This window comes from Sceloporus occidentalis, unplaced genomic scaffold (genome assembly GCF_023333645.1).
Source record: "Sceloporus occidentalis isolate IW3139 unplaced genomic scaffold, rSceOcc1.0.p SCAF_4, whole genome shotgun sequence".
NCBI classification, from domain to species: Eukaryota; Metazoa; Chordata; class Lepidosauria; order Squamata; family Phrynosomatidae; genus Sceloporus; species Sceloporus occidentalis.
The window spans coordinates 10,782,563-10,854,651 of record NW_028316984.1 but is presented as its reverse complement, the minus strand read 5'-3'; positions in this window follow the sequence as shown (position 1 = coordinate 10,854,651).

Genomic DNA, 72,089 nt, shown 5'->3' with positions numbered 1-72,089 from the left:
CTACATTAATTTTTTGCTCTAGGGTAACAACAAGGAAAATGTATTTATTGTTATGTGCCTTCAAGTCATTTCTGACATATGGAAACCCTAAAATGGGGTTTTCTTGGCAAGTCTCTTCAGAGTGGGTTTCATGGCCAAGCTGTAAATTAACCCTTGTATCAGGAGTCATAGTCCAACACTGAAACCACTAACCATGCTGGCTCCTGCCCCAGGAGTTATATACAGTTTGTTTCACTTGTACATGATTTTAGTATGATAGTATTTCAATGATATTTAAATACTTTAATCCAACTGAAATTGAATGCCTAGCTAAGGATTGTGGAATCAGTGGGGTTAAATGTTGCACCAGCTGCTTGATACTAATGCATCTTTGATCAGATTCCATGGGGGATGACACTCAAATAATTCTACATTGGAGTGTAGGGCTTATTTTAATAGGTTGATAGGCTGATAGAATTTTATCTAACCAGTTGGTTTATTTTTCAGTCCTGTCCCACCTCAAATTTCAAACTGGATACACTTAGAATTAAAACATAGCATCACAGAACCATACAGTTGGAAGAGATCACAAGGACCACCTAGTCTAAATCCCAGACATGCACGTACACAACTAAACAGTCCTTAGGAGAGGCGGGAAATATACAGTACACAATCCTTGGGAGAGGCGGGAAATATAAATAAACATTATTATTATTATTATTGATATTAATATTTTATTATTAAAACACTCCCAAAAGATATCCATCCAACTTCTGTTTTAAGGACATCCAAAGATGGAGAATCCACTACCTCCAAGGCAATTTATTTAACTGTTGGACAACTCTTACAGTTAAGAAAAAGAGATGGAACCCTGTAATTTGAACCCATAGGTTCATAGTCTAAATTCTAGAGCAGGAATAAATAAGATATTTTAGAATCTTTCTGGAATAGAGATAATTACTGTGAAATCTGTGGGCCAAATTTGGCCTATAAAGTTTTTTCTTTGACTGTACAACATTAATGAGTAGGTTCCAAAAAGGTTGTTCCATTGAGAAAACTGGCTCTATCAATGAACTCGAAGTGGGATCATATCCATTTCTTCCTGCAGACCCTGTGTGTCCATAATATATGATCCAGAGTAGACATGGAAAGAATATTCATTATTATTCATTTCCTGGCTGAAAAATGGATTTTGCAGCCCTTGCAAAACCCAACCTGAAAGAATATGTGTTTGCACTTACCAGGTAGGAATGGTACACAAATATTAATTTTCTCCTGCAAAATGCAGAAAACATTCTCACATGGAAAGTCAAAATACTTGAATATTTACATCCCTACTCCAGAGGAGCAGGATGCCTCCTTGTGCAGGTTTTGGGTGCTGGTGAGGATTGTAGGGAGTTGGAGAAAAAAGTTTTGTCTGATGGGCAGCAGTGTTGATTGTTTTCCCTATCAGATCAGGAAAATACAGTTTATGCTAATGATAATTTGGATGTGTGATAGCCATGGAAAGTGTGTCATTATCTTGGCTTTCTGACAAACCATCAATCAGTCATTTTCCATGGCCACAGCATGTTGGGAGCAAGACTCAGTATTATGAAATCAATAAGTAAGGTCATGACATTAATCCAGTAGATTGAAAGCAGCCTTATGTTTCAATGTGTTTTAAAAACAGTAATGCCAGAAAGAAAAATGTAGCCTCATCTCCAAAAAGAGGTTCTTCTAGGTAAACCTTAGTCACATGAAGGATCAACTCTTCTATGGATTAATCATATTGACTCATGTTCGCAAGTTGAACTTGAGTCAAAAGTGTGATACAGCAGCTAAAAAGGCCAATGCAAATCAGGGCTGCATTAAAAGTAGTATAGTGTCTAGATCAAGGGAAGTAATAGTGTCACTCTATTCTGCTTTGGTCAGGTCTCACCTGGAATACTGTGTCCAATTCTGGGCACCACAATTCAAAAAATATGTTGATAAGCTGGAGTGTGTCCAGAGGAGGGTGACCAAAGTGGTGAAGGGACTGGAAACCATGCCCCATGAGCAGCTTAGGGAGCTTGGGATGTTTAGCCTGGAAAAGAGAAGGTTAAGAGGTAATATGATAACCCTGTTTAAATATTTGAAGGAATGTCATATTGAGGAGGGAGCAAGCTTGTTTTCTGCTGCTCCAGAGAATAGGACCCGGAACAATGGATGCAAATTACAGGAAAGGAAATTTCACCTCAGCATTAGGAGGACCTTCCTGACAGTAAGAACTGTTTGACAGTGAAATACACTCCCTCAGAGAGTGGTGGAGCCTCCTTCTTCGGAAGTCTTTAAATAGTGGCTAGATGGTCATCTGCCAGGGATGCTTTGATTGTGATTTCCAGCATGGCAGGGGTTGGACTGGATGGCCCTCTCTGTGATGAGAGACACCCTTCCAATCAAATGCTTTAGATCTACATTATAGCTCAATCTATTCATGTTTATAGGCAGGTAAATGGAATATTATATTTAAAATATTTTTCCATGCTGGTATAAGAACACAGAAGTTGAATTTGAAAACTTAATGACAGTATCTATTTGGTTACACACATTTCAGTGACACTAAGAGGCAAGTGTAACATAGTTCACAACATGCACTGAAGATCCTACCCCCCCCCCCCCCAGCTTTCCCAGATATCTGTTCTCTTGATATCTCCAAAGCCTCAAAGTTCAGTGACAACCTTCATGTATTTCTTGCTTTTCCTGTATGGAAGTCTTTTCTATGTAGGAAATTCATCTTGAGTGCCTGCCATAGGCCTGGTACAGACGGGCTTGAAAGCACACCCTCATCACGTCCTAGGGTTGCCTCAGGGTGGTGCAGCCACACACCCCTCAACCCTCGCACGTGACAAGGGCATAACAATGGCGGCGCCCTGTATACATGGGGGCTGCCATTGTTACGTAAGAGCCGCACGCCATCCACATGGCACTACGCAGCATTAATGAGTGTGCCAATGGCACACTCATTACATCACCGCCGCAGCTCAAGAAGAACCCGCTTTTTGATGGTTCTTTTCCCATCGGCAGGAAGCCACACGGTTTGGCAGCTGCGGCTTCCCTCTGACAGAAAAAAGGCTGCAGCCAGCCTGGACCAGAAAAGAAGGTATGTACTGGGCTATAGTCTCCATTTTTAATATAGGGGTAATGGTCACTTGTCTTCCTGGAATGTTTTAAGGGGGGAAAGGCAGGCCAGTGTATCCTGCTGTCACTCCTCAAATGTGTAGATAACTTACTTTGTTCCAACTCAAAAACAAAGAATACCACGGGGCCTTCAAGACATTGGGTGCATCTACACTGTAGAAATAATTTACTTTGACATCATTTTAAGTGCTGTAGTTTCATCCTGTGGAATCCTGGGATTTATAGTTTTACAAAGTCTATTTGCCTTCTCTGCCAAAGAGCCCAGAATCCTGTAGGATGGAGGCAAGGCAGTTAAAGTTGGTTCAAATTGTGTTATTTCTTCAGTGTAGATGCATCCTAAGGGATTTATTATGCTGTGAACATGTACACTGCAATAATTTTGTTACTTTTTAAGTGCCAGAGGATTCTTATTATTTCTGTCCTCTGTTAAGGAGGTTTGGGTATAAGTATTAATATTAATAATGTAGACATCTTTCTTAGCCCACTCAAACAGTGTATAAGAGTGCTGGTGCATATATGTACTTTAAAAAAAACCACCTGGACCACATAACATGAATGTCAGGTAAAACAATTCCAGACCACAGTTCTGATGTACAGCTTGATTATCAATGCATTCTTAGGTATGAATTTGTGTCCTTTTGGCTGTCATCTTCCTCTTATCTCTGAACAGCTTCCTTATGCAAACACTGGAATCATGAGAATGAATGGAAGTTAACTCACCTCTCAGACAACAGTGTCTTTGTGTTGGTTTCCTTAAAGTTTATCTAGTGAATTCTCCTGTTTTAGATCATTATCTGCGCTAAGGTTTCTTTTTCTTTTCTTGTCAGGTCAAATTACTTCTTAGTACACTGGTGGAATTACTATCATACCAAGTTCTTAACAGCATCTAAGTTATCAACTCAATAAAATGTCTTCAGTGTCATGTGGATGGTTTGTGAACGGGTTTTAAAGTGTGGAAATTATGTAACATTAATTGGAATAATGGATATATAACAATGGTATTAAAACCAAACCACAGGTTTTTGTATGAATATGCACCACTCTTTAAGCTAAGAGGAAATGAAACTGTTCCTCATATCTGAATAATTCATTTGGACAGGGCAATGTCAGTGGGATGTCCAATGGACATCACCAATTCATTCTGATTTTAAATGGGTTGGAAACTCACTCAGGGTTCCCTGTCTCAGTGATACTTTGCTGTGGCGTTCCTGTGAATAGATTTTCTTTCATTGTAGACCACTTGATCAGGAATCTAAGTCATATGTGGAGGCTCAATGTGAAAAGAAGTCAGAAAACAAGTGCAGAAATCTGCTTTCCGAACACCTGAGAGGAAGCAAGGATGGGAATAGTTATGCAATGAAGGACAGAGCTAGTATGCCAACAAGTGCAGAAATCTGCTTTCCCAACACCTGAGAGGAAGCAAGGATGGGAATAGTTATGCAATGAAGGACAGAGCTAGTATGCCATTCATAACTCTTGAATAGGACACTGGTTACTTGGTTATAGAATCACATAATCCAAGAGTTGGAAGAGACCTCAAGGGCCACCCAGTCCAACCCCTTGCCATTGAGGAATATACAATCAAAGAACTCCTGACAGCTGGCTATCTAGCTTCTGTTTAAGGACCTAAGAAGGAGACTCCACTATACTCTGAGGCACCATATTCCACTGTCAAAAAGCTCTCACTTTCAGGACATTCTTTCTAATGCTGAGGTGGAATCTTTCCCCCTGTAGTTTGAATCCATTGTTCTGGATCCTAGTTTCTGGAACAGCAGGAAACAAACTTGCTCCATCCTCAATATGACATTCCTTCAAATATTTAAACAGGGCTATCATATCACCTCTTCAGCTTTTCTTCTCCAGGCTAAACATACCCAGTTCCCTAAGCTACTTCGTCTTAGGGCTTGGTGGTTTCCAAACCCTTCACCATTAACTATTGATAACTGTTTTATTGTGTTTTAAGGGTGTTTTATTATTGTTAGCCACCTCGATCTGCTTCGAGAGGCAGGATACAAATAATAATAATAATAATAATAATAATAATAATAACAACAACCATTTTGGTTGCCCTCTTCTGCACAAGCCCCAGCTGCTCAACATACTTTTTGAATTGTGGTGCTCAGAACTGGACACAGTATTCCAGGTGAGGCCTGACCAAAGCAGAATAGAGTGGCACTATTACTTCCCATGATCTAGACACTATATGTCCATTGATACATACATTGATGCATACACTGATACATACAAATGTCATACTGACATTTATCTTCTAAAATTGATAATATTTTATGTAATTTCCAAGTAATTAAATATGTGGATGCAGTGCTTCAAAATGACTTTCCCCCCAAATAACTGTATACAGTCTCCCCTCCTAACTCACAGATCTGAGATCCACGTCCTTGAAAATGTGTGGAGGAGCGACCTCCACTATTTACAATGGCGCACACACGGGGGGGTGTGCCCCAGTCAAGCCTATGTGGCTTGAGTAAATGCAAGCCTCCATTTTTGCAGGACGGGGGACCAAAAGGGATCCCCAGTGAAAACAGAGGTCCAAATTTACTTGCATTCCATAAATGCATCAAAAGTAGTATACAGATTACTTTCTGCTAGTTTTTTTTTACTTGTGAGTTACACAAATACAACAACAAGAGAGATGTTTCCTAGCAGCCAACATTTAAACACATGCACTATGTGCAAAATCCATTTTGACAAAGACAGCAGACTCAGGAAAAAATAATTAATTATCTTCAATAAAGGGGGGCAACCCAACACACAGCCCCCATATGAGTTATTATGTCAATATATGAGACTGCCATTCGTATTTTAAAAAAAATAATAATAGTAAAGCCACTCAACTATCATCCTGTTCATGTCAAAAATTACTACACTGAGAAGGAAATGGAGATGAGGGCTTAAGCAAACAGTCATAAATTAATTTATAATGAAACATGACACTCATAATTCAATGTGGAATGTACTTAAAATTGTGGTTACTAGTTAAATAGATCTTTCTTTTGCCCAAAGGAATATGTGACACAGTGCAATGTCTACTACAGAAATACCATACTTCTTGTGAGTACATGTGTAATAATTAATTAAAATGATGTAGTTTGTTTTTACTAGGCAGTGACTGCTATAGTGAGCACCAGGAATAAAAAAACCCCACACAAAATATAAATATGCCTATTTATAGTGAATTCAGAATGTTCTCATCAGATAATAATATACTCCCAGAGAGAGGGACTTTAAAAGAGACAGTAATCAGGCTGCCCCTGAAGAAACTAAGCAGAAGACAACACCCCTTTCTTGGGCAAGATAAATGAGAAAGTAGCTGCTGATCAACTTGGACAATGTTTGGATGGTGCTAATTTTCTAGATCCATTGCAATTTCACCTAAAGTTGGTATTGAGTCAGCAATAATTTGGATTGTCCTATGGATAAACCTTGCATGTTGGACTTCTGAATGGCTTTTGATACAATCAACATCCATATAATTCTGGATCAGCTCTCAGAGTTGGGCTTTGGGTTGTTGTTGTTGTTGTTGTCTTGTGCCTTCAACTCGTTTCTGACTTATGATGACCCTTAACCTATCACAGGGTTTTCTTGGCAAGATTTCTTCAGAGGGGGGTTGCCTTTGCTATCCTCTGAGGCTATGAGAGTGTGACGTGCCTAAGGTCAGCCAGTGGGTTTCCATAGCCGAGCTGGGATTTGAATCTTTGTCTCGCAGTGTCCTAGTCCAATGCTCAAACCACTATGCCACACTGGCTCTCATGGACTTTGGCTAGGGATGTAATTTTCCACTAGTTTTCTTCTCAAAGGAAGCAATGAGTAATTTTTAGTAATTTTGTTTGTTTACATACTGCTGTGGAATGCTGTTCTTTAGACAGGAACCTTGTTAGTTTCTGCAAGCAATGCTATTTTTTCAACAGTAAACAAGATTCCTGTGAAGGAAAGTTCTGTGTTCTGTGCAGAAAACTTTATTTAGCACAGGAAATACAGTATACATTTTTCACATGGAATACCACACTAGAACAATGTATCCCAAACTAGAACAATATGATCAGTAAATGCTGCTTTTCTGTGCAAAGTTCTGCACAAAAAAAAAATCCATATGAAAAGCCTTAACTGCGAATTGTCTCTGAAATTTGCACATTTTCCAATATTTGTCTTGTAGCAAGCATAAACATTGCAAAATTATTTGTACTTGCCTGCAAGAATGAAATTTATGAACATTTTAATCACTAAATCATCAGCTGGGCAGCCTTATCTAGATCTTGGTACCTGGCCAGTATGATCTATCCAATAAAGGTGTTTTGATAGCTGATTTAGAATTATGAAACTACTTCCCTCTTGTTTACAAGCTCATTGAAGTTCAGTTCTATGGCAACTTATTCATTCCTAGTACAATAACATTTTCAATTATTATTGCAATTATTGTAACTAGATGTTAATAAAGGCACATACACAAAATATGCCTGCAACCAAATGCACAATTTTTTAAAAAAAAGGGTCAGTTCATATATAACTGAATCCCATTAGGTTCCTCAATACTGTATAAATTACTTTGCATATAATTTATGCTTTGGACTTTTTTTTCCCCTTTTATTAAAAATATAAGTTTCTTCTGAGCTTGCTGCATCTCTAGGCATTACTATGCTTTGCACATTCCACATACCCTCCCTTTTAAGCACTGAGTGCTTTATCAAGAGCTATATAGCATTTTTTGTTTCATGGAAATAATCTCTGTGTAGGAAATATGTCCACTATAATGTTAATATGCACGGAAATATAACAGCTGAGACATCAGCATACATTGTGACTCTCAGACATGGCAAAATACAATTGGATATTTTCCATATCACCTTATAACAAACATGGACATCTTTTTCTAGTCAAATATTGTACAGTTATATAAAATATACATTTGAATTCAATGGGATTTATTCCTAAATAATTGAGCACTGAACTCTAGAGATCAGGGTTTGAAATTCCACTCGGTCATGGAAAACCAGTGGATGACCTTTGGGAAATCATTCTCTCAGCCTCAGAGGGAGGCAAAGGCAATCGCCTTCCAATCAAATCTTGCCAAGAAATCCCCATGATACATTCACTTTAGTTTGTCATAAGTCAGAAATGACTTGAAGGCACATAGCAACAAAAATGTTTTCATAGCATTATAACATTATAACGTGAAGTCGAAGGCTTTTGTGGCTGGCATCCATAGTTTTTTGTGGCTATGAGGCCATGTTCTAGAAGAGTTTATTCCTGATATTTCACCAGCAGCTGTGGCTGGCATCATCAGAGAATGTTGGAATGGAAGAGAGTGGGGTATATATACTGTTGGTTGAGATGAGGTGATTTACATGTTAATCTGTGTATTGTTCTGTTGTTGAATGGTAAGGCCTACAGGGTGGTTTTCATTTGCATTTGCTGGGTCTTGACCCATACTTTTCCTTTTCCCAGTTCTTTGCTCCAAAAATGATCATAAACTAAAAATTCAATAGATCTTTGAAAGAATCTGCAGCAGAATTGAGTTAAACAATTTTGAAGACATGGATTTATTATTTCTGTTGTTTCCACTATGTGCATAGCTTAGTGTGAGGAATGTCTAGCACCTTGGAATATCTTGGGTTTTGACTGCTTTTTTGTCAAGGGTTTAAGACTGACAAGACATTGTTAAGGATGGCATACAAGAATTGTCTATACTTACCTTCTCTCCTCTTTGTTCATATAAATGAAACAGGTACAGATAAACTGGCCTCCAGATGAACTGACCCTAATTTCTGATATTTGGACCACAAAGACCTGATATATATACCTGAAAAACGATAAAAACACAGATATTTCTTATTTGAAACTGTTTTGGAAAGATGAAAGACAGATAAATTCTCTAAATGTAAATTATTATAAATAAAAACAACTTTTAATGACTTCTAGGTAATCCGGATAGATCTACTTGAATCATCTTCTGAGGTCCTTCTCCAGATGCTGAATGATATGAAGCAGGAGGCAGGAAAGAGAGGATGCTTTCTGCAGTAGTGTCTTGACTCTGAGATGCCCTTTCTGACAGGTTCATCTGCCGCCTATATTATGGTCTCTCTTTTTTTTGCCCAGGTGGAGATCTTTTTATTTTTCCAGGCATTTTAGTCCTTCAGGTTTAGTCTTTCAGGGTTGTTTTTTTTTAAATGCCCTACTGCATTCAGGATCCTTGAACTAGTGTTGCCTTCTGTTGCCTGCTTTTACATTAGTTTTATTGTAGCTCAGTTTTAGTTCTATTTTATTTTTATTTTACATCATGTTTTATTGTTCTGTTCTATATTCTATAGTTTTAACCTCTGATTTCTGAGCTGCCCAGAGAACTTTCACTATTGGACAGTATATGTGTGTAATTTATAAATAAGTAAGTGAATTTTAAAGGCTCAAGAAATTAAAAAAACACTGGAAACATATTTTTGCCTTCTTCTTTTTAAATTACCAGTTTATGAATATTGTGGTAATTCTTTACTGTGGAAAATTAACAAAAGAGGTTTTTTTTTAGAATCATGTGACTAAAAAGGCTGGTTTTTCTTTTATATGTGTCAGTCAATATGAATATATCAGAGTATATTCAGTAAGAATATACTGTGAGCATCAGAAGTAAGAAGCATCAGAAGATAAACTGTAAGCAAGAAATTCTGTTTTATATATTTCTGATGACACAACGGTGCAGGTGGGTGAATAGTACCTTTAACTGTTTCGATCAACAGGGAAGTCTCTGATGGATGATGTATTTCTTAGCAAGGTTTGCATTTTACACTTTGTCAGTTCAAGTCCTTTTACCTTGCACTATCTTCTTGAGAATATGTTCTTTCTTGTTCTGCAAGAGAAGACATGTCATGAGTTGTACAGTCTAAAATTATTAGCCTTCATGGTTTGAAGGTAGCCAGGTTTGTCTGGTTGCACTATATTGTACTGACAAGTGGACAAAGCTAGTTTATTAATAATCTGCTAGCAGCCCTCGAGGAAGGAAAGGGATAAATTCCTGACCTTTGTAGTGCTGCATGAATGATGTCTACCAGAGTATAGGGAAACAGACAATTGCTTCAAGGAGATTTTGCAAGGTTGCCCTTGGAATGAACCATTTGACATTAGGAGCCAGGGCAGAGATTCCAGTGAACTAAGGTATCAGGTATCCAGGCTGGGGGTGGGGGCAGAGAAAGGGACTCCAAAGTAGTTAAATTGGACACAGAAATTGGCCCTACATTTTTTATAAAAGTGGGGATCATCTACAGTACAGGTTTCAAACAAGTAAAATCACAGGGGTTAAAAGGAGGTCAACAAGAACTGAAAGCTTAGGAAATAGTTGTTTTGCAAGTAATATATAATGGGACACATGGCATGCTTTATTATTCCCCCCTCCCCCCAAAAAAGGCAAATTATTTACGATGAAAAAGGTGATTATACTTTCCATGATTGCAACCTGCTTTGTGTTCTCTTACAAGGAGATTTTTGCAACTGTTCAAAGATTTCAACTTGCTTTCTACTGAAGACAGAAATGCAGAACACTGTGGTTACAACAGTGAAGCTTTCCTTGTTGTTGAATTCTTCCTACTTCAAGGCAAAATGAAAGAGCTACAAGGTTTTTTATTATCATCTGTGTTACATTTTAGCATGTCTTTGTTTACTTGGCTTTGCATCCAGGGGTCAACTATTCTTTATTTCAAATATCTTATTAAAATATTATCTCCCACCCTGTCCCCAAAGATCTCATGCTGAGGTTGTATCACATATATTTTTTAAAAAAACTGTAAAAGAACAAAATGAAACAATGTAAACTGCTAAAACATTCTATGTAATATATTTTTTGACAATTTCAGAAATTATAAACCAACATACAAAAACAAACTACAACAAACTATGAACTGTGCACGTGACGTCACTGCGATGCCCCAGTCTATACTGGGCCACTTGATTTTTATTCTGCAGAGAATAAATGATATTGCAAATGATTCGTATTCTGCAGAGAATAAGTGATAGTGGAGAAACTCCAACAAGCCTTCCAAATGGAAAACCCTCATGACAAACAGGGGGTTAAAAACACAGCTGCATTTTCTCACATGGAGGAGGACTGCTCAGTTCCATTAAGACACCAGGATGTTCCCAAACATTTCTGGGTGCAACAGGAAGAACAACTCCTTCTAGAAATACAGTATAAAGCACATATTTGGAATGGCCACGAATCAATTACAATATATCTTTTGCAGCTGCTAATACACACAGCAGAACAGCTGACTTAAAAGATTCTCATTACGTATGCAGTACTAGAACAATCAGATGGATCTTTTTTACTTTTAATCAGACTTCTGTCCTGAACAAAAGAGTCAATTTCATTCCGAAGCACACTTTATCAGGTTTTCAAGGATGAAATTATATGTGACCTCATCACATGAAAAGCAACCAACAGGCATGACCCTGCAACTAAAAGCCATGAGAATCTAGGCAACAAACCAGACAGTCACATCCAAGAAGGAGAACTAAAGTATACCCCAAGGAAGGAAGCTCAAGATATAAATTTTAAAAAAAGTTAAACTGAGAAGAAAACTCACAGATCTCTGGACACATTCCCCCAGAGCCCAGCAAAAATCCAATGGAAACCTGCCCCACTGAAATCATCCCCTCCCTTAGTGACTCAGAGGAAGCTGTCAGTATATCATTCAGATTTCCTCGATATAGATAGCAGAAGCAAAAGCAATGACTCTCTGTCAGCACTCATGGAAGTTATGAAATCCCAAACAGCAAATACCCCTCTTAAAATGTCTTGTAGGGATGTTTGGTATGATGCCATGCCCTTCCCTCAGCTGTCCTTGAAGGCTGATACAAGAGGATCCCCTTCTTAGACAGATTATGCCCCTGTAACTCTGGACAAATACAGCATGCATTACTCCAGCGCTCATACTACAGGGACATCTGCCTCAGTTGCAAAACTCACAAAACTCCTTGTAAGAGAACACAAAGCCTTATTTCAACTTTATTGTATAAACATCAAGGATGCAGCAGTCAATTTTACATTTCTTTGTTGCTTTTGGACACCAACCCCGATATAACATATAATGTTGTCAGATCCTGTGGTTAAAATCTGTCAAGCAATGACCTCCACAGTAGGCTAGTTCCAATCTTGCCTGGCCTCACTAGATTTTAAAAGGATACTTTAAATACTATTTTTCACCTGTGTTTTTACCTTGTTTTATTCTGTATTCCTCTTTTACCTGTGCTGGTCAATGACCAAAATAAAGATGAACTGAACTATCCTAACCTCCCGACATTATGTTTTCCTTATTTTTTTCATTATCTGTCATCCCCTATATATCACATTTTCTTTCCTATCTCTAAAACATTAATTTTACTCTTTAAACATCAAACTCCATAATATAATAATATTAATATTATTAAAAACATTTTAAATGTTATTACTGTGTAGGACTTGCCATGTGGTGGTGGATGTGAACAATAATGTAAGGTTTATTCAGACTATACAGTTTGAGTTCCTTCGAATTTGTACTAGCATTTGTAGTAAAAATAAGGAAGTATATGGCTTGTTCTTATAGATTTTGCTTACCCTGGGGTGAGTGAGCTGAACCTAGGAAGATACCAGTACTTCTTCCTCAGTAAAACTGGTACTAATGACACATTTAAGATGAGTATAGCATTTGTGTAAAATATGGCATTGCCCCCCAAGAAGAAATTCTGCTTTCCCCTAAATGATTTTTAACCTCTTGAATCTCCAATGCAGAGAGGAAGACATGGAAAACTATTCATACCCTTAACTCTTCTAATTGCTGCATTCATATCCCCTTAGTGGAATGACCTACCGGAGGAGATCCATCACATAACATCTCTTGAGGCCTTTAAAAAAGCCATCAAGACGGATCTCTTCTGGGGGGCATTCCTAGACTAATACATGGGCCCTCTCCACTGTCCCACAGCTATGCCTTCTTGGCTTTCCCTTAAACCTCCTCATTGTAATGGGGATTAAATTTTATTGTAATATTTATTGCAATTTTAATAACTGATTTTTATGCTGTTGTATTTTAAATTGTGGGTTAGGGATTGTGTTACTATTTTACTATGTTTTATTTTTTATTGTAACCCGCCCCTGATCCGCCGGGGAGAGTAACTTTGTCTACTTTCTCTCTCTTTCTCTAGGGCTGTATATATGTTTGATGAAACGCTGCCCCTCTTTGAGGATTTTCACATGACACCATTATATCGTTCCTTTATCATCCCAAAGTGTAGTGGAATTGTCATAACAGATAGACGATTCCAAAAGATTTTCACATGAGGCTGTTAGTGTTCTTAAAACATTGATATATCAGAATTCAGCACTAAATGATTACAAAACGATTTCAAAACAGTTGAATTGCTGAATTCTGATATATCAACGTTTTAAGAACACTAACAGCCTCATGTGAAAATCTTTTGGAATCCTCTATCTGTTATGACGATTCCACTACACTTTGGGACAATAAAGGAATGATATAACGATGTCGTGTGAAAATCTTCTTTGTTGCATATCATTCCCAGAGCAGCCAAACCATGCGGAAACGATATGCAGCTTCTTCCTTGTGGTGTCATAAGGGCTGTGATGCAGCTCTATGATGCCGCTTTTTGTGCATGATGTGCGGATGCTATGTGTCGCATATGTCATCATGATGGCCCCCATATGGACGGGAGGCTGGCATGATGGCGGCAGCGGCATGTTCTAGGGTTCTGGAGCATGTGGTTGCTGCATGCTACAGAACCCTAGAATCAGCGCAGCCATGCTGCTTCCTGCCCGTGTGTATCGGGCCTCTCTCTCTCTCATTCTCTCTCTCTCTGGATTTCTAAATGGCATTTTAAATTGATCAGCTGAAGTTTTAAGTAACTGCAGTTCTAGAAATTGGGAACTGAAGGAAAATTTCATGGTGAAGATTGTCATTTGGGGAGCAAAGCCCAACCCCCTTCCAAGTTAACCCCCTGCTGTTTGGGGCATATTCAGGCCATGTGTAGCAATTTTTGAAATTTTTCAAAACTAGGAGCTGGGAGGTGTGGTTTTGAGGATTTTCTGAAGGGCTTGAGGCTGCTGTAATGGGCTTGAGGCTACATGCAGCTTGCAGGTTGAACATTCTCCAACCTCAACTTACACTTACTGGGGGCAGCTATCTAGAAGCATTTTTCAGGACTGTTTTGCTGGAGATGGTCCCTCAGAGCTTTTACTTGCAAAAAATGTGTTCTGCCACTGAACCCCTGTCCTAGTTCTATGCTTAGATGCTGCAACACAGGGATGTATCTCAGATTTGGGAAATATATCCTCCTCATGACAGCCTTTTGATTCCTTTCCATATTGTTCTGATTCAGATTATTGTTTCTGCGAACACACACAATCATAGTCATCATGTACCTGGCACAGCAAGCCATCATTTTCTACGTTTATGCCCCACAGACAATCAGATTCACAAAACCTGTCTAAAACTTAATCTGAGAATTCAACCTCATTCCAGGTGCCAAATGATGAGACACATTTCTTTGGCATTTCTGCCTGCTTTAGGTGACCTGTGCTGGCTTGGCAAGCTGCTTTCTTTAGGTCATTAAGCTTTGTATCAGCAAAAAATGGTGGGTGATTGATGGTAAATACTATGCACGTTATTTCTGTATTTTCCACTCTGTGGTTTACTGAGATTAGAATGCACTAAATTAAAAGTACTTCTTCCTCACGAAAACTGGTACTAATGACACATTTAAGACGAGTATAGCATTCATGTACACTCTCATTTCCAAGTTTCATTGAAACAGAATTAGAGGCAGAAATTCTCTTCCAGTTGCTTTCTGAGATGGAATTTATTCTGTTGGCTTACCCAGTGCCTATCATAATGCAGAAAATGTTTTTCGTCCTATCATCAGTTTTTAAAAAATATAAAGCCTGGAAAAAAAAACATTCTGATTTTTAAAAATACATGTGCACTTGCCCACTGTCATGTGTATATGTACTGATAGCTCTCACTTTTGTTTTACTGTTTTAGTTATAAGTAAGGTATGAAGCATTCTTTAGATTACTTTTCAGTTGAGGGCTTTCAGTCACTCGCATTACAAATAATCTCACCAGAGATCAGCATCACATCCTTAAAACCACCTCTTACCATTTCATCCAGTTTAGGTGAGAAAACTGGTTCTATTCCAGAAGTGTCTGCATTTCTATTTCATTGCTAAAATCACTTTAGTTCATTGCAATGAAATGTGTGTCTGACTTATGGAGACTCTAAAGCAAATCCATCATAGAGTTTTCTTGGGAAGATTTGTGCAGAGGAGATTTGTCCTTACCTTCCTCTGAGGCAGAGAGAGTGAATAGGTTTCATATATCCTACAGCACTGTGATCTGCAGTATGCACCTCTAGCCACATTTCCACTGGAATATGTGGTTTCTTCCAAAACATCCCCTTCCTTTAGAAAGATACTGTTTTGCAAGATGCCATTGTTGTTTGCAGTTGTGCTCCACTTGTGCAATACCTCCCGGGGAAAATTCAATCTTTCATCTAATAACAGGTAAAGCTTCTATTTTCCTGTGCTTCTGATAGCTATTAACACAGAAAGTATCTTCCTGCTTTTAGATCTGTACGAGAACATTCACTTATTTTAATCTGATACTTTGATTTGAGCAGCTGACATTGTCTTAAATCGCATACAAATTGTGACTGGAAAGAATTAGATGCCTGCAAATCCTCCAGAGGCAGGTGCAACCCCTTGGTCCCATTGTCTTATGGTGCTTTGCCTTGCCATTCCCAACAGGCACCTCTCTTTCATAGGCCCTCTGGGGCCTGTAGTTCTCGATATGATTGCTCATGTCAAATAGAGGAAAACAAATCTATCTTCTAGTCTTGCATAATCCTAGCTTAATCACATCAGCAGAGTTTCTGATTTAGACACCTTGGACACCCAGCAATTCAGAAATGTATCAGTATTACTCTAACAGTACTTTTGACTGGCTCCATCAAATGTGATACTAAAAATCTGATATCTGAACCTCTGGATCCTGATAAAGTTTACTCTCCCTCCCATGGAGTTCCTGGTCTGTTGAAAGCCTTCTACTAAAAGGTAGATAAATGAAACATGCTTTTATCACAAATGTCAAATGACATATCAATAGCAACTTCACTTTACAATGTTTTGATCAGGGATGAGAAAAAAAACAACAGTTTTTAATAAAACAAACAACCCCCTCCCAAAAAATGCCCTCCAGGGGGGTTGGTTTTAAACCATTAAAAACAACAACAAGGGTTGTGGGTTGTTTTTTGTTTGTTTGTTTGTTTTGCATTGATTTTTTAATGAAAAATTTGAATCCTGCTGATTATATTAATACTGTGAAACATTATTTTACATATTAAAAAGCTTGATCAACCATGCTTTAATGCTTTCTAACATTAACAATCCAAAGTTGTTAGGCTTTGATATGATTTACATCTTTCAATAAAACACCCCTTTTACTGCTTATTACTCCTATTAAATCTGAATATATGCAGACTATACATAATAAAACATACCAAGTATGTTCAGAGATAGATGAAAATAAGAATAAGTTAATGCTAAGCATTAGTCCTACTTATTACTTATAAGAGTACAGGACTACACCAATATAGGTCTAAATCAGAAAATTAAGTAGCAAAATGCAGTTCAGATGTTATGGCCACTAGCTTAAATAATAATTGCTATTTTAAAAGTGCTCTTTTAAAACTACTTGTTTTGGTTGAACTTATGTTAATTGAAGGATTTGTTTCTGAATGGGATTTCTTGCAACTGCAAAAAGCAAGAAGCAACTGCCACTGGATACTGATTTAACAATGAACAACTGCCAATAAACTGTTAAAAGTTAACATGTTTAAATTCAAACATTGTTGCTCCACTAAGAAGGTTAGAAATAATAGCCAGTAATAATAGCAAGACTTAAAAAAAAACTATGAAGAATCAATTAAAAAAAAAAAAACCTTTGAAAAAGTAATTTGGTTTCATCCAACTCTGTATTGAGATACTGCTTGCTTTGCTAGTTCATTCGCATTTGGATGCAGTCTTTTGTATTCATTATTAATGTATGATAGTTAAGAAAGTTCAATGGAAGAGATAGAATCCTGCCTTTAAACTGTCAAGAGGAAAACACCAGAGGGAGGAACACTCTCACCTTTCACCAGGGCATGCTTCCTTTTTTTGAAAAGCGTTAAAATACAGTACTTACATTGATCCATGGATAAGTCAACACAAGTTTTTTTTGAGTCAATTTTTTGACCTCTAGACTTATACATGAGTACATACAGTAAATAATTCTTTGTCTGTTTACCATCTACACTTACATGTTCTGACTATTAGATTTAATCATTTTTAAATCTTTGGTTTAGGAACATTTCTCCTTTTCTGCTTGTAATTAATCAGAAATCATATGGAAAAGATAGCTTATGAGGAAGGATTTAAAGGGGGAAAGGAATTTAAAGGGAAAGATGAAGAACCAAAGGCAAGTTGTTATCTGCTGGCTAGTACTCTCTAACAGAACAGTCTTCCAGTGTAAAAAAGGTGGAAAATGCTTCATTAAAAATGAACAAAACTGTTTAGACAAAAATAGACCAAAAAGCACAAGACACAGCATGCACTGTTATCTTTTCCTGTTTGTTAAATCACAACAGATGAAACCGATTTGGATCCAGTTTTCTCATTCTGGTGTTATTATTTTCATCATGGTGGATCAAATATATATATTGCTTCTACCATGAACATTTAACTGGAAGAAAGTCATACTGGTAACTGAGCAGGTTTTCATTTTCAGAAGGGGAAAAACAAAAGGCAGACCGGATTCTAATGAAATGATATACCAAAGGATAAAGAATATTACTACAATACGGATTCACCGACTGCGTTCTTTTCTCAGAGCAAGAAGAAAATCCCATATCATGCTGATGTCTACCTGCAAAATTTAACCCCTTAAATCAATTGAGGGGCCACTGTTTAGTTTCAACAAGTCTTCTGACATTTCTCATTCACACCTGGAAATTGCCAGAAGGAGAAAGTTCAAGGACTAGAAAAATTCCTTACTTCACGCTCTTCACTACAATACATGTTACTTGTTCAGAACTCAGGTTCTGACCTCCATATTTCAAAGGTTAACAGATTGGCCTCTCTCTTTACAACACATTATTTCTCTACATCGTTTTACATTGTGAGATAGAAAAGATTAAAAATGGGAGTGTGTAGGGTGCAAATTTGAACAGGTTGTCATAAGGCGAACAGAGCACATGAAATTGGCTTTAAGATTCCTTCTTGTTTAACAGGCAAGACATGAAGCTAAAACGATGGCAAGACAATCCATAATACAAACCTCTGTATCAATATGAGGATTTGTTGAAGAGAGTAACTATTGTGAAGAATGTGAGTCTATTCAGGATTGTGTCAAGCACACCAATCAAAACATTTAAAAACTGAGGCCAAATAACCTGTTTCTTGACTAGATTCACCCGAAAAACTGAATATATGAAGAAGTGATATTGTTTTCCAAATAATTCTAATAGAAGGCAAAAAAACCTTAACATGAACTACCTTGGGTACATCTCAGACTGTTTACATAACCAAGCTCTTCTGAAGATGAATTCTCCTTATAGATATATTAAATATAAATAAAGGAAACACAGTGTATATAAACTATCCCTGATCCATGCAGTGTAAACTGAGTAACCATAGATTATCTTCCCTGTTAAACTACTCTTTAATAACAATCCTGGCTTGTCTCAAATTTATGTAATCAAAGAAAATGATCTGTGCATCTAATCTGCACTGTAGAAACAGTGAAGTTTGACAGTACCTTATCTGCCATGGCACAATGCTATAGAATTCTGTGGATGTAGTTTAGTGGGATATTTAGCTTTCTCTCAGGCTGTGCAGACCATCCCTAATGGGCTGCCTGCAGCCTCCTCCAGCCGTGCTAGATTGGGGCCACGGCAACTGCATGTCACAGCCCCAATCTGCCCTTTCCAGGGCACAAAAAGGAGCTGCAAAAAAGTGGATCTTTTTGTGCCCTGGAAAGGCTGTGATAGCCATGGTGCCGTGGCTTTAGGGTGCTGCCTCATATGGAGAAAGTGCAGAGGAGCACTGTGATGCTGCGCACCATGTCACACCACCCTGGGGTTGGAGTCAGGGCATGCATGATATGGACACCATGCCCTAACTCTGCCTTCAGGCCAGTCTTAATGGCCAGTCTGCATAGGCTGTAAGTCAGAGAACTCTAGTGGTACAACAAACTACACATCCCAGAATTCCATAAGAGGGAGCCATGTCACTTAAAGTGATGTTAAACTCCAGTATTTCTTTAGTCACCCCAGTGACCATGAGGGTTCATGAAATAAGCATTTGATAGTGCTGCAAAACTCCTTGTTGGGTTTGCAAGAATAGAATAACACTTCTGTCACTTTTCTGTCATTTACCAAAAAATCCCCCCCCCATCCCCACTTTGGGAATGGTGAGAAACCTTTTTGAAATATTCTAACCTTATCACAGCTAAAGCTTGTGAGGCTTCACCATGTAATCCTACTCAAAAACTTCACTGAGTTTAGTCAGATGTACACTTCAGTAAGCAAGTACTGAATTACAACCTTAATTGAAAACAAAATGCTGCTGAATTTAGTACAAGGTATACACAAAAAATACAAACAATTTTGAGCTGCCAGTTTTGTAGCAGTGGTGGTGATGGCGATGATGATACACAACCTTAAAAGTTGCAAAAGTAAAAAAAAAAAAAAAAAAAGCATGTGGAAGAAAAGAGGTGCATACAGGGAAAGGCAACAGAAAGCAAATGAGCTATGTTTGCTGGCCGTCACATTCCTTGGGCACTTCAGACTTTGCTTGGTTTTCGCCCCTAATGTGTCCTCCATTGCTGCCTTCTCCCATTTGCTAACAACTCCTCTAACAGCTTTATCACACTAGGGGAGATCCTGCGGGACAATGGGAGTTAAACGTGACTTAAAGTACATTTGAATTTAAACCAAACTTGTAAATTTAGTTAGTTTATCACACTAGGGACTGCCCAAGTGAAATAACATGAAGTTAATCTGAATGCAAAGCAGAGAAAAGCGGCAGCTTTTTTACTTTCAGATTGTTTCTTTGCATTCGGATTAACTTTGCATTATTTCCCCTTAAGTGTGATAAACTTTGAGCATGTCTGGGTTTTCTTTGATTTAAATCTAGTTTAACTCCCATTTTCTTGGTTTTTTTTTCTAGATCAAGTGATGTGTTGTTTTCTTCTCTGTGTATGTGTAAATGAGTTCAAGTCACCTGTCAATTTATGATGACTCCATTAATTTCATAGGTTTTTCTTAGGCAAGGAATGCTCAGAGGTAGTTTTGTGCATCCTTCCTCTGAAATATACCTCACAGCACCCAGTATTTATTGATGCTCTCCCATCCAAGCAGTGGTGTCCCTGCCTCTGGTCTCATCTGGGGCTGCGGACTTTCTTGGTGGGCTTCTGGTGCAGGGGGTTGGGATCTGGAAATGGCTGCTGCAGCAGCAAGAAGGTGGAGTGCACTCCTGCCTCCTCATTGGTGCAGCCCCATTCTCCTCATGAGGAGAATGAGGCTGCAGCAACGAAGTGCAGGGGTGTGTGTGTATGACCAGGTGCCACCCCTCTTCTGGGGTGTCACCCAGTACAGCCCCATCCTCTGCATCCCCTAGTGATGCCACTGCAACCAAGTACTAACCAGAGTGTACCCTGCTTAGCTTCCAAGATCAGATGGATCTGATGCCTTCAGAGTATTTGTATAATTTTTCTTTCATTCACTACCTGGGTATTCTTGTCACTGAAGTGCAGTTCCCTTCCTAAGCTAACTGGTAACAGAAAAGCAATAAGGAAAGATATGCTTAGTTTGCTAACTTACAGGCTGTGCAGACTGCCTTCAGCTGCTCCAAATCGAGGCCATGGCAACTGCACACTGGCCCCGATCTGGCCTTTCCAGGGATCAAAAAGGAGCTGCAAAAAGCAGCTCCTTTTTGCGCCCTGGAAAGGGTGCAATAGCCACAGCACCACGGCACCACAGCTTTAACGTGCTCCTTTGGCACTACTGGTATGCATAGGTTGTGAGTTTCAGAAGAAAAGAGTGAAATTATAGCTTTCCATATATAAAAATGTTCATAAGCAGTAGAAAGCAACAGGTAATTACTTCTTAGTAGAAATTTCTAGTCAGATTGGTCCAAGGCATTAGTTTGAAGGCTAATAGGTTTTGCTGCAAAAGCTTTTGCAGGTTTGGAGGTTAGCATTGCAATAATGATAACAACTACCAAAGGCATATACAGGAGGGTAATGCATGCATATTTATATCTAAAATGAGTAGGATATGAAACACTTGGAAAAACATTAAGTTTAAATGGAACCAGTCAGAAGCATTATTGAGGTTTCTTAAAATATTTAGGGAATTATTCTTGCACACATAGGCTCTGTCTGCACTGACCAAAGGTTCAGGGCCAGCCAGAAGCATTATGTTCTTGAACTAACTCTGGATTGACCATGATAGTAGCCACATGCACTGAGCTGCACCCACTGTGGTGGCACAGGTTTGCTTGCACAGGGTCAGTGCTGCTGCTCAGTATGGAGAAGCAGGGTGATGTGGTGCCTGGAATGCAAACAGTGGGCCGGCCCAATCCAGCTGTTCACACGACACAAAACTGTACTAATTTTTTAGTTTCAGAGGAACACTGGGGCTACCTGTGACTTTGCTAATTCCATGTCAAAGTCAGATTAATGGGGAAAGCTAACAGTGTTTCACAGGTAGTCGCCATACAGCATGGAAACAGGCAGTAGTGTCATTGAGCTGGAAACAGTGTTTTTCACCCATGCAGACAAGACAGGAAATAAAGTCTGCTAAAAAACAATAACAAAACAAGGCCTCACTCCCACTACCTTTTAAACTGGATCGTGAATTGGTTTGAACTGGTTCAAACGACCCTGGTTCCCACTTAATCCAAATTGCTGGAGCAATTCCAAGAGGGGGAGGCCATGCTCTAGACCCATTTAACCTGCATCTTTTTGACACAGATTTTTCCCCACTTCTTTTCTGATAAATCAAATCTGCGCAAGTGTGAACCACATGCAGATCGAAATTGATTTAAATTTGCCCTTTGTCCAGCTAGAGTGGGTCCATTTTGAATAAATTCATGCCTGAATGTGAACCACAAGTGGATTATTTTGTAGCGAAAAAATGTGATCGGGACAAATGTAGTGGGAACAAATGCAATTAGAGCAAATGTAGTGGGAACTATACTCCGCTGTCGAATTGATCCATCAATTCAGATCGCACACCAATTTATCTGTAAGTGGGAATGAGGCCCAAGTAGACTTGCTTCCCAATAGCCAAATATCTAGTGTAAGTTATGTAATGGAAACATTATATGAATAGGTTGAATCTTCCTTATTCATTATATGTATGGGTTGAATCTTCAAAAATCCAAAATTCTCCAAAATCCAAAATATTTTTTTATAGATGGCTGAGATGACACCTTTGCTTTCTGGTGGTTCAGTGTACAGAAACTTTGTTTTATGCACAAAATTATTAAAAATATTTTGTATAAAATTTATAAAATTACAGGCTGTGTGTACAAAGTCTACATGAAACATAAGTGAATTTCTTGTTTAGTCTTGGGTCTCATCTGCATGATATCTCATTATGAAAATGCAAATATTCTAAAAAAACGCAAAATCCAAAATCCAAAGCACTTCTGGTCCTAAGCTTTTCAGATAAGGGAGACACAACCTGTACTATCTTTTGTGAGATTCTGTGACACACAGTTCTTGCCCTATGATCTTTTAAGGAGGTGGTGGTGGTAGGGAAATCATCATGCTGTAAAGCATTATTATCTGGAATACACTCAAAGAGGTATGCTCTTAAAGGTTTGAGTCAAATGTATATCCCATATAGGGAAATTGTGTACAGACTCTTGATGAAAGCACATCTTCTAGCTTAATGAAAGTGGTGCGTGTATGTGTGTGTTCTGTTGTACTTTGAGAAATAGGCTATATATCTGATTATTCAGTTATGAAGTGTGTTGTGAGAACTGGTGATGTTCAAAAGGTCTCCCAGTGGAGTGACTGCCTCAAGGAGGAGGGAATTTGAGTTCCCTTGTCATGATGCAAGCAGCTGGATCAATGGCTAATTGTGGTACAGCTCTCTTCTGGGGGAAGGCAGCAGATTCTGAGTGCTGCTGGGAGTACTGAGTCCTGGTTTTGAAGCAGCTGGGAGGAGGAAGAAAGGAGGAAACTGATAATAAAGTTTGTGAAATTTTAATGGTGTATTTTGCAACAGCTCATCAAGAAATCACATTGAGGGAAAGAACAAAAAGATATTCAAGATCATTTGTAATAATAAACAAGCATTCATTGCTTGCCAACCACTCTGAAAAATGATTGCAGGGATTTATACACAGTCCTTAATGAAATAAATAAATAAAATTATATGAGTTCCTTTTTTGACAACTGCAGAGGGAAAAACCCCAGTAAATTTAAAGTGGTCACATTCTGGCTTTTATGTAGTTTGTGGATTTCAAACACTGTCATTTAGAGGCTTAGGTTTAGTCCCAGCTCTGTGATGAAATTCTTGTGTGCTTGGTACTTCACCCATTCCCTCTTTCTCATACAGAAGCACAGATACACATAGCCAAAAAGTAACAGTAGTAGTATCGTGAAAGCCTACATCTCAGGTATGTGTTAAAGCTAAATGCCACAAGATAAATGAACACATAGGCCATCCTGGTCTACCAAGGATATAGAATAAATCTTTATTATGGTCATAGACCAGCACAAGGGAGTGGGATATATTTGATTAAAATGGAAGAATATAATATATAGCTGTATACAGATAAAATGGATGTGGCAAAATATTTAATTATTAAAATAATGTTATTAAAACATTATTAAAATATTAAAAACATTTAAAGTAGTACGTAGATCATCGTAACAATCTGTTTTCATCCAGGATATATTCACTAGCTATAGTCTGTGGCATCAGTCATCATCTGATGCATTTTAAGCACTGCTGCACAACACCTAGCAACACTGTACATTATATCAGCATTAGTGTCTAAAAACAAAAGGAAAGTATAAAATTTTCCAATGCATACTGGATATTTGTACAATATTAGGCTAGTGCAGATGTCTCTGTAAAACATTTGAATAACACATGATTTATTGTTTCTGTGTAACCAGATTCAAAGGGGCATTGTCTCTCCAAGTAAGGGATCCTCCTGTTTCAGCCTTCATGGATAGCTATGGGGAAAGCATGACATCATGCTAGAGTAAAGGCCCTCCAATATTTAGGTATTTCCAGATCATTGGGGAGGTGAAGTACCTGTTAGAATCACTGATAATAAAGACTGGACACTGAACTAGTTCTATTTGATCCTCTATGTCTACTACACATTGTTTGGCTTGATCATACTCCACATTGAGCAGAAAGTCTGAAGAGAATCCCACTGATGAGATTTTGTTTATCACTGCCTGTTTCCATGTAGATTGGTAATCATCACTAAAAGTTAGTAGGTCGAGGCCAATGGGAATAAAGCATAGTATAAGCCAATAGTTAACATGGTCACCCACACTTTAGCTTCCACATTCATGAAGCCTGACTCCAGTCGTAGGGTAGCCTTGGAGACACATTTTGGAATTTGAAAATCTGCTCTTACAAATGAAGTCTGCAAAAATTCTAATGTTGCTGAGTTGGAAAAAAGACCCAACTGGGCAACATAAAGAAGTTGTGCAATTGATTTGGCTTCAAACAGTTTGAGAGCTGCAGGTAGTGGCCTCCACTTGTCTTGAGAAATTTAAGAATAGCTGTTGTGCTCCTCTGTGCATTATCAGCAACTGAGAGGCTGTGCAGACCACCCCTGAAGGGGCTGCCTGCAAGCACCTCCATCTTTGCCAGATCGGGGCTGTGACAACCACATGCTGTGTTCCCAATCTGGCCTTTCTGCAGCACAAAAAGAAGCCACAAAAAGTGGCTCCTTTTTGCACCTTTGAAAGGAGGTGATAGCCACCGGCACTGTGGCTTTAAGGCACCCCTTTGGCACTGTGTCATGTGGATGCAGCACCAGAGGAGTGCTGTGACGCAATGTGTGTGTGGAGTGGTGCAAGGCATCATGCCACTCTGGGGGTGCAATTGGGGCATGGATCATGTAGATGCCATACCCCAACCCCACGCCCAGGCCAGCTTTAAGGGCCGGTCTGCACAACCCCATAGTTGCCATGGATTTTCCCTACTACCAGTGGAATAGTAGATTACCCACAGGTATTTGAAATAGGAGCCTGCTCAAACTTATGACCATCTATACTCCAGAAATAACTGTTGGGCCTTTTGGCAAATGCCATAATTTTAATTTTCAGACAGTTGAGTCCTTCTTGCAGTACTGTATTACTGGTTTCAGCGCTCTTTTGAGGTATGGCCCAACATATTTTTTTCCCAGTTAGAGTATTTACACCACACTCTTCAGCCATAAAGGTGGTGGCATCTCCACCCAGGGTGTCATCCAGTGTGGGGTGGTGGGCTTCTGAGGATGGGGCCAAAGAGCAGTCCCCATCTCACTGCTGTTGCACATAGAATGGCACCATGGCAGCGAGGTAGGGAGTACAGCCCCCATGTGTCTCCTCCCACGAAACTGCTCTTAAAGTGTTAACGTTGCCTTTTGGGACATACTTATCAAGTCCCACAGCCTTCACTCCTCCCTCCCACTAGAACTTTTAAGTATGATTTTTTAAAGAAGGACCATTCCTGCCAATCAAAGCTTTATTTTAATGCCTAATTTCTTTGTGCGGTAATGGATGTAAGTGTGTCACAGTTGGTAAAGGAAGGATTAGCCCTCCGCACACATTGTTCCTTCCTCTGAAAATTACTTCCCTTTACACTTATGCCCATTTCCTCTACTGGGAAAGTCTTGCCAAGGCAAAACATTGTAGTTGGAGAGGGAAAGATTTATCTTCACTCAGCATATCACAAACCCCTCTCCCCATAAATAATATTCACATGTCCACAGCACTGTGTACACATGGATGAATGTGTGTTAAAGAGAGAGGTGTGGTCCATGTGGTCTCTGGCTGAGTATTCCTTGGGCTGAAAAATGATCCTTACACCAGTGGCCTCATTAGAGGGTTGCAGGGAGTGTGGACCACACTGGGTGACACCGCAGAAGAGGTGTGACACTAGGTCAGCCTGTCCCTCCTCATGTCATCCTGTCCTTCTCCTCCTGAGGCACACTCCCCCATGCTGTCCCATCCTTCTCTTCCTGAGGTGAAGTATGGGGCAGCCTCAAGGGGGACCAAGTTCATTGACACCAGGGGCATGGATGCCACTGCCTCACACAAAAAGACTTGGCTTCCCCCATAGCTATATCTAATCACAGTTTTGGTGGGAGATGTTTAAACTGTGCAAACAGCACAGGCTGGGAAAATGTTCTTCAGTGCCCAAGCCCTGATGCAGCTCAGAAAGGCATCCCAACAACTGCTTTTCAGTAGTGAGGAAAAGCCTTTGGATTTGTGACTGTGGCTTTCCCATGCAATGCCCAGTTTGGCATTTGTTTCTCAGTATGGATTGTCAGGCCAGCAGTTGGAACTTTGAATACCAGCTGACAGTGCAAGATCAGTGCCACAACAGCAATTTGGCCAAGGCCACCCAATAAGTATCACACGCAAGCATCAGTTGTAGTGAGAAGCTGTGAAGCATTGATTTAATCAGTTAATTACTCTAATGAAAACAAGAAAGTCAAATGACAACAACAACAAATTCTTGGCAGCTCAAACATCATTGATGTTTCCCCCCTCTCCTCTTCTACTTATATATTATACTCTGTACTGTATGATTTCACTTCTTCATTTGAAGGATGACATCACAATAAATGTGTAAAATTCTCTCTGTATTATTGTCCACAAATCTGGGCTTGTATTTTGTTTTAACAGCAAATGACTATCTGCATGTAGAGATAGGGAAATGCTCTGAGCTTTATAGGTCAGGTACACATCTCCCCACATCTCCCCACAGCCCTCTCCACATCATGAGGATTGGGGGACTCTCTGAAGCAGACTGGGAGGCTGTGGAGGTGTGTGGGGCTGAGAGTACATGGAAGACATCAGATCACCCAAATTCTTCTTCTCTGTGCCAGTGTGTATGTGTGGGTGTGCATACTCTGAGGAAAATGCTTCATGTATCTGATGGTGAGCTCCAGTCCATGAAAGCTTATGCCACAATATGTTAGTTTTGATGATGTAACAAGTTTCTTTGCCTGCATCCACACTGTAGAAATAATCCAGTTTGACACTACTTTAACTACCATAGTTCTGTGCTATGAAATTCTGGGAACTATGGCTTGTTGTGGCACCAGAGCACTCTGACAAAGAAGGTTCAATGTCTCACGCAACCACAGTTCCCAGAATTCCATAGCATTTCACCATGGCAGTTAAAATGGTGTCAAGATGGATTATTTCTGCAGTGCAAACACAGACTTTGTGTGCCACATAGATCTCATACTGAAGGAGAGCAAGTTACAATAAATTATGCCATTGGAAGAAGATTTAAGTGGAGCATTGTGAAATGCTTGTGTTGCTCTGCATTACTAGATATAGCTAATATTCTTTGTCCAGGATATTAATCTATAATGTAGATAGAATGGATACAGAGTACATTTTGACTTGAATTATATGTGATATTTCCTTTGCTATACAGATTTTCCCATTTCTTATCACTTACATTTTAAAATTTAATTAATGTTGGTTATAATCCCCACTTTATTGAACAGCTTAGTACCCACTGATCTTAACATACATGAGATTTGGAGTCCCAGTGAACTATATGTTTCAAATTTTGCACAGGCAAAAGGTTATTTGTCACTAATCTGCAAGGAATTTATAAGTGGTTTCACCGCTTCAAAAATACTATTCAGGTTCAAGAAGGTCAAATATCTTACTGGCAGAGAACTTGATTAAAATATATTCAGTTTATGAAATCCTCAGAAGTTTTGGCATTCCTTAAAATGAAGTACATGCTCCTGTGGAACAGATCTTTAGTAACTGAGAGTCAGTTCACTTAATTTTCTTATTTAGACTTTGTGCTGACTGTTCTGTCTGAAGACTCCCTGATTTTATAAATGTCTGCCCTTTTCTGTATACCAGGTTATCCTCCTCTCTCTCCTGGTATACTGCACCATTTGATAAAGAGGCAGAGAGCTTTTAGTCCATTAGTGGGAAATGTATGCGGAGTTGTAGCTTCCAGAACCCTGAAAAGCATTGGCAGTGGGGAAGAGCGCTGGGAGATGAGGTTCAGCAATGTCCAGAGGGCCACATAATGCACACTACTGTTTTAATCCAAAGTATAGTTAAATAAAAATATAAGGGCAACAAATTATATGACCAACGATTTGTTGGTCTTGTATCACCCACAAACATTTACTGCCTGAGGCAGAAACCTCGTTTTGCTCAATGGTAGGGCTGGCCTTTACTATGTGCTTCCCATGTCTTACCTGATACTTCCACAGTGAACTAACATATGCCCTTCACCAACAGTCATGGTCTGGTTGGAATAGCCATTCTTTCTTCCCTGACTTCATGCTTCTTCAGCTCTTTTAAAAATATCCCAGTTTTCTCCCTCATCCTATTATCTGTCACAGAATCCAAGCTGTATTAAACACACAGACACAGACACACACACTCAAAACTCTAGCCCCTGTAGATGTGTATGTATGTGTCCTGATAGCAGAAGTAGCCTCAGCTAAGGCAGCTCCTCATGAAGTGATGATAAGGCATGGACAATTGGCATGGGTGGCAAAAGGAGTTTGACTGATGGGGAGGCCAGTGGCCAAGAATATAAAGAGGAGACCTTCTGATATTCTGTTCTTGGAAACGTGGCATATGATGGACCTCTTCCTCATCATCATCATCTTGTGAAATTTGAAGTGATGTGAAGTGAAGAGTGGTGTATCAATAGTACCCTGAAACCTGATGCTACCAAGCTCAGCAGAAGCTTCAGCTCCATCGTGCTCCACCATGTTGGGCAAGTGAGTGCTGGTGGTACTAGCAGCAATATCCAGTGCTTAGACAGGGCTCAGAGGAGGTCACACCCTCCAACTGACCCAAATTGGCAGAGACAATCCAATTAATCCCCTGTTACCCCACTTTTCACCTGCTTTTGAAATGCCCCACTTTCTCTCTCTCCTCGCAGTTCAGTAAAAAAGTGTTCAATGAGTTCAAAGTGCCAATTTCAAAGGGGTAGCATTGAGAGCGGTGTCTTTGTGGGTATCAGTGTATGTGAGTTTGTATGTGAGAGAGAGGGAGGAAGGGAGGAGGTGAATCTATGTTTCTGTGGAGCAGAGGAGATTGAAAAATACCTCTGTAAAAATAACTCATAAGTAAGCCCCAGTGATATGCTCCCAGGTAAATGTGTTTGTGTTTTGACCACACTGTAATGTTTCTCAACTAGTGTCCTGGTTTTCATCTGTGGAATCTTGGAGGGTATGAACTTCTTGTTTCCATAGAGGGCTGCACCTACAGAGCCCTGTATGCATGGCTCCAACTGATGCAATCTGTCAACCACAATATGAGAGTATACCAATTGGGTCGGCATACATGGACCTACATGGGCCCTATACAAACGTGGCACCTGATGCACAAAATCAGGTTGCAGGCAACATGATTCTGCACAATGCAGACACTTCCCAATTTGTAGGACATATATGATATGTATGTTACCAAGTAAGAAAACTGATATAAAGAATCTCACAATTTTTAGGGAGAAAATGAGAAACTGTGTCTCACTGACAAAACTATCAGCAGCTGCAAGATTTTTCATCCCTGCTTATGAGAGAAAAGACCAGTGACTCCCCCTACCCTTTTTTTTCTTTTTTGTGCAAAATGGTGTATTTCACTCAACAAAAGTTTTTTTTTTTCGGGGGGGGGGGACCTCTTTGCAAGAGTTTTGCCATAAAGTTTGAAGATCTAAAATAGCCTTGAAAACTTTCATAATTTGACCTAGGAAGGAGAAAATATTTGAAAATGTTCATTCTTAGTGTGATAACAAATAATGTCAGCTTTACACTACTGCTACAGATCCTTGGAGAAATAAAAGGAACTTTAATTTTTTTATTTTATTATCAAAACACAAACAATCAGAGACAACATCAAAAAGAAAACATAGACAAGGAACTTCAAATAATGACTTTACATTCTACCTAGGGGTTTCTTTCTTGGTGGCTTTTTTCAGGGTTTGGAACTTTCTGCCAAAGGAGACCAAGCCAGCTTCCTCCCTGTTGTCTTTCCACCAACAAGCAAAGAGATCCTGGAAATCCTCTGGCAAATACTGATGTTGATGAAGGAGCATTTTATCAGATGGGTACCATATATATTTTTGTTAAGGTTGAGTGTGTATTTTATTTTATTTTTTCTATTTTAAAGTATAAAGCTGATTTTTCAATATGTATTTTTTAAATGCAATCTTACTATGAGCTTCCTTGAGTCCCATTTGTGAGGCAAAGGTGCAATACAAATCTAAAAAACAAATGCATGATATGTTGGAGGGATTATGAGCTCTTCGGTAATGTATTCAATCTGAAATCTCACAAGCTTTTTAATTTCCATTATTCCTTCAGTAACTATTTTGACTCCGAGTCACTCTTTGGACCAGCACAAAAACTTACCTCAAAGAAATAAGGTCAAATGATCTGACCATGTGATAAGAATTGGATCTCCCAAAGAATTTGATAAAGAATGCATAAGTAGGAGGTGACAGGAAGAGGGTAGCAATGAAAGCATTGGATTGATGTTACAGATAGGGATTGTGCTCTGAAAGGAATGAACCAAGAGAGTCAGTGAGATTGGCTAGAGATAAGGAAGAATAGAAAGCATTCATTCAACCCTGGCATTATGGACACATAGCTGGGGTTGGAAAGATTGGTTATCACTGCTGCTGAGAATAAACAGAGCTCAGCAGCATTTTTACCACCCATACAGTACAGAGAGGACACAGACTGGTGTTTCCTTGTACCAGATGCATTTTTCTTTGGGTGATTTTTTCCCTCAGCTTCACAGCTGTAATCAGTAGGATAAATAACATCTCCAAAGGCTGAAGACATCACCATGATGCCCAGCAATTCAGGGGCCTAAAGCAAGGCTTCTTAGATCAGGAATGTAAGTTAGCTGTGACCTGCTAACTTTGATTGAAACACACATTTGTTATGTCCCATAAATTGACTATCAAGGGCACATTACCCTGAGATTAGATTTGTTTAAATTTCAGAATCTCTGTAGAACGTTAATACAAATTTCTGTACTCCTAGAGGTACTGTTACAGATGATTAAGAGATGGATGGTAGCTTCAAATTAACTCTTCATAGGAGCTTCTGCATTAGAATTTGCTGAGAAATAGTTACACTATATACAGTACACTCACCTTTTGGGGGGCATCAAAATTGTTTTTCATTACTTTCCTCATGGCTCTTTTCTGCCTTCAAATTGTAGAAAGTGGAAAAAATGGTACAGAAATAACACAGTCTTCACACATATAGATGACTGCTCTTACACCTTACAATTTTTCTAAACCCTTGCTGCTGACAGTAGTAGTGACATATCAGGCAGGTGAAAGAATTGCCATGCATCCCTTTGGCACATCTCCTGAATTACCTGGCCTATTATCACCATTTTGTCAGCACATTTTTAAAATCAAGTTTTAAATCAACTTCATAATTTGTTCTAAAACATTTTTCACTTGTATATTTAAGATTTTTTTTTAAAAAAAGTTTCCAATTAATGTTATTATAACATGTATTTGTTATTTGGGTGAACTTTTAATTAGCTCTACAAACCTTATGCCTAGTTTTCTTTAAAACTATTCAAATAATTCTACCCAAAATGTTCTACTTTATTGGAAATTATTTTTTGTATTAATTTAGGAAAAGCCATTATTAAATTTATTTACTTAATATGCTCCCTTTCTCCCAAATTGGACCCAAGGGAGTTCACTAAAGGTGTAGAAAAACAACCACAATATAAAAATACAAAATCATGAAAACCATTAAAAACATACCTAAGCAAACATCCCAGTATGGGGAAAACCTGGGTGCAATTATGAATTAAAAGCCTGCTTGAAAGAAAAGATTTTGCCTTCTGGTCAAAGGAAAGTGGGGAGAGGAGCCATCTAGCCTCATGTGGAAGGAGTCCCCAAGGGATAAAGAAGCCACTGAGAAAGTTGTCTCATATGTCCTTACCAAATGAGTCTACAACGATTGTGGGACTGAGACAATGCCTTCCCCTGAAGAAATATGCAGGTTCATATGCATATTTACAGTCTTTCAAACAGTTTGGGCCAGAATCATAATGTCACACTGATTAGTGCAAATGGAACATAGCAAATGGTAGAAACACAGACATCCACACAGGGAGACACTCTCAGAATTTGGAATTAAGTCACTTAATTATTGATTGTTTATTGATTCTAAGGATTACCCCAACTCACTAAGTTATTGATTGTTTATTGATTCAAATGATTCCCCTAACTCACTAAATTCTTTTGTCAATGCTGAAGTTAAAAATATGTTGCGTGAATTAGGTTATTAAAATTCATTAGGATGGTTGTTGTTCACACAATACTATGTACCTGGATAATTAAATGAAAGGTTTTCCTAAAAGCAGCCTCCCTTCCCATTTCTTTCTCCTGGCTTTCCCCCGCTGCCCGGCTAGCCCGGCGCAGTGACTTCTGGGACTCTGCTGGGGCAGGGAGGCCCTCCCGCAGCTGCCACTCCTTCCCAGCAGCAACCAGGCCGGCCCAGTGAGTCAGGCAGCCTTATTTGCCATAGAGTGGAGGCACTGCAACAATAACCACCAGCATCTCAATTGGAAGGAAAAGGTCACAACTTTATTAACAACAACTAAAAGTAGGGTTGACCTGTAAATGCATGGGGTCTTGATCTTGATCCTATATTGATCGATGAACTGATTTGCTTGGTCACAGCTAAGCTTCAGGATGACAAAGGGGGTGACTGGTTAATCACCCATCTGCCTCTCTGTTAACCATTTGATCACATCTTTGCATCTCTGCCCTTTGTCACCGGGGGATGCTGACACGATACTGCCCTCGCAATGGCAACACCGCAACCTCCAGCACCCCTGAGTCCCTGTAGGACTCCTGTTCCAGTGCTACATAGCCCTGGAAACTACACCCACTAGATCTGAGACCTATGCTACCCCCCTAGGAAGTTGTGACAGCACAGCCCGAACCAAGGATAGGGAGGGGAGAGCTGGCTGGAATGGTGCTAGCTGTGGGAACTATGTGGCCTTAAAAAAGCCTTTTCTCCAATCGGGAGCTGGAAAGGAGGGAAGTCCCTCTCCCTGGCTCCCAACCAATTGCAGGGCATGGCCTGCCCTGTCACCACCCAATCAGGTGGCACTTAATCAAACTTTGTATTAGTTTTTTGGCTTTCATCATGGAATACAAACATCAAATAAAGATTCCGTTATTGCATAATTACAACAATGCCCACCCATTTCTAAGCACCATGCAGCTACTAGAATCTTCCAAAGAAAAATAAAATTTGTGGCCCCTTTTGCTCTTGTTAGGGGTATTGCAGGAGGAAAATCCTTGTCCTGGAGCCAGTACACACCCTAGGGACTATTACAGCCACCAGCAGCCAGTAGGTGGAATGGGAGTTGTGGGTTGCCAGTTCTGCCACCCCCAGCTCACTTTCATCAGATGATGTTACCTCTCTGTTAGGGGTAGGTCCTTACAGAAGTTGATGTATTTCATAAAATATAATTCACAGCATTGGGGGGGGGGGTTACATCTTTTTCTGTGTATGTGTGGTTAAGATTAAGTAATTGGCTGTAATTTGTTTCAAAGGCACAAAAATAGTAAAGTATTGCAAGGAATCTGTGGTAAAGACACCTCAAGATGGAAGCAAAAAGAAAAATGTGAAACTAGGACAGACATGAATTGTAATCCACTTCAGGTCTCGGTCTTGATTGAAAAGTGGGGTATAAATGTGATTAAATAAAAGAAGATATAATTGTATAGTGCACAGGCATTTGAATAGGCTGTTCAGTAGATTCAGATCGTGTTCCTAAGTAATATAAAGTCTTTACAGTTTGAAAATCAATATGCTTTAATAAAGAGCCCTGGTGGTGCAGTGGTTAAATACCTGTACTGCAGCCACTCACTCACAAACAATAAGGTTGCGAGTTCAACACCAGCCCAGGGGCTCAAGCTCGACTCAGTCTTGCATCCTTCTAGGGTTGCTAAAATGAGTACCCAGATTTTGGGGGGCAATTAGCTTACACTTTGTAAACCGCTTAGGGAGTGCACTTATAAGCGGTTTAGAAATGTACTTGCTATTGCTATTAGTTAGTAGAGAAACAATATTCACTGTTGTTGTGAAAATTCATGAAATGCAAAATGAAAACAGTTGGTTTAAATCAGCCCTTTCCCCCTGGTAATTTCTATCAATCTATGATGATATTAATCAAATTAATAGCAACACTACCAAATGTTTGCAAAATAGTGCATTATTTTTGGCTGGTAGAATTGGTCTGAAGTTGCTTATGTGCCCAGGTCTTCATGCTGATGTTGTGTGAATGACTTTCTGGGCAGGTTTGTAATAATACAGACTTGGTATATCATAGCCTACAGTTAGCCCTCAATTAGCCTAAATCTGTACAGATTTAGGTTCAAATAAATTGAGGGTCTTCAGGACTTTTAATATATTGGGAGGTTTTGTCTTACATTATTTTATTTGTTGTATCTTATTTTTGTGTTTGTTTGCTTATTTGTTTGTTTGTTTTAATGATTAATCTAGTGACTGTTTATTAGAACCTGACTGTCTATTTTGTATTTTTAATTAACTTGGAATTTAATTAAATTTTAATCTCAGATGAATTGTGAATTCCCTTCCCGCCAACTGTCTCAGTTTGACAGTCACACTTTTTCAGGTTCTTTAAAATATCTTTCTTCTTCTCCCACTTTCAGTTGCTGCAAACTGAGTTCAAAAGTTGTTTGTAGTCAGTTAACTCAGTTGGAGAGAAGAGAAGATGAAGAGGTGTAATATTGCCCTTCCCAGCAACTTAGGGCAAAAGCCAACTACTGCAGTCTTTCCAAGCTTGTGTGTGTTTTTTCATTAATAACTTTTGCTATCTTGAGTACACATTGATGTTTCTTGACTACCTGTGCTCTAATTTTCATCTGTGAAATGTTAGGGAGAGTATGGAATTCATATTCATGATTTTTTTAATCCAGAAATAAGGATTGAATGTATCTATTAAGATAACAGCAGCAACACTATGACAGCAATACTAAAATGGCAATACTACAATAACAAAATTTGATCTAAACATTAAATTCAACAAAATTTATTGACAATACAAGGAACAGATTTGTGCTACTAAGCACAATAGACCATGAACCAGAAGAAGTATGGTCAGAAGCCAGGAACACTATAAAATAAGAATAAAAACAGACATTTACAATAGCCAAAAAGAAAGAGAAGAAACCATGGGTGACAGATAATATGCTACAGGCAGTAAAAGAAAGAAGAGAAACAAAATAAAAGGGAGTCAGGAACAAACTCAGAACCATGAATGCTACAGTTCAACGACTGGTGCAAAAAGATAAATACAAATACTACAACAATTAATGCAGAGAGATAGAGGAAAGCAACAACAAAAAAAAAATAATGAAAAATAAGAGACCTATTCCACAAGATCCAAGAAATCAAAGGAGACTTCAAACCAAGGACTATGACAATAAAAATAACATAATTCAAGAACAGGTAGGAGTAAAAAGATACTAGATGCAATACACAGAAGAGCTATATACAGTGCGCCTGCATCATACGCGGGTGCACTTTACGTGGCTTTCAGCATATGCTGAAAGCTGCACGGGGAGGCAGGGGCAGCGCGTCCCATAGAGAGTAATTGGGCGCACTCACCCCACCTCACCGCCATGCCACTGCATGCACGAACCCCATTCATTTAAATGGGGCTCAAGCATGTGCAGAATTTGCTTTAAAGTCTTAAAAGGAATCACTGTGATGACTGCCATGAAATCCTTCCCAGACACATAATCACACATCACCATCTGCTTCTTTTACCATGGCTTACCTAGGATGGGGCTGGTGTAGCCTTCCAGATGATATTGAAATTTAATTTCCAGCACTCCTTATCATTGGATTTATTATTATTATTATTATTATTATTATTATTAATCTTTATTTATGAAGAACTGTAAATTTACACAGCGCTGTACATACAATCTTTTTAATTAGACAGTTCCCTGCCCTCGGGCTTACAATCTAAAAAGACATGACACAAAAGGAGAAGGGAGTGGTGGAGGGAAAGGGGATGAGGTCCAGCAGTTCCTCTCTACCTCCAAGGCCTGGACCAAGACAGATGGACTGGAGGGAGGGCTTGGCTTCATAATGGATGGTTAATCTTCTTCCAGGGAAAATACATACTCTCAAGTAGGATAATACATATACAGTACATAGCAATACAGGAAATGGTTCGATAAACAGAAGCTAGGGCTTCTGGGAGTTCTAGTTTAACATTTGGAGGGCTGAACAATTCCCATCCCTGTTCCAGTCTTTTGTTGTTGTTGCTGTTGAGTACCTTGAAGTCATTTCTGACTTATGGAGACCCTAAGGCAACTCCATCATGGGTTTTTCTTAGGAAGAGAAAATTTACCATTGCCTTCTTCTAAAGGTGAGAGAATCTGCTTTGCTCAGGACAGCCAGTGTGTTTCCATGGCTGAGCAGAGATTTAAACCCTCATCTCCAAGAGTCCTAGTCCTACACTCAAACCTCTACACCATGCCAGTTCTCCAACACTCACCCTTTAAGTATGTTTAATCTACACACAATGAATCTGCATGTGGGACTGGGACTGTGGAGCAGCAGGCTCATCTGTCCAACCTAAACAGATCATACAGAAATGTCCTCAAAAATAGCTGCACATAGGTCATGGTGGGCCTGATGTCACAAGGGAGGTTCACATAGGAGAGGTTTGGGAGGCAGTAAAAAACTTTAAAACATTAGTGCTATCTATACTGTCCTGCAAGAACATATCCTCAACGGAAATGATGCAACATTACTTTTCTAGTGGCATTCTGGGACTTGCCATTCTTTCCCATTTGGAAATTTAGGCTTGTAGTCTAAGATCCCTGCTGTGTCTTAGAACCTTTACTACTGACTTCATCTATTTCAAAGCTGCATTTCTGGCCCTGAATCAAGTTAAAGTAGGAGGGGGTGAAGATAACTCTATAAATGCCTTCTAACCTAGAAAATTAGCACTGTAACACAAATCTTTTATTCTCTTCACATCTATATGTAGAAATTAAATGCTAATAAACCATTGGGTTCAGATGGCATCCCCAGAGCTTTTAAAGAACTCAACTGTGAAATTGTTGGTCCTCCAATGAAAGTATGTAACCGGTCACTAAGACTGGTCTCTGTATCTTTCCTTTGTATTATACCTTCACAGTGTAAATCTGAGGAAAGATGGAGATCTATGGACAGGGATCCTTACATTCAAGAAATGGTAATCATGTACCCTTTATTGATGATTGCCCTATATTTATCTAGGAATCAAAAAATAAGCCAATATTAGCATACTCAGAGGAACTTGAAGGAGCCACTGAAAAATGTAAAAAAAATTAGAAGATATGTTACAATAAGAATACATGAAGTGAGAAACACAGAGCAAGATAATGCAAACACATAAAACTGGGCTATGCTTGTGTAATTTACTGTGACATTTAGTAACACTGTACTAAAATTTCTAAAGCAAGGCTATCTCAGATATTTTAAGGTCATGTATCATTTACTGTCTAGGTCAACCCAAGCATCAGCAAAAAGTGTAACAATCTTTTCTATGAGGCATTTAAAAAGTAAAGGTAAGTGTAATTGTTTGGGCCATATTTCCCCACTATACCTGGTATGGGAATGTTTCACCTTGGAAATTAAAGTAACATTCTGTAATAAGTGAGCCGGCTATGATATTTCAAGGCACATCAAGGACAAGCTTCACAATGGAACTATCAAAATGCTATTAATAAGAGAAAAATATGAATGATGCCTATGTTCTATTAGGAACAGAAAAAGCTATTGACCATTAGGTTGATATTCCAGATGGCCTCAGTTTTTTCATATGTCCCCCTGAACGTAACAAAATCCATATAACTCTTCTATTTAATTTCCTTCATTCCTCAGTTACTACAGAATTCTGCTAGAGTTGAGTGAAACACGTTTTTGCTATAATTTGGAAAGTGGACAATGTCACTGCTGATCTATGCAACAAATATGTACTAAAAAAGTTCCTAACTGTAACTATGAAATATCCTAAATCTAAGTTTCTACAATGACTGCAGAAGTTTGTTTGCACTCACCATTTGTTTCTTTTTTTTAACAGATGGCAATAATATTCTAGACAGTTTGTTAACTGGAAAACAGCAATGAATTCACCTAATGTGGCTGCTAAATTAATATGGAAATAAAAGGATTCCCAACAGAAGCAGTTATTATTTTAGGCAGAGTTTGAAATGTTACTTTTAAAGAACTATTTTCTCTCCGTTGTTTATTATAGTGCATTAAAAGTAACCCACTGTCTTTATATATTGTTCATATTGTTGTGTGCCTTCAAGTCATTTCCGATTTATGATGACTCTATGGCAAACCTATCATGAGGTTTTCTTGGCAAGATTTGTTCAACAGAAGGTTTGCCTTTGCCTGCATCTGAGGCTGAGAGTGTGGAACTTTGCCAAGTTCACCCAGTAGGTTTCCATGGCCGAGCATAGATTTGAACTCTGATTTCCAAAGTCATAGTCCGATGTTCAAACCACTACACCATGCTGATTCTTCATTAGATATCACAGTTTTTTAAAAAATAAAACATAGCATTACTCATTACTTTTCATTATTTTTTGGTGTGGAGGCCTCATCTACACCCATAAAAAACTCTAGATCAACTTGTGATGGTGTTCTGACCAAGGTGAGCCACCTTCCTAGAACAGATCATTCTGAGGGCACATTGAAGGTGGCCTTGGATTCATTGGCCCCAAAGCCCCTTCACTACTCTACCAGGCCCCAGCACCGAGTGTTAGGTTGTTACAACAACTTAGAATTGCGTTAGTTAATCCCACTTCTCTCCACATTAACTGCTATGGGAATTTAAAAGCAAAGCAATGAATATCCAAAGACTCAAAGAAAATAACTGTCCATCTACCTTCTATCTTTATTGTCAGAAACCAGTGGTGCCATTAGTTTGTTGTTGTTTGTTGTTATCCACCCTCGGCACATGGTGACCCTATAGATGAGACATCTTCAAGATTCCTTGTCCTCCACTACTCTACTCAGTTCCTGCAAATTCACACCTGTGATTTCCTATCTACTTTTTTAACTGTCCAGGGCTCACATCCGCACATGGTAACAGTGACTACAGTGGCTTGTACGATTCTAACTTTCATGCTCAATTGTACATCTTTACATTTTAGGATTTTTTCTAGGTTTTTTTCCATAGCTATTCTCCCCATTCTTAGTCTTCTTATGATTTCTTGACTGCAATCCCCTCTCCAATCAATGCTTGGTCCTAGATATGAGAACTCTTTTACTATTTCTGTTTCCTCATTGTCTAGGCTGAATTTGTGTAAATTCTCAATGGACACCACATTTGTTTTCTTTATGTTTAACAATAAGCCTGCCTTTGCACTTCCTTCCTTGATCTTCCTTTGTAGTTGCTCTAGGTCTGTGATGTTTTCTGCTAGTAATATTGTGTCATCTGCATATCTTAGATTATTGATATTGTTTCCTCCTATTTTCACTCCTACTCCTTCTGTGTTCAAATCTGCTTTTCGTATAATATGTCCTGTATACACGTTGAACAGATAGGGTGAAAAGATACCACCTTGCCTGACACCTTTGCCAATTGGGAACTATTCTGTTTCTTTGTGTTCTATTCTGACAGTAGCCTCTTGTACAGATTTCTAACCAGGACTATCAGGTGTGTTGGCACTCCCATGTCTTTAAGAGTGTTCCATAGCCTTTTATGATCTATGCAATCAAAGGCTTTGCTATAAACTATAAAGCACAGGCTGATTTTTTTTAAAAAAATTCCTTGGTACACTCCATTAGCCATCATATGTTTGCAACGTGATCCCTAGTGCCTCTTCCTGCTTGAATCACTGTGATTTCTCTCTACATGTATGGCTGGAGTCTATGTTGCAGAATATGGAGCATAATTTTGCTTGCATGAGACATTAGAACTATGGTTCTATAGTTGCTGCAGTCTTTTTTTGTGGATGGGGATGTATATTGATAATTTCCAATCTATTGGCCATCATTTTGTTTTCCATATCTATTGACCAATTTTGTTTAGCACTGGTGTTGATTCTGTCACTGTGGATTGAAGCAGTTCAACTGGTATATCATCTTTTCCTGGTGACTCTCTCTCCCCCCCCCCCCCCCCAATTTCTCTAATTGCAACTTCGACCTCTCTTTTTAGAATTTGGGGTTCCTCTTCTTATGGCTCTTCAATCCATGTGCCTTTCATTTTGTTATCTCTTTTACAGTGTGCCCTTGCTTTAGAGAGAGTTATAACATAAGGTTGTATATACCATGCAACCTCTCCTGCACCCCGTAGACTATTTAGATGTCTTTGGAATGATGGCAGGTGCATTGAAGTCAATTCAGTTGACTTCAGCCAATAATAGTGAAATAAGATTGAACCACTAAGTGAATTGTACCATTTTGTGCTCAGCAGCAAAATTTCTTAGGTTGACTCTCCTTCTGTTTAGTGAGTATTTGTAGTTGTTACGTGCCTTCAAATCAAACCTAACACAAACCTATCACAGGCTGTTCTTGGCATGGTTTCTTCAGAGAGGGTTTGCTATTGCCTTCCTCTGAGACTGAGAGAGTGTGATTTCCCCAAGGTCATCCATGGCTGAGCAGGGATTTGAGCCCTGGTTTACCAGTGTCCTGGTCCAACAGTTAAACCATTATACCATGCTGGCTAATTAAACTAAAAAGAGCACAAACTGAATTGATCACTAAAGGTACTAAATAAAACTAAAACAACTAAAGTTTTCTTTGATCTCAATTTCTTTAATCTTTCTTATATCTCAGAGTGTGAACATATTTTTGTTGCTTTGGAATTCTTTGTTTGTGAAGTTATGTTTGATTGTGTGTAGCATATAATCTGCATTTACTTATAAAATGAAAGGGTTATGAACTCATCCGAAAAGGGAGAAAAAAAATTGACTGCCAGTTTCTTTGGGAAGTCTGACACACATTAATCTACTCTGTATCCTGTAGACAATTTCTTTCATCAGTGATAAAAGCTGCCCTGTATTTGAGGGCCTAAAATTACTTACACTCTCACAGTGTGGCATAAACCATTAGGTAGTACGTCAACTACAAAGCCAAAAGAAAAGAAAAAAACAACTAGTGAGGTTCAGAGAAAACAGATTTCTGATTAGGCATCAAAGAAAGGGGAAATAATTGCTCATTTATTTAAATAAGCTTAGCTTTTGATTGAAACATACACCTCTGGAGAACTTTTAGCCTGCAGTGTTGAATAGCTTGTTGAAGAGCTAATAATCAAAATCTACAAATGTATATACAGTACTTGAAAAAATGTTACTTTGTTTATCTCCAGCATGCTTCCTTCCCCACCACTGCCATAAAATATTTCCATGACACATTTTCATAGCTTACAGTTGAAAAAACAGTTCTGTTAACAAAATGCATATTTTTCCTCTGGTTTTGTACATTATATATATTATCTTTCAAGTCTGCATTGCATTAAGTGTAAGCCACAGTTTACATGGAGATGCATAACAATGAAGTCTCTCAGCTCCAGCTGCGTGTGTAAGTCCCATTAAGCAGTACACACACTGCCGGTTCAAATGTCGGTGGTGATTAGAAGTTATTACCATCCAACAGCTGTTCGGTAGTCTACGTGAAGTGAGCCAGTCTTCTCAGTTCAGTACCTGATGTCCATATTATAAAAATTACCACCACAGCTGGCATTAATTGCCAGGATACTTGGCAGCAACGCCGAGGTGGCCAAAATTTCAATGGATGCTGAGAGGGCTTCCTGAGAAGTGGTGGTCCCCTACAGTTCAAAACTAGGCCTTGTCAGACTCTTTTAGGGATGTTTGTATAGCATGAATCGGGCTTGTCCTTGTTGTCACCAGGCCTGTCAAATGGGCTGCCCTTCACCAAGGTCCATGACATATGCTGCACATAAAAACATGTGCATGCAGGAGCAGAGCAATAACACAAGTCAGAGTTACTGCTTCTATTTCTTGGTACTCTTTTATTAACTGATTAAAAAAAATATTTTCCTATACTTCTCCCCATCTTAACAGTTTGGCTACTAAGCCACTATTGGTATGTAATGTATAAAAAAGGGATCTTGTAGCACCCTTGAGACTAACTGAAAGAAAGAAGTTGGTAGCATGAGTTTTGTAGATTTGAGCCAACTTTCCCCTCATGCACCTGAAGAAGTACACGCAAGTCTATGAAAGCTCATGCTACCAACTTCTTTCTTTCAGTTAACCACAAAGTGCTGCAAAATCCCTTTGTATACTGATTTTCCAGCCTACCATGGCTATGTATTTGAATTATAGTTATGTAATGTAATTGGTTCCTTGATTGGTTCAGTAAGGAGACTTTTAGTAATGATAGTAGTTCCACACAATAGGGGGGGAGGGATCTGAGTAACATAACTGGTTCTTGTGTGAGCACAGAAGAGCTCATTGCAACAATAATGCTTTTTAAAACTCTAAGTTTGGAACAAAAGTCTCTCTCTCTCATCTCCTCCAATATCCCCTATGCAAGTCCATTTATCTCTAAGAATGCTTTGAGGTAGTCCCCTAATCCACATTTGAAGCAACTCTCTCTCTTGCTGTGACTTCAACCCAAATGAGCCAAATGCACAAATGCAAGAGAAACATGTGTATAATTGTTTCTGCCTCATTTTGATTTTTAAAATTATGCTGTGATAAATGTTCCTGAATTGTGGCTAGTTCATGTTAATAATAATAATAATAATAATAATAATAATAATAATTATTATTATTATTTATATCTTGCCCCTCTGCACTCAGGCAACCAGGGCGGCTTACAACATATCATATCCCCCCCAACCCCATGGACTCTCATGGTGAAAGTGTGTACACACAATCTGAGACAAATTTTAAAAGCTAGAACCTGACCTTCATTCTAGATGAAGGTGAAATTGTAGTCCATCCCATCCATTTACTTTTCCTAAGTGGATAGTATCCTTTCATTCATACAAATACAAAGAAAACACTGACTCATATTTAGGAGCAATACTGAGGTGTCAATAACCACTGACAGTGTGTGAGGTTTAGTTATTTTCAACAGGGACCCACAGTAAATTAATCATTTTACTTATGTATTTATTTTTATTTGATTTTTGTCTGCCTTTTGATCCAAGTTGATCAAAAGATTGTCTTGAAACAATCTCAAGACAGTTTACATGAAATAATACACTATAATAACACTGGGGCTGCTGCTTCTCCCTCTGGCACTGCTCTGGGGTAGCATGCCCTCCCTATTCCAGCTCAAGAAGGGAGTTATTTTTACTGTCCAAGAGCAAAAAGGAAAGAGCTAGGCATAGTAACTGGGCCTCAGCTGATCTGCAGATTGATGACAGTTCGATTACCTTTAACCTTACAATGCATTCCTTTTTCCCTCTTAGTCCTTGGGCTTCTGCACTGGATGGAAGCAGAGAGGAAGGATCCGGGAAAAGCCTAGAAAAGAGGATCCAGCACAGTGTCTGATGAGATGCTATGGGAAATGGCCATATCATGCACTAAGGGACTATAATTTTCTGTCTCTGTTTTCTTTTTTCCAGATTCCTTATTGTCTGTCTTTAGTATATCCATTTTATTTTATTTTATTGTGTATCACTTGAAGTTTATTGTTACACTTTGTATTATGCTTTGCATCTTTTTAAATTTTGCTGGTCATTGACCGAATAAAACATATTCATTTATTCATTTAGTATATCTGACACTTTGTCACAAATTAATATAACATGGCTCACACTGGCAGATGAACTAATGGAAGAGAGCAGAGGCATCACTTTTAAGCACTGTTGTGCAGAGTTTGAAAGTAGTGTGTTAAAAGTAATATAGCTATGTGTAATGCTTTATCTTCAGAGGTTATACTTGTACAACAACATACCTCTGATGGAATAATTTAATGACTAGTAAATTCATTACATTTGGGGTAAGACTGGACCAGAGAGGGGGCTTGGAATTATTTTGAGCTATTTTCTACTTTTAAGGATTTTTTTTTAAATTAAAATGTGTTACTAATGCATACTGATAAAGGAACAAGCAGTGCTTGGAAGTAATGGGTTGCAATTTGAGTCTGTTCTCCAAAATGCTTGGGACCACATTTGTTTTGCATTTTGGATTTCCCCCCCCCCCTCCAGATTTTAGAATACTTGGAGATGAGATCCAAGTTGAAAAACAAAATTTGTTAACATTTCCTAGACATCTTATACTGAAGGTAATTTTATACACATATTTTAGTTTCTGTACATTGAACCATCTGAAAGCAAAGGTGTCACTATCTCTGCCACTCATGAAAAGGGTTTTGGTTTTTGGAGTATTTCAGATTTTGGAATTCAGGATAAGGGAGACTTAACCTGTATAAGTAACACAATTACCAGTGAGATATCTGTTTGGTAACAAGTGAACAATGCAGATGTATTTTTAAAAAATGACATAATGAATGGAAACTTAGACCAAGATTCTGCATCACAAAACTTAGCTATGACAGGCAACAGCAGAAACCTCCGTAGGGTCTTGTTGCAGTGTGCCCTGCTACAATGAGATTACTCACTGTCCTCCTCTCTGGGACTTCAGACATTCACATGTTGGGAGGGCAGCATGGCTTAAAATGTAGTGGGTTTGGGCATTTGGGGTCATTATCATGGTACAACAACTATAAAAGTGAATTTATGTGATTATGGTGGCAGACTTAATTTCTTTACTAGTAGCTCAAGCAAGTTTTAAGAGTCCTTGGAGCATTTTTCTACATGTTAGCATGGATCCCCCCCCAATTTTCTGTTATTTTAGTATTCAGCCTTAATTAAAAATATCTCTAAAAAGTTATGAAAAGTACTAAGTTACCTTTTAAATACTGTAACAGATAATGACCACAAAATCTCTTTCTGGGGTGGGGGAAGAACACCTCAAAACACTCACTGTTGTAATACATAATTACTTTCCTGAGCTTTGGAAAAGTGTATCAAATTACCTTTAAAAAGAAGGTAAAAGTAACGCTAACATGTTAGTTTCGTACAAATGCAGTTTGAAGCTTAGTTGTTTTGTCAGGCTAGTGTCTTGTCAATTGTTTGGGGAAAACAGCGTCCAAAATGCATCTTTATAATCTAGAACTGATTATCTTGTAACAAGGCAGGTGCTTATGTGCTCACACAGTAATACTTACCTTTATAACACCTCCTGTGTGAGCTTGACTGAATGTTTGCCTGTAACCATTTCATCACACGTAGGCTCATTATAGGAGTTACCTAACAAGCTAGGAGTTGCACCTAAACCTTTGAGTACTTCAGTGATAACTTCTTGGGAGGTGTTCACCCAAGTGTAAATTATGCTGGCTCTGAACAGATTTTAGCTGGTGCCTGACAGCTTGGATGACTGGCACATTGTCATTTTCATAACACACCTAAAAGGGAAAGTGCCAAAATCTATAAGCAGCTTGAGTGTTGTTAGTCCTCCCAAATCTTTTCCTATTTTAAAAAATTAGGACATAGTGTCATACAGACATTGTTTCGATCAACCAATTAAAGATTAAACTCATGTCATTGTGTCCTTGAATCAGAACTGCTTCATATATTAGATGAGTTAGCAAGTTTGTGTATTGTGTGTATACAAGTCATTTCTGACTTATGGTATCCCTAAGGAGAACTTATCATGGGGTTTTCTTGGCAAGGTTTTTTTGGGGGGGATGGTGTCTTTGCCTTCCCCTGAGGCTGAGAAAGTGTAACTTGCCCAAGGTAATCACTCAGTGGGTTTCCATGACTGAGCAGGCATACAGACCTTGGTGTCCAGAGCCATAGTCCAAGACTCAAACCATTACAACACTCTGGCTCCTATTGTGGGATAACATAGATGATATGAAAGGTTTCAGCTACTACCTAGACTAATCTTGGGTTTTCTTGCCATCAGCAAAAAGATGCCAATTCATAGGCAGTTAGTGAGAATGCTGGTCCAAAGCACAATGTTTTAGATTCCCCACAAAACATAGGAATCATTCAGTGTCCCAGAGATTGGACTGCAAGTCCCAGCAGTCCTGGCCAGCTTAGCTAGTGATGACACATGCTGTGAGCAGCAGGCCAACAACATCTGCAGGGCTATCTGATTCCAGCCCTTGAGCTACAGTTTGTGTCAGTACAATAGTCAGTATGTCTGCTCAGAAATAAACTCTAGTTAGAGAAACCATTTTGCACCTATTTATCTGAATAAAATCTTGAGTGCATGCACTTCATAATTAAGTCAATTCAAAGAAAATAACAGTTCCATACTTGGCTGTACCTATTATTTGTTGGCAAGAGAATTGAAATGCATCAATTGGCTCTGCAATAGAAATGGATCCTCAGGAAAGGGGGTTTGCAAACCTGAAGGCATGCAGATACAAATACTTTTTCTAGTTCCATTTGTTTTGCACTGCATGACAAGATGGCCATGGAAATGGCTTATTTGAGGTCATTACCTTATTGATTAAATAATGTGGTGAAAAGGGCAAGATAATGCAGTGCTGAGAGATTATTGCCAGACACTTTGCAAATGAGGCTGCCGAAAGGGTAGCGGTTGTGAGGATCAGTGGGTAATTAGTAAGCAAGTTGGAATTAAAATAAAGGATGAATAATGCAGCAATTACATAAAGAATTGTTTTGAGTACCCACTTTTGTTTATTCTAATTATAGCACTTACTGCGGGATATGGCTGTTGGACTAGAATATCCAGAATCTCTAATGAGTTGTTTGCTGTGTCTACGACCCTGTAATAGAGAAACTGTGGGTCTATTTTGGTTATGTTAATAGCAAAGCTTCCCTTCATGTCCAAATTCTGTCTCTCTCATCTGCAACATCCTATCCTGAGGGGGAAGACTGCTGATCTATACTTTGAATCTATCATCTAAATTCATCTGCTGGCAACACATTCTTATTCTCAGGCATTCACACTTGAAGAAAGAGCTTGAAATATGGAAAAACAAAAACTTTAACCAAGCAACCAGGCCTTCGCTAGTTCACGCTGTTCCATATAGTAATACATATTTCTGTAAAACATATTCAGAGGTAGCTGTGCTGGCCATAAAACATGTAAAAGGTTTCCTCATGCAAAAGGATGGAGGCTTCCTGAGAAATTGAGTATTCTCTTCCTAACAAAGGGGCTTTCAGCCTCACAAAGGATTCAAGACAAACTGGACCTCAAAGGCAGTAGCTTTTTGTCTTGCTAATGGAATATAAAGTTTATTTCTTGGACTTTGGACCTTATCACACCACTTAAATAACTTGGCTTACCACTTCCAAATGTAAATCAGACTGCAGCTGGATCCCATCACAAGGATTTTGTCACCAAAGCCGCCAGGCGAGTTCAGCCTGGCTGCAGCTCGGGTCCCAGGTGTGCTTCGGGAGCCTCATTTCAAAACTGGGAGCTTTCTAACTTCAAAAAATGGCCACTGAAGTGCACTAGAGACCCAGGCTACAGCCGAGATGGATTCATCCAGCAGCTTTGTGAGCAGACCTGGTTGCAGTCCAAATTACACTTCAGTTTGGAAGAGGTAAGCCGGGTTATTTAAGCAGCGCGATAAGGTCATTTAAGAATCTCCCAGTACCCAAACGGCCAGAAGGAGGAGAGGCTTGCCTGTATCAATATCCCTCCATACTATCTGAACTAAGGACAACAAATAAAACATCTTGACAAAATGCAGGCCTATGACTAACATCATCACACACACCCCTTCCTCTATGATTTTTAATATCTTTTCCCTGATGAAGGAGCCAGTGGAGTTTAGAAAGCTTGCAACATGTATGTTGTGCATTTTGGTTGGTTGGCCCAATAAAGATATCACTGTTTTGTGGATTTGGGATGTTATTGTATTTCTGTAGCATGAGAGGAGCAACCGTTGCCTACTATTTTCTTCCCCCATAGCTTTAAATTTATAACAATATGGGTTAACTGACTGGGAAGAAGACCTAATTGTTTTTGTGTAGCAGGAGTAATCTGGGCCTTTGGCGGAAAGGTTATTTACTCTAATGCTGCAATGAAGGCCTATAGACAAGGCTATAAATGTTGGTTTTAAAAATTAGAAGTTGTATTTGAATTATGGAGTTGAAAATAATAATAATAATAATAATAATAATAATAATAATAACTTTTATTATTATTCCTGCTGTTCAGCCACAAATGCTTCCAGAATGGCTTACACATTGTTAATTTGGCAGTTCCCTGCCCCAAGGCTTACAGTCTAAATATGACACAACACAAAAGGAAAAGGAAATGGCAGCGGAGAAGTAGATTAAGTCCAGACACCCCCCTCCCCCCCCCCCCCAAAAAAAAATACCTTGAAGCTCATCTAGAGTGCAACCACCTGCTCAGTGCTGGGTCATATTATGTTACAAGTCATATGGTAGATTACCATTGCTTAAATTGGTCCATGCAACAAATATAGGTGAAGAAGGTGATATGTTCTGGAGTGGGATTTTCCACATCAGTATTGATCCTTTCCTCTTATTATTGATCTATTAATTTCTTATTTTGAATACTGGTTTTTCATTTGTTTTCCACAACAGCTTCAAGCTGTGGGTATTTTCCTTCTAAGCTACATAAATACCCTAAAGGCACGAGATGTCAACTGATGTTGGAAGCTAAGCACGGTCAGCCCTGGTTAGTACTTGGATGGGAGATCACCAATGAATACCAGATGCTGTAGGCGGAGAAATGAACTAGTAAAACCACCTCTGAGTATTCCTTGCCTAAGAAAACACTATGAAATTCATGGGGTCACCATAAGTCGACAGGCAACTTGAAGGTACATACACACAAAGGAATTCCTCATATCTTCTGAAGCATTCTGTTCCACTCCCAATCAGCCACACTGTTAGGACGTTCTTCTAAACATTTATTGGCGGGATACATACCGCCATATAGTACGTATTGTATACGTACTAGGGTTAGGAAGGGGCGGTGCTTCCGCACCCCCCCTAACCCTAGTACGTATACAATATGTACAAGATAGCGGCGCCCCTTCCACATGGGCGCCGCCATCTTTACGTACTGGACGCATAGCGTCCAGATGTGTCGCGGCGCCTATGACGTCTCGAATGCGCCAGCGGCGCCTCACGACATCATAGAGGCGCCGCAAAAAGAAGCTCCGAAATGGAGCTTCTTTTTTGCTCCGCGCGGGAGCCGCGCAGTTTGGCTGCTGCAGCTCCCGCACGGAGCAAATGGCGCCAGCGGGGGAATGCCGCAAAGCGGCGGTTTGTATCCCGCCATTGAATATCTGCTTCCCTTCAATTTCCACCAGTTGGTTTTAGCCCTGGACTCCAGAGCAGCAGACTATTCCATGTTGTTCATGACTCTTTCAGATATTTGAAGACTGCTATCATAGTCTTTTCAGCTCAAACACATGCCTAGCTCTGCTCAGCGATTCCTAATTAAACTTGGTTTCTCTTTGTAATCCTGCAGTGTCTTGGTTGTTCTCACCATTCTCAGGTCATACTCCAAATTGTCATGGTCTTTCTTTAAATGTAACACCTAAGATGGGTCATATTGCTGTAGATGCAGCCTGCATGGGCTTTATTTATCTTCTAAATAACCAAACATTGATGGGATGGATTGTGGGATTTTTCTTCTTCTTTGTAAACATTTGCATGAGTACTTCACTGGATGCATGCACTACTCATATGCTGACAAAAAAACCTCTAAAAAAACAGTTCCAAAATTGTTTGAGACATTTGGAATGAGAATAGAGAATGTAGATGCCTGCAGAAGTCATACCCAAACATGCACAAGTCTGCTACAATATCACTGATCATGCTTATGGGGGCTCATGCTAGCTTTTCTGGAGATACTGTTTGAAACTGTACAGACCCTGAGCAGAGATTATGGCTAGTCATAAACAATATTTATATTCTGGGCAAGGCAATTTTAGTGCTAACTCCAAATTTTAGGGAAATGTTTGTGGCTTGAGGCTTCAACTGCTGCCAGCTGATATACAAACATTTGTATCACTGTGTATATGAAGAGTCATCATCACTGGTGAATGGGAGCAAAGGTGGGTATAAAAAATGTGTGTCAGACACAGTCTGGAGGAGACCCTTCCACATAGAGTAGAGAGACTTCAGATTTACAAAACTAAGGCCTAAGGCAGTTAACTACCTTCATTCTTCATGGCTTTCTAATTGAGAGATTTACTTGTATGCCCAACTGAGGGCAGCAGCAGAATTTGAGATAAATGATCTGCTGTGTTGAAATGCTCACTAAATCTTCAGCAGGAGAAAGGATTATACCATTCAACCAGGAATGCTGTGGTAATCCACCCGGTTTGATTTTTGACATGGATATTGCAGCTCTGCTGGTGCAAACAAGTATCCCAGACACTCCCTGTGTCAAATTTTATCTAGTTTAATTTCTATTTCTAAAAATAATTTATAAATGTCTGGACATGGTAATTCTTGTGTGATGCTCAGTGGAGAGGGGGGATGTGATTGAAAGTACCACACATCTGCACAGTGTTGGATATTTGTGTGCAAAGAGCAGGAGTAAAACCTTCTCAGAAGGCGATTTCAACTCTCTTAGTGTGAGTATGTGGGTGAGGAATATATCCTCTTGGAGATCCTCTGTGACTTTCCAACTTGCTCCATAGACTGTAAATGGGCATCTGTCATCATGGATCTGCAGGATACACAACTGAGTAAGATTTCACTGTTCTTAACATATTGTGTATAGTCATCTTTCACTTGTTCTCTAACATTTATAGCTATTTGATACCACTTTAATTGTAATGACTCCATCCTAGGATGTGTACCTTTGGAATGGAACTTGTTCTAAGACTTGTACCTTTGGGATGGGAACTTAGAATTCTTTGCTAGAGGAACCTCTTGCCCACCTCTGTACTACAGCACAAGAACCCCCATCAAACTGCATCTGAAAAGAAAAAGGTAAATCTTTCCCAAGTGCTGTCAGTCTTACAATTCCTTGTGCCCCCTAATTGAAATAGTGCTTAGAAAATGGTTGCCTTGTAGGCTCATATAAAAGAAATGTACAGTCCAAATTAAAGTATCTCTTCACCAGGTTTGGTGAATCCAAATGACACAGGTAAGTTCCAAGAAGAATATGAGAGCAGCAGTTGATCTATTATTAATCTTAAAAGTTGGTACTCAGCAATATCTTGCTTTGTTTTTGTTATTTGTCATCAAGTTGGCTTATAGCAAATCTTTAAATGTGAGACATCCAAGACCCTAGTCCATCAATGGCCCTGCTCACAAGTCTCACAAGCTCAGGGACTTGGCTTCCATGAGGGGATCAATCCCCCTGTAGTGCAGGGTTTTTTCTTTCTTTCTTTTCCCACTACTTTCCACTCTGTCAAGAATTATTCTCTTTTCCAGTGATTCATGCTGCCTCATGAAATGTCCAAAATACAATAGCCTCAGTTCAGTCATTTTGGTGTCCAATGAGATTTCAGGCTTGATTTGTACTCAGACATATATTTTTGTCATTGTGGCAGGGCATGCTATCTGCTGAACTTTTCTCCAACACTGCATTCCAAATGAATTTATTTTCTTCCTATCAACTTTCTTCATTCTCCAGCTTTCACAATCACACATAGAAATCAGAAATACTATGGTATTCTGACTTTGGTATTCAGTGATATGTTGCAATGAAGATAGAATTTCCATTCCATTTAGCTATAATGACAAAAAAGCCACCGATAAAGCTATCCTCAATTAATTTGTCAAATGCCTCTTAAAAAGTGAGTGGAATTATGTATAATTGTGGTAGTGACTTCTATACAAGCCAATCTGTAAATCAAACAGGGCTTGATCCATATTACATAGTGACAGGCACTTGTGAGAATATATGCAGATGATTTCTTTGTTACTTGTTGGTTAAGAACTGAGTAACAAGACTGGAAGTTGTTCCATTGTTTGTCCCATCCACCCCTGACAAAACATCTTAGCACCACCTTAACATTATGCAGTTTTCAAGTATTTGAAAGCAAGTGAAAAATCAATTGTACTTTGTTTCACTTGCAAGGAATTGTGGGCTCCCCCTCCTTTTTTGTTTTAACTAAAACATCAATTTCTGTGCCAGAAGAACTAGGCAAAACTGCTGAGTTGGCCAAGACTATAAATTGAACTGGTCCTTTTACCTCTAGAAAATGTTAAAGCATTCTTCTGCCATTGAACTGGCACACATTGCTGGATCAAGTGCTACTATTAACGGGAAATCAGGAAAGTACATTATCACTCCACTGCTGTCATTACCAGAGGGCTTTGCTGTGAACTATAGCATTCGGGAAAGCTTGCCTGCAAAGACAAGAGAAAAATGGGACACTTAATGGGAGATGTTATACATACCTACTCTCTCTGCGTTATAGCCCCCAGACCCCCCCCCCCAAAAAAAAAAAGAAGAGAAAGGGAGACACAGAAAGATCCATTTCACATTTTTGGCCATTGATTCATAAGGAAGTAATGAAATAATAGAAATACACACACACACACACACACACACACACACACACACATCCCTTCTTGATTTTTTTTAATTTAGGTATTTATGTCATGTTTTCAAGACAAAATATTTTCCCATGGGGATATGTAGCTAAGCTAATATAAATACAACGTTAAAATAACAATTCACCAAGTCTCTCTTTGAACTGTATTAATACATAGACATTGTTGCAACTATATTATACACTTTTCAACCAAGCATTTTAAATATTCTCTAGCATCAAGTTTGGCATTTTGCTCTAACAGCAGTAGACAGTCTTCCAGGCTTTACTATTTTGTTCTACAAATACATGAAAATACAAGATATTGGTGAATATCGGTTAACAGGTATAGTATATGTTCTGATTCCTTAGAATGATATGTACTCATATTTTAAATCAAAGGGCATGATTTTTAATCCTTTTTAGGCATACAGAGTTAAAGAGATTCTTCTTGATGCAGTGGTTCATCATGGGGATTTCAGAAGAATAGGTAAGCCAAAGGACAAATGCTTAAAAATTTCTAGTTTGCTGGTGTGAATGGAAGAACCAAAACATCTTGGATTTCCATGTACACAGTCTATCAGCTAAAACTGTAGTTTGGCTTAAATACATCTTAGGAGTCAGGGAATAGTTGGCCTGAGGGCTAGCCTACAAGTGATCAAGGTTGAGTGCGGTGAGGAGAGTTAAGAACTTCTTTCTTCTTCCTGAAAATACTTCCAAATAATAATAAATTATTTTTATCCCTCCCCTCCGCACAACACAGTCGGGGTGGCTTACAACATTAAAATATACATTCCATAGCATAACCCCCAAACCCACCAATCCCATAAAATACAATTAAACAATTTGCAATATAAAACATAGCTTAAAATAATAACACTGACTAACAATGACTACAACAAAGAATCAGGGATAAATAGGTTAGGCTTACTTCTGGTGGCTGGATGTCTATTCAGGAAATGCCTGCTGGAACAGATCCATCCTAACAGCTTTTTTAAAGCTGTTTAGGGTGGTAATGTGATGTATCTCATCCGGCAGGCCATATAATGTTTTCTCCCCAATAACCTTATGTTAGCATAATGAGACTCTCATTACTTTGCAAGCATGTTTGGGTGTAGCGCTCCAGATATTCATGGCCAGTAGCTTCCAGCATTCTTCACCATTAGCTATGCTGGTTATTGCTGAATGGGATTTCCAGACCACCATCATCTGGAGGGCTGCAGAATTCCCACCCTTGTTTGAAAGTGTGGTTCCTTCCCAAGAGTAGAAAGTCTTGCTTTTTACCTTTATGCTCAGTTTACTTGCCATGTTCAAAATAAATACAGGTTGCTTCAAATGCAAGAGAGTAGGTGCAGACGTTGTAAGGTACTCAACCCAGAAAACCTGTACCCACCAAATCCCCAAAGTTCATGCAGTTTTCTGATACATTCCTTCTCCCAGTTTCACACACATGAGAAGCAGGATAATTCCTCTTCTCATGGCTTCATTTTAAAACCCACCCAAGAACTGATGTGAATTAAAACAGTCATGTCCTTGATTCCTTAATGGAGTCAGGCATGAAATATGTATATTCTGCTGTTTTTAAGAAGGAGTTAGGAAACTAGTGGCTTTTTACTTATTGTTGCTCTCATCAGTGCTCACCATTACCTTTGCTGTCTAAGGCTGAATTGAAATGCAGACAACATCAAGAGGCCCATAATTTCCCCATTCCTGAACCACTGCCCTTTTTTAGTTCTTCAAGAAGCTTGCCTCTGTTCTCTATTTGACTCCTTATTCTACCCTCCAGCTTTTGTCTTTGCCAATAGAATAGGTGAGTGTGTCTGTATCCAATTTAAGGATGAGATGAATATTCAAAAATATTTGGAAAATGGTCAATTTCTTGAGTGTTGAGAAGCCCCGAGAATACAAATTCTGGACTGATGAGAAACTTTGCAGTTTGGACATTATATGCAAGATCCACACATGGTTGTGGCAGCTGGCAGATAAAATTGGTTAAAAACTTAACAATATTTAAAAAACACAATTAAAATTGTCTCATTGGAAGAATGTTATATTACATCAAAAATAAAAAAGTTTAAAAAACATAAATAGAACCCCCCCTCCCCAATATAAGAGCCTCCCTGATAATGATTATATATTTAAAGCCTGTTTGAAGAAAAATGTCTTTGCCTGTCAGTGATATGAAAACAGAGAGGGGGCCAGTCTTGCCTCCCATGGAAGTGCCCAGGATTAAATTTTACTATTTATTATTAACAAATAAAAGCATTCACTCATACTTTATTAATTATTATTAATTAATTAATATATAAATGGACACTGATTTATAATAACGATTACTAATATTGATTGATAATTCAACACTGATATTGCCTGTAGTGTATTTGATAATGGATAACAGTGCAAATTTCAGTGGCAGACTAGAATGCCCAGTTTTATTTATGTATTTATTCCTTTATTTAAAGTAAAATAACATTCACTTTGTCCATCACACTGTTCTATAGAATTTAGATTCACTGACAAATTGGGGCATAAAGTGAATGTTAGGTTCAGAAGTAAAAACAAAGAGTGATAGAACCTGGGTGGTTCTGTGCCACAACTCAAACTATATCCAGCAAGACACAGAGCCTGCTGCTATCCAGATGTTAAATAAATGGGAAGTGAACCTAACATGGTCTGGCTATGCCTGCCATCTAATCCAAAAGATGTCCAACATACTCTCTCTCTCTCTCTCTGTGTGTGTGTGTGTGTGTGTACGAAAGAGAAAGAGTGAAGGAGATGCTATCACTGCCCCAGACCTTGTAAAAGTTACTTTTTGGCAACTGGTTATGGTGACTAACTTTAGAAGCTGTAGCTCTGAAATGTAACATCTCTAAGCTTTGTGCTTCCCTCTTGGCATGAGTATTAGAAACAGCTGAGATTACATCTATACTGCAGAATTAATGCAGTTTGGCACCACTAAATGTCATGGCTCAATGCTATGAAATTCTGGTATTTGTACTTTTGTGAGATACTTAGTTTTCTCTGTCAGAGAGCTCTGGCGCCACAACAAAGTACACATCCCAGGATTCTAAAGGATGGAACATGGCAAAGTACTATCCAGCTAAAGTGTGGCAGCAGCCTACGAATGCTTGTGGAGTATCCTGAGAAACACATGCAAGATATTCTGGCCACTTCACAAGTGGGCCAAGAATACTATCAAATCAAAATGAAGACTGAGATACGCTAGAACTTTCTGCACATGGCCAAAATAGATTTTATATTTGGGTAGAATTGGACTTTCACCAACCTATTTTACTGACTTAAGTGTTTGAATCTAAATACAGTGTGCCCACGCCATACACGGGTGCACTATATACAGCTTCCTGCTTACGTGGAAGCCGTGCGACAATGTAAACAATGGCATGCATGTCTCTGATGCGCGCACCGCCGTGCCACCACATGCACATGCCCCATTGTTTCCTATGGGGCGTGAGCATACGTGGATTTTCCCTTGCGTGGGGGTGTGTGTCCTGAACGAATCCTCCGCATAAGGGGAGGGCCCACTGTACTATCCCAACTGACTCGTGGTAAGTCAACATGTGTATATACACTCAGACCTCTGAATCCACAGATTCAGCCATCCAAGGTTTGAAAACACACACACACACATACACAATCCAAAAAGAAAACCTTGATTTTGCCATTTTATACAAGGGACACCATTTTATATGCCATTGTATTTTAATTGGACTTGAGCATCCATAGATTTTGGTAGCCATGGGGTCTTAAGGTTAAGACAATTTGACATTGAGCACCATGCTAGATGCCCCTTTTTAATATACAGTATTTGACTATAACTCAATCTCATGTATCAATTAAGGGCAGGTTTTGGGACCCAAAATATGGATTTTAATATGATCCATGGATAAGTCATAAAATTATAGAATCATAGAGTTGGAAGAGACCTGAAAGATCATCCAGTCCAACCTTCTATGATGCAGGAACTCACATTCATAGTATCCCCGAGAGATGACCATCCAGCTTCTGTTTAAAGGCCTCCAATGATGGAGACTGTCTGAGGGAGCGTGTTCCACTGTCAAACAGCTCTTACTGTCAGGAAGTTCCTCCTAATATTTAAGAGGAATATCTTTTCCTGGAGCTTGCATCTATTGCTCTGGGTCCTAATCTCTGGAGCAGCAGAAAACAAGCTTGCTCCATCCTCAATATGATACCCCTTCAAATACTTGAACTTCAAATATCATATCACCTCTTAATTGTCTCTTTCCTAGGCTAAACATACCCAGTTCTCTAATTCTGTCCTCATAGGGTATGGCAGGGGTAGGCAACCTTTTTGACCCAGGGGCCGGGTTGCTGTCCTTCAGACAACTGGGGGGCCGAAGCCAAAAAATAAATAATTAAATATTTTTTAAAAACATTATATAAATAAATAAACCGGGACAAAATTTTCAAATGGAGGACACTTTTTAAAAAAAAAAAAAATGGAGGACATGCAAAAAAATGTGCTGATTTTTTAAAAAAATGTTAATATAAATGCATGTTTCTGAGGCTTCTATAGACAATTGCCCCCCCTTGCCCCTGCTTGCTCCCCATTGCCCTCGCTTCCTCCCCCTTGCCCGCCGCTTGCCCGCCTCCACCTGATAGGCCAAAGGCCCCGGCGGCAATCGGCAGCAGGACTGGGCTGGGGCCGGTCCCAAGGCCTCGCCGGGCCGGATCCGGCCAGCGGGCCATAGGTTGCCTACCCCTGGGGTATGGTTTCCAGACTGTTCACCATTTTAATTGCCCTCCTCTGGACACACTCCAATTTGTCAACATCCTTTTTGAATTGTGGTACCCAGAACTGGACACAGTATTCCAGGTGAGACCTGACCAAAGCAGAAAAGAGTGGTACTATTACTTCCCTCATTCTAGACACTATACTTCTATTGATGCACCTTAGAATCACATTGGCTGTTTTAGCTGCCGCATCACACTGTTGACTCATATTCAACTTGTGGTCTACTAGCACTCTGGGATTCTTTTCACATGTACTGTTGTCAAAACCTAGTGGCATGAAACAAAGGATGGAAAGGATGATACAAAGGAAACCATGCCAAAGAACTTTCAAAATTCCATCAGGCATAACTGCCTACACAGTGTGACAATAACAAACTAGTAAAATCAAGTATGCTACCAATTAAACTGAACATTTTCTACTAAAAAGGATTAGCATTTGTTTTCCACTAAAGTGACTGACTTAAATTGGGAATTTATCATGGACCTGATTTCAGAATTAAATTATTAATTAATTAAATTAGAACTACTACTAAATAGAAAAAAGTACTAAATAGAATAATAGAATCATAGAATAGTAGAGTTGGAAGAGACCACAAGGGCCATCCAGTCCAACCCCCTGCCATGCAGGAAATCCAAATCAAAGCATCCCTGACAGATGGCCATCCAGCCTCTGTTTAAAGACCTCCAAGGAGGGAGATTCCACTACACTCTGAGGGAGTTTATTCCACTGTTGAACAGCCCTTACTGTCAGGAAGTTCCTCCTAATGTTGAGGTGGAATCTCTTTTCCTGAGGCTTGCATTCATTGCTTCCTGTAGCTTGCATCCATTGCTCCAGGTCCTAGTCTCTGGAGCAGCAGAAAACAAGCTTCCTCCCTCCTCAATATGACATCCCTTCAAATATTTAAACAGGGCTGTCATATCACCTCTTAACCTTCTCTTCTCCAGGCTAAACACCCCCAGCTCCCTAAGTCATTCCTCTTAGGGCATGGCTTCCAGACCCTTCACCATTTTAGTCGCTCTCTTTTGGACATGCTCCAGTTTCTCCACATCCTTTTTAAAGTGTGGTGCCCAGAACTGGACACTGTATTCCAGGTGGGGCCTGACCAGAGCAGAATATAGTTGCATTATTACTTCCCTTGATGTAGACACTATACTTTTATTGATGCAGCCTAAAATTGCATTGGCCTTTATAGCTGCTGCGTCGCACTGTTGACTCATGTTCAGCTTGTGGTCTACTTGGACTCCTAGATCCCTTTGACATGCAGTTTCATTCAGCCAGGTATCCCCCATCCTATATCTGTGCATTTCATTTTTCCGCCCTAAGTGCAGTACCTTACATTTCTCCGTGTATTCATTTTGTTAGCTTTGGCCCAGCTTTCAGGTCTATTCAGGTCATCTTGAATTTTGATCCTGTCCTCTGGGGTATTAGCTATTCCTCCTAATTTGGTGTCATCTGCAAATTTGATGAGTATGCCCCCAATTTTGTCATCCAAGTCATTGATAAAAATGTTGAATAGCACTGGGCCCAGGACAGAGCCCTGTGGGATCCCACTGGTCACTTCTCTCCAGGATGAAAAGGAGCCATTGTTGAGCACCCTTTGGGTTCGGCTAGTCAACCAATTACAAATCCATGTAACAGTTGCCTTGTCTAGCCCACATTTTACAAGCTTGATTGCAAGAATATCATAGTGAACTTTGTCAAAGGCCTTACTGAAATGAATATATACTATATCCACAGCATTCCCTTCATCTAACAAGCGGGTAATTTTATCAAAAAAAAAGAGATCAGGTTTGTCTGGCATGACTTCTTTCTCTGAAACCCATGTTGACTTTGTGATTATGACATTGCTTTCTGGATAGAAAAAATAGAGCTGGTTCTTTATTCAAAACCTAGTTATCTTGAATTTTCCAAAACTACTACTTATATCTCAAGATATAAGCACTTGCCCAAGAATATTTCCAATGGGAAAAATGAAGGGCTTTTCAGGTTATCAGTCCCACAGTGAAGAAATAATGCCGTTTGACACCGCTTTAACTGACCTGGCTCAATGCTACGGAATTGTAGTTTTGCAAGACATTTAGCCTTTTCTGTCAGAGAGCTCTGGTGCCACAAGAAACTGCAGTTTCCAGAATTCCCAGAATTCCATAGCATTCAGCCCCGACAGCTATAGTGGTATCAAACTGGATTATATCTGCAGTGCAGCTGCAACCTCAGTAACTGATCTTTTCCCATCTGACATAAAAATGTGGTTTGAGAGTTGGACTGGGACTTGGATATCCAAGTTCAAATCCTCACAGAGTCATAAAAATTTGAGTGAACTTGGTCTACGCATTATCATCATGATTTATTTCTCTAGTCTGCTGTGAGGACAAATGGGATTAGGAGACCCATGCAGGTTGCTTTGAACTCATTGCAGGAAAAGTAGAATATAAATGGAAATAATAAATGATTATTTAAAGAAGTGATTTTTCCCAAAAAGGCTAGTTCTTCCATAATGCAACTTCAGGAGGATATCAGTATGGTTGTAATTGCAAATATAACACACTTCATTGAAACAGAGTTTAAAAATACTATAGATCCAGTTATGAAATCATACATGCACACATGGCTCATTATTAATTATACTATCAAGTGATTTAGTAAATGCAAATGGCTAAAGGAATTTATATTTTAGCTCATGATTAGAACATGATAGTTTAGGTTATTCCAAGGTTAAAAGATTTTAAATTCACACAGGTAGTAAGGGTAGCATGCTTTGGGAGCTGGTCTTCTTCGCATCCAGATGGCTCTTCCTATCTTTCACACTGGACATTACATAGAGGATCCACATGTGTCCCATGAAACTGAATCTCAAAGCTCTTAATGTTGAGATTTTTGCTGGGATCCATGTGAGTACCACTAAGCTAAAGGAAATGAGGATATGGAATCAAAACAAAAACAGCATTTTTGATGGGTAAATGAGAAATGGGGCTTTCAAAAGTTAATCCTTCTTTCCCAAGTTCAAAATAAATATGGGAGACTATGGCAATGTTCAGGTACATTCTGGTAAAGGTTTTAGTATGTAATGTAATTTACCCTTATATAACAATGTAATGTAACTTTAATAGTTATTCTCCCCTTAACTTGAATGTAATTGAATTAGATATTTAGTGTGTTAATAATTAACTAAACACATCTGTGATCACAAAAGTCATGACAGGAGGCCTTGCTGGTTGCCCTGCATCATTCAGGTAGCACCCTGAAAGTAAGCTTTCTCTATTATGCCTCCAACCCACCTCCTGCTTTTTGAAATGATTTCCCCTCTTTCCATTTGGGAAGCATCAACTAGTTTGCCACTTTGAGAACTGTGTTTCAGGACTATGATTTTATATCTTTCAGCAGATGATTGCTTTCATTAATTATTTAATGTTTATTATTTTAATCTTTGCATTTTTACATGTTTTAAAGGCTTTTAAATGTATGTTTAAAATTTATTGCATACTGCTTTTAGATTTTATTAAAATTTAGAAAGCAGTCTAGAAATTGCTATAACAACCACAACAATATCTATAAAAGAAGTAAAAGATTCTTAGGTGTGAGCACAATTAATCGTCAAAACCTACCTTTTAAACAGATGTTAAACAGATATCAACAATTGCTTATCACTGCATTTACTTCCTATTAAAGCTTGTCAGAGATTCTTTTGTTGTTGTTCATTCACAAAAGGTCTGTTTTTGGTAAATGAGTAATCAAACTTTAAAAGGGTTTTCCTGAGCAAGAACTTTGTTAACAGAGAGATAAATGACTGAAATATATTGGTCTATGAATATGAATCCATATGAACTGTTGTCCCTTTAACTTACTAAATCTCAGAATTACTTAAAAGTGATTATTTAATAATTGCATTTTGATATCAGTATCCATTTAATGAAGCATTTATATTGTCTGTACTTGGTGTTTAAACAGTTTAAATATGTGAAGATTTCCACAGATATTCATGACAACAAACTGTAATTTTAGAAGAAACAAAAACAGTATAAAGTTGTAACTGTTTTTGTTCAGCAGGAGAGGACCAGACGCAGCCCTCGAGATGTTGACAGACTTCAACATCCATCATCCTTCACCATTGGCTAATGCTGAGTAGGGCAAGTTGGTATATGATCTAATTCTAAAATTTCAGGTTAAAACACAACATTTCCTTTGGAAACTTGAACAAATTGCTGGGTCTGCTATTTTTCTTGTTGACCCTGGCTAATCTAAAAGCAGCCTTAAAGGGGATGAATTGAGAATTGTCTTTGTTGTTTGAAAAGCAAAGTGGCATTATTTACTCCCCCTCATGCCACACCCACGCCAATGCTGAAAGCTTTTCCCCTGAAAGAGCACTAGATGGTGCCCCTTTTCCTTCTGTGCAAAAGAAAACCACATTTCCCAAGAGACTGGCTGCTCCTGTTCCCGCTGCCTCCACTGTGAGAACCGTGATGTATTAGGCTTGTAGCTGGAAGGGTCATGAAAGTTGAAATGAAAATGTGCCTTAAACTGAAAGGAGGTGGTCTTTCTGTCACATTATCTGTCTCAGTTTTTAACACCCTCCCTTTGCTGCTCTCGTGTCAGTGAGTGTTTTCTGCCCAGCAAAAAGAAAACTTGAATGTCATACATTTTTAATTAGACTCTTGCTGGGAAATCAGGTTGATATAGTTAGCTCATTAATTTTGTTATTACCTCTGCAGCACAAATGACCAGTGCAATCAGAACTAATATTAGAATCCCATTATTATTATTATTATTTTGAAATAAAAATGTTATAAAGGTAGGCTCTGTCTGCAAATAAAGTTTTGCCAGATCTGTCATCACCTCTTATTATATATTTACTCATGCTTTTTAAAGAAACAAGTGCAGTCTGGATGCTAATTATTGGTTTTGAGGACATTGCAAAATATATATATTTTTTAATTTGCTTCCTCCCATCCCCTCAGTGTAGGTCAGTATTTTCTTTTTAAAAGCCATCTGTTTTTCCTTATCTTATGTAGTTGTTTACTCAGTGACTACAAACAACCAAATAATAATGCTTTTGTGGAAGTGATCTCATCCACACACCACACTTTTATGCTGTTTCGCTGTCACAATCTGACTTTAGGCAAGTTTGTTAACAGAGAGATAAATGACTGAAATATATTGGTCTAAGAATATGAATCCATATGAACTGTTGTCACTTTAACACACCATAGTAAATTTCAGATGGCTAATCCTTGATCTGATGTGCTAATACAGAAGAAAGGGTTACCATGAAGCAGCAGAGGTGGAGTCACTCACCAAATTAACCTCTTCAGTCTATAATATCTTCTGGTATAAAATTGTGGGTCAAACTGGTTGTAAAGGTGCATGTGTCTTCCCTAGTATTAACCCGATTTCCCTCTTTCCTCAGTAATCAGACTGGCAAATCAAACCTATATTTACCTTCCAATCACAAAACAAAATGTAGAATCATAGAATCATAGAGTTGGTAAAGACCACAAGGGCCATCCAGTCCAACCCCCTGCCATGCAGGAATACATAATCAAAACACGAGCCTCTGTTTAAAAATCTCCAGAGAAGGAGAATCCATCACACTCCACTGTTGAACAGCTCTTACTATCACAAAGTTCTTCCTAATGTTGAGCTGGAATCACTTTTCCTGCAGTTTGAATCAATTGCTCTGGGTCCTATTCTCTGGAGCAGCAGAAAACAAGCTTGTGCCAGCTTTAATATACCAATAGCAATAGCAAGTACCCTTCTTCTATATTGCTTATCAGTGCATTTAAGTGCTTCCTAAGTGGTTTAAAATGGGTAAGCTAATTGTCCCCAAAAAGCTGGGTATTCATTTTAGTAACCTATGGAAGGATGCAAGGCCGAGTGGACCCTAGAGCCCTGCCTGGGATTGAACTCACAACCTTGCAGCTGTGAATGGCTGCAGTACCAGCATTTAACCACTGCACCACCAGGCCTCCTAATATGACATCCCTTCAAATATTTAAACAGGGCTATCATATCACCTCTTCACCTTCTCTTCTACATGCTAAACATTCCCAGCTCCTAAGTCTCTCCTCATAGGACATGTTTTCTAGACCCTTCACCGTTTTTGTTGTCCACGTTTGGCATGCTCCACCTTGTCAACATCCTTTGTGAATTGTGGTGCCCAGAATTGGACACATTATTCCAGGTGAGGCTTGACCAAAGCAGAATAGAATGGGACTATTACTTGCCTTGATCTAGATAGTATACTTCTGTTGATGCAGCCTAGAACATGGTAAATGTTCGTAGCTGTAAAAGCCACAGGTGATAACCAAGAGACAACTTTGACCATTTTGGTGGAGCTGAGGTGGAGGGTCAAACAAAGCCTGAGTGTTCTGTAGTTCCTGATCTGCTTCACAGTATCCCACCAAGAAACGTAGTTTTTCAAAACACCAGCACTTCCAAGGGAAAGTTATACAGTCAGCCCTCTGTTTTTGTGGGGGATCTGTTCTGGACCCTCCCCCCCCGGAAAATGGAATTTTGCACATATTCAAGCCCCATAGGCTTGCATGGGGGTGCGTGCCTGTGAGCAGCTGTGAGCACGCGCCTTGGGTGCCGCCCATTTTAATCCCTTCCATTTGCTTCTTGTGAGTAAGCGAGGGTCATGCACATGGAGGGGCAACTATATAAAGATCTATTGATGTGGAGGGAAAAGGAATATATAACATTAGTGTTATATCTGATGATTTTGCTTAATTCAGAGCCCCAGTATTTTCATGTAGTGGGGAACAGGACAGAACCTTTGTCTTGCATGTTCTCTTCTCCTCCGTGTGAAGAATGTTACATGTGAACCAGGACCAATGCATGTCGATGTCTATGGGGTAAAGCCTATTGTCCTTCAAAGTGAACTTATTATGGTCCTTTGCTAGATATAACACTAACATAATGAGATGATGTGTGAATCAACCTTTACATTTTTATTACTCAAAGAAACCCTGAACATTCCTGTCAGGCTGGCTATGGGAAGATAAGGATGGCTGGTGAATTCTTCAGATTTTTTTAAAAATGTGCATCTGGCTTGAGACATGTTTAGGTGGGATTACAATTATCTCTCTAAAAACGTTGTTTTATGCAACTGTACTGTTTTCTACATAGACCCATTCCATTTTCTGAGCAAAGTCAATTTGAGATTTCTGAACTGGTCTAGTTGACACCTGCTGTTTCAAGTCAGTTTTGAGAAAGGCAATATGTAAGGCTGGTACAGACCTGCGGGAAGCGGCATGCAGGCACTTATTCTAGGGTTTGGGAGCGCACAGCATCCACACACTCTCAAACCCTAGTGTGTAAGGATGGCACCATCATGGCGGCCTCCTGGCCACAAGGGGGCCGCCATGATGATGCAAGCACGGTGCAGCATCCAGACGTCGCTGCACTGTGCTTATGTCATGGATGTGTGACAGTGTGCCAATGGTGCACTCATGGTATCCAGACTGCACCATAAAAAACCCCTGCTTTTAACAGGTTCTTTTTACTGTGGAGGGACACCACACAGTTTGGCTGCTGCAGCGTCCCTCAGCAGCAAAAATGGACGGCTCCAGCCCATCCTTTTGGGACGGTCTGTCAAGCCCCAAAGTGTCTCTTCTATGGTGTTGGCATTGTAACAGCTTTCATTTGTAGAAAACCCTCTGAATCGTGATTGTATGCCCAAAAGAGAATGGAGAGAGAGGTAATAACATGGTATCCATCACCCATGCATTGTTGGTGGCTTTGCATCTTCACTGGTGATTGACACAACTGATGCTGAGATTCCCTGCACCTACAACAGAGGGTTGCATTGGGAATGTTTTTCTCTCGCCATTTTATGAGCAACTAACCTTGTTGCTACTTGCTGTAAGATTTTTTTTTTTTTTTAATCCTTCGACTGGGGTCCATGTGTTTAGATGAGAATTGGTTGCTGTGAAAAGACATTGGCTCATGGACAAAAGACAGAAACACTGGCACTGGAAACAAGCTGCAACAGCAAGTATTATATTATTCACCCTTGGTGGATATCCAAAATATTGAATGAAAAGTGCTCGGAGCGCACAGCAACTTGTATCATCTTGAATGTTTAAACTTTTATATCTGGACAAGTAAATCATATGTTTGGAATTTGAGTTTCTGTCAGTTCTAAGCGAGGCTTAGCAAAATTTCATTTTGCTAGCTGGGAACAAGGGGAATAAGCAAAAAGAAGGATTTTGAAATATGAAAGTGGGCAGTATTGTACCTATGCTTTTTTTTACCCTGTCACATGTCATGACATATGGCAGCTTGACTGCTCATTAATTCTATTTATATCAGTATGATAATGTACCCTGCCGAGTACACATGCGTTAAAATATTCATAAATTGTGGTTAATGCAAGCAGATATATATTAAATGCTGAAAGAAGACTATTAGTCAAACACACAGTACAGAAGTCTCCTCTCTGTGAGGTCCAGTATATTATCCATGATCAAACCCATTTTAATTGCTCCCACTTTGGAGGTTCTTTAATATTTCGGTTAAACCTGCAAAAGCAATGGCACTAGTAGTGCTGTTTTTGTAACTGGTTGGAGAATTATGTTTGAATCATCTAATGTCAGCAGATACCCTTTTCTAGTTTGTTAGCATGATATCACACTAACTCAGAAATATTTCTGATAGCTTACATGTTATATAGGCACACCTTTAAAAAAAAGGGGAAAAAAGGAACAAAACCAGTTTTAGGAAAGAGAGTCTTGGGTGGTGATGGGATTGTGTGGTCCTGTGAGGCAAGAGGCTGTGCGGATGGCAGCAGTCCTGCTGGTAGGGTCTTCCATCTCAGACAGGCTTTGGTTGAGGAGCCATAGTAAAGGCACCCAAAAACCACTGGGCAAAAGCAGGCCTGCCTTGGCTCTTAGTCCCAGCAAATCCTTAGCTTCTCCCTGAGTTTTCTGGTCCACATTTATACTCGTTTCTGAGTTGAAGATGACTCCTGGAGATCCTTGTATCACGCTGCCACCACCCAGTGAATTCATATTGGATTTCCCATAACATACAATGGGACTTGTTAAGGACTTCTAGTTCTACTTCTTGCTAATCTTCTCCAGCATCAACTGAGCTAGGACACGTGTAAAGGAGTGTCAAAGTAGCAGATACTTTTAAGGAAGTATTTTTTATAATTAAACAAAACAGAACAAAAAGACATAAATCATGCATATTCCCAAGGGACTTGCAGGTACAATATGTGTAATTCTAAAAGTATTCATTTCGTGCAAGCATCCAGAAAAGTAATAACTAAGGCCTAAACGTTCTAATGTTGTACATTCTCACCTAACTGATATATTGATGTGATATGCTGGCCTTGATGGAGTTGAAATATAGTTACAGGTCTGAGCTTAGCATAGACTATCTGGCTGAATTATGCCTTCTTGCTGTAGGCACAACACTACAGTTTTCCTAACCAGTAAGACTAACTCGAGGGAGACAGTCCCACCTCGAAGTCTCACTGTAGAAACCACTAACTGCTGAAGACTCTCTCTCTGCCTCTCTCTCCAACTGCCACCTTCTGAATTTCACTATCCAAGTGTCACTTAGTCTCAGAGGCTTTTTCTCTTAGAAGCTTCCAGAAGAAACTCTTGTTCCTGCTCACTGCTTGGTTAAGTGAGCCTTCTGTCAGCTGTGATGTCATTACTTATTCACATGTGCCTCCCTTCCAGCTTACTCTTATTACCAAGCAGAAATCTTCCAATGACTGGAGGCCCAGTCATTACAGGTGTGTATCTCTCTCTCTCTCTCTCTCTCTGTTTAATTATCTCTCTGAGACAATAGCAGTGGCACCATAGATAAAGTTTGCTCTTTTATCATAAAAACCCAACAGTGAGACAATTCCAAATAAAACAGGAGATAATGCCAGAAGATGGGCAGCCCTGAGTCTGTGAGACCTGAACAGGGCTTTTGATGATAAGGTGACCTGGTGGTGTCCCACAAATTGAAGTTGACGTGATGGCAGTTAACAACAACAACTTGATGACCGGCAAGGACAGTTATAGTATCTGCCACCCATGCACTACTGTCACATTTCAGTTTGAGTTTGGCTGCAAACCTTACAGTGGTTTGTCTGTGTGAAGAACTCCCCAGTAAACTTATATTATTGTGAGCTAATCCTGCTGTCATGCCATGTATTGGGAGTGGGTTGTTTTACTCTTCAATTGGTAGTTAAGATTCAGTGGCTCTATTGGTACATCCTTTGCTACAAACTGATACTGACTGCAAGAACTGCTTTGTTGACATGGATCAACAAAGATGCCACTTTGCTTTACTTTGACTATGGCTTTGACTTTGGATCTGGCTTTGTGGGCACCTGCACCACCAAATGTACAGCTGTATCATGGGGGCTTAATCATTTCTTTACCCGCAATCTCTTCAATTATTCTTTTTCCCTTCCTTTACTCCATGTGTTTAGAATCCTGGGAGGGATTCTATAGATGCATTGATAGTGGGAGACAGAATAACATTAAAAATTTAAATATAGAGGAAACGTAGTTAAGTAAAAGTGGTTTGTGAGAAAAGAGAATATAAGAAACAATTGGGTAGTGGCTAAGATAGAAGAAAATAATGGATTTATTTTGTGGTTCAATGCTTTCATGTTGTGATATTGTTCTTTCTTATTTTTTTAGGCATTGGATCGGGCTACAGTGACACATGCCCTAATTACATCCCATTTGGACTATTGTAACACATTCTATGCGGAGCTGCCTTCTCAGAAACTTCAGTGGGTTCAAAATCCAGTAGTCAGAATGCTGACCAGGGCCAATTACAGACAGCACATAACTCCCTTGTTGAAACAACTTCACTGGTTACTGGATCATTTCCGGGCACAATTCAAAGTGCTAGTCATGACCAATAAAGTCCTACAGGGCTAAAGTCCAGGCTATTTGAAAGATTGTATTTCCCCTTATGAAGGATCCTAAGATCTATGGGTATCTTTCTTTCAGTCTTGTCAGCATCACAGGCTCACTTGGTGAGGACATGAGAGAGAGACTTCTCAGTGGCTGCTCCCACTGTCTGGAACGCCTTTCCATGGCAGGCTAGGCTGCCCCCCTCCCTGCTTTCATTTCACCAGCAGGCAAAGTGTTATTATTCAAGCAGGCTTTTAATGTATAATCAAGTCAGGGAGGCTTTTAGTTATGTTTTTAACTATTGTATGTTTTATAAATTTTATACTGATTTAGCTAGTTGATTTAAATTGTCTTTAAAATTTAATTGTAAAGTTTTTAATGTTTTTATTTGTGAGCCACCTTGGGTCCCTTTCTGGGAGAAAGGCAGCATAGAAATGAAATGAAATAAATAAATAAGTTAAAAGACTTTGCACCCAAGAATCCTGGGAGGGAAAGTGCTGAAATGAGCTGTTGGCTTCATCCTCTCTTTTGGAGATTATCAGATGGGGGATAATGACAGGAGGAGGATGGGAGCGAAGCACGATGCTCCTGCCCTTATCGCCTGATTACACACAGATGATCAAACAACATCAGGATTATCCCATCAATGAAGAGGAATTGACTTTTGTGGATTTGATTATTTGTGGTTTTGATAAATATAGTCTCTCTAGGAATCTCTTAGTCCTCCAGCGCAATTCTGCTGGACGTTGACTATAGAGTTGTGCTGGGGAACCTAGACGTTCGAGAAAACACTTCTCTAGGCATTTGCAGGTCCTCCAGCATGATTCTATGATCACTTTCTGGCAGATGATGACCACAGAGTTGCCCTGCAGAACCTGGAGATTCCTAGAGAGGTGTTCTCTTAGGTAAAAGAACAGTGGTATGTTTGTTTTTCATTTGGAGTTTTTCCACATTCCCGAGGGTCCTTCAACCCTAACCCCAGAAAATGTAGAGAGGTCACTGCAAATCTGGTAAACAAAAGTCAAAAAGATTCTTTTTTGCAGTAGTGAGGACTCTTTTATTAATACATGTAAGGAATAGGCTTATATCCATGAAAGCTCATGCAAAAATAATAGTTTAAAAAACATGCAGGGGTAGCTGTGTTGTCCACTTAGTAAATTCAAACAAAAATCAACCAAACAGTGATACCTTGATTGGCCAACTGAAATGCACAACATAATTGTTGTAAGCTTTCGAAGCTCAACTGGCTTCTTCATCAGGCAAGGTGTTACTCAACTGGCTTCTTCATCAGGCAATGTGTTACATACCAAACAGGAAAAAAATTGAAGACATTAGTAAGATGTCTGCATTTTGTTGTTTCTGTCCTTAGTTAAGATGGTATGGGGAGGGTATCTTTAGCAAGCTGGCCCCTCCTCCTCTGGCCATGTGACAGTAGTGAGATTTTCAAAGTCCAGGAAATTTAAATCCTGCATGTGCGCCTCAGGCGTGTGAACCATTATTTTCAATGGGATTTGAATCGCCATTTTTGTGGAACAACTCCCCTGAGAGTTGGGAGGGGCTACTGTGTGTGTGTGTATTCTACTGATGATCTAACATCTATATTCCAAAGTATAACATACTTCTTTGAAATTTTGGATGCAATTCTGAGCAAATATTTAAATTTTCACTCTAAAAGGAAGCTATTGTTTCATAACTCCTGTACCTGTGTAAGAGTGAAGTCCTATATATGCCCAAATAGAAGAAAGCCTCATTCAGTTCAGTAGAACTAATGCTCAGGTACATTTGTACAGGATTGTAGATTAAATTTCATCCTCCTAAATTCATGGGGTGTGTCTGTGGACATCAAGAGCGCCTAGTACTTACCTATACCTGAGGTAATTCTTTCAAACATTAAAAGCTTTTCAAATGTATGCCAAGAAGACCATTAGAATAAAACTGTTTTGTGAAAAAAAATGTAAGAGGGAGTAGCAAAAGCTTGGTACTCCAGAATTAAGTGCAAATTTTATGTGTTGCTGTGCATGGTGTATTTGAATTGTACATGGTATATTTATATTATATTATCTGTACATTGTATATTTCTATTGGACATTTGTGTATTTTATACACACACACACACACACACACACACACACACACACACACACACTTTCCCTACCAAAGCAAGGTTAATTTTAATAATGGCTCCTTTCACTAGTATGAGAGGCGGTATCAACACTTCCTTGTCCCTTTGCTGAAAACAAGTCAACTTTATTGATGTAAGTTATTGAAATGCAGAAAAGTAATTTATGCTTTACAAAAGAAATCTCTCATTAATTCTTTCCAAAGTTTCCTCTATGCTTTCATGTCAAATCTGGCCTCAGAACAGAACTGCTGTACTATCATTTTCTTCGGAGATTTGAACATATTGGAAGAACTAGAGCAGTCCTTTTTCTGTCCTGTCATTTTTTTCCCTTGGAAATGATGAGCATATGGCAACCACCCTCACTGGATTTTCAAACAACAGGAGGGACCTTATTTCGATTCCTGCATCCTGTCATCAGTGAGTCCCATGATATTTTGCTCTTGCAAGGCTAAAGATGCGATTCGCGTTTGCCATAAGGACAGAGCTTAATGCGATGCCATTTTACCACAGGAGCCCTCAATCAGTTAATTAAACATGATATAAATCACTGCATGTATTTGTAAAGTAAGATTAATATGACCAAGCCAAAGTAAATGAGAAAGCTTCACCATTGTCTGAAAGAGTGTACAAAGAATTGTCCCACTTGGAACCTGAAACCCCTGTAAGCAGGGTTGGTTGGCTTAATCCTTCAGTCTGCTGAATGTAACTGGAGACCTGGAGCTGTCATCTTTAACCCCAAATTTCAGCCATAACTTCCTAAATCAGCATTCACAATGCTTAAAGCTAGAGATCAAGGCTTTCATCACAGCACCGCCCTTCTCTGTGCCATCCTGGATGTTGGCAGCATGTTTAATAAATATTTAATTCCATTTTATCACAATCCATTCTTTGCGGGAAGGGGTGCATGCACATGTCTACCAATTGCATGTTCTGGTATTTTGGTCAGTTAGGTTTATAGCCTTAATAAAAGGATTCCTGTGTCCCCTGCCCCCAATGCTATGAAGCCTTGTTAAACTAGAGCAATTACAGAAACACAAGATATGTGCTCTGGAAAGATCAAAGCCCTCCTGAAGACAGCTCTGTAGGATTCCAAAGTTCTCTTTGAAAAGTACTCAGTTTACAAAGTATAGATGTATTCAGCGACATATTAAAAGCATCCTGCGATCAAATAATGCCAGAGGCCTGTCATTGATTAATATGGGCTCCACTTTAGCTACATGCTCATATACCTTGTTCACATTCATACCTAGAAAATTTCCAAAGAAACAGTTATAATGGGCATGAATACTATGAAAGCATATTGTGCATTATGGCATAACACTGTGCACTGAATGAGTTTCTGTCCTTATGGTTCATGTATCAGCTTCTGGTCTGGGTA